Here is a 72,089-nt window from a genome sequence, read left to right as displayed (position 1 = left end):
CAGAGGCGGCTGCTGTCGAAAAGCAACCTAACTCTGGCGATAGCCCTGGATGAGGCCAGGGCACACGAGATGTCCACCAAAGTGGCGGAAACCTTACAAAAGCCGAACACGCCAAATGCCGCGGCGAAAGCAACGCCAGTCCACAGTGAAGAAATCCAGGCCGAATCGGACGGTGAAGAAGAGGAAGAGGTCTTCCACACCGGGAGGCCGGAGAGAGGCAACCGGGACGAGTGCATGAGTTGCGGAGGCTAACACCAACGACAGAATTGCAGGTTCAAAGACGCAATTTGTCGGCGATGTGAAAAGAAAGGACACATAGCTCAGGCCTGCCGAGCCTTTCAACCTTCCCGCCCAAAATTCAAACCGGCCAATCAACAGGGCACCAGATCCGCGAAGCGGCCAGGGATTGGTCAGTTCAAAAAGGGCGCGAAGTTGAATCAGACCACTGTGAGAGTGGGCCACGCATCGACACGGCTAGAGAAGAAAATATTCACCAAGACACACATCGAAGGAGTGCAGTGTAAAATGGAGGTGGACACCGGCTCATCAATCACGATTATGTCTTGGGACACAATCGCAAGGGACCTACCAGACGTCGTGAAATGCCAGCTGCAACCCCAAAAGCTGAGAGTGCAAGACTATCAGGGGAACCGAATCCCTGTTCGAGGGGTCACGTCCGTCAGAGTGAAATATGGACAATTCAAGAAAACCCTGCTGATCACCATCATAGATGGAAATCTGCCCAGTTTGCTAGGTCTGGACTGGTTCAGAGCCTTGGGCATGGAAGTAACCGGGGTTCACAGAAGCGGAGTCAACCTAAAGGACGAACTGTTGAGAGAGTTCGAGGATGTTTTCCAAGGCTGCCTGGGCAAGTACATGGGGACCCCCATTTCATTCAATTTGGACCCCCAGGTGGCTCCCATTAGATTAAAAGCTAGGAGGGTCCCGTTCGCCCTAAAACCCAAGATTGACAGGGAACGAGACAAATTAGTAAGCCAGGGAATACTAGTCCCTGTCGACCATGCAAAATGGGAGACACCAATAGTGACCCCAGTCAAACCGGATGGATTAGTCCGGATTTGCGCTGACTATAAGGCAACGCTTAACAAAGCATTGCAAAAGAGTGCTTACCCCGTTCCCGTAGTGCAACATCTGTTGCATTCGTTAGGACAGGGACAGGTTTTTGCCAAACTCGATCTGGCCCAAGCCTACCAACAATTACCAGTTGACGGCGAAACGGCCGAAGCGCAGACGATTGTCACACATCGGGGCGCTTTTAAATGCACTCGACTTCAGTTCGGAGTTAGTGTAGCCCCTGGGTTATTCCAAAACCTAATGGAACGACTCCTACAAGGTCTACCGGGAGTAGTTCCATATTTCGACAATGTACTGGTATCAGCAGAAAACTTGGAAGAATTAGGGGTCAAATTACGGAAGGTTTTGGGCATCTTCAGGTCTGCAGGGCTTAAGGTTAAACTCAACAAATGCCAGATAGGAGTTGAATCTGTAGAATTCTTGGGTTGCCGGATAGATAAGGAAGGCATCCACCCAACTGAGAGCAAAGTGCGAGCCATTAGAAAGGCCCCAACCCCAAAAAACAAGAAAGGAATTACAAGCATTTTTGGGACTTGTAAACTTCTATGCGGTATTTTTAAAAAATAAGGCAACGGTAGACGAACCGCTACATAAACTGCTAGCGAAAAAATCTGTTTGGACTTGGGGCAGGGTTGAGGCTAAGGCATTTGAAGGCGTTAAGAATCTCTTATCTAGCGATAGCCTTCTAATTCAGTACAATGGGACGTTGCCATTAGTACTAGTTTGTGATGCATCACCCTACGGGGTAGGGGCTGTCCTCAGCCACAGGTTACCGAATGGGTCAGAAGCCCCTATCGCATATTTTTCCCACACGATGTCCGCAGTGAAAAGGAACTATAGCCAACTAGACCGGGAAGCCCTGGCTATAGTTTCTGGGGTTAAAAAATTCCACGAGTACCTGTTTGGGCAGCAATTTGAAATAGTCACAGACCACAGACCTTTATTGGGACTCTTGGCGGGGGACCGTCCAACACCGGTTGCATTATCACCCAGACTTACCCGTTGGACTATTTTCCTGGCAGCATATTCGTACAAACTGTCTCACCGACCGGGCAAAGATTTGGGACATGCGGATGCTTTAAGTAGATGCCCGTTGCCAGAGCTTATCGAAGACCCGACCCCAGGGACGCCCGTCTTGTTAATTGACTCTTTGGACTCTGGCCTGGTCACATCTACGGAAGTGACTAGGGCATCTTACAAAGACATTGTCGTAAGAACTGTGATAGATTGGGTGCAGAGGGGATGGCCCACTGCACCGGGGGATCATTTCAAAGAATTTACAAAAAAGCATTCGGAACAGTCGGTACAAGGGGGTTGTCTGTTATGGGGGGATAGGGTGGTTATTCCGGAGAAATTACGAGGGCATGTGTTGGAGCTACTGCATGTGGGCCACCCGGGGATTGTGAGGATGGATAAAGACATTAGCGACCCGGTAGGAAAATGCCAAGCATGTCAAGAATCAAGGCCACTACCCCCAACAGCCCCCATAAGGGATTGGGAGAAACCCCAGGGTCCTTGGTCCAGGATCCATATAGATTTTGCCGGGCCGTTCCATGGGCAGACCTTCTTAATTGTGGTAGATGCCTACTCGAAGTGGTTAGAAATTTTACTCATGAAAACCACAACAGCAGAAGCTGTTGAGGCATCTATTTGTGACACACGGGTTGCTCGACACTCTAGTGTCCGATAATGGCCCACAATTCACGGCCACCCAGTTTGAGGGGTACTTGGCAGAAGAGGGCATCTGACATGTCCTCTCGGTGCCGTTCCACCTGGCGACGAACGGACTTGCAGAACGTTTCATACGCAGTGCCAAGGAAGCGCTATCTAGAATTAGCCCAGGAGATTGGCAATCCAAAATTGATACCTTCCTGGCAGTCCAACATAGAACTCCCTGTGTGACCACCGGCCGCAGCCCATCGGAGTTACTAATGGGTAGAAGACTTTGGTGCCCCCTAGATCGGTTAAACTCAACATACTCCCCTGATGGGTACCAAAACACAAAGGGAAGAACCAGAACAATGACAACAGATGACCCGGTATGGGCACATAACTATAGTGAGGGCCCAGCGTGGCTAAAGGGAACAATTGTAGGAGTGACGGGCCCAAAGTCATACATAGTGGACATGGGAGATGGCCAAGTGTGGAGACGCCACATAGATCAATTACGAAAAAGAATACAAAACAATCCAGAAACCAAACAGCCAGACCCTGACTACCCAATATTTGAACCAACAGCTAACTCAACTCCGAGGTGATCGGAGGACTTAGCTGAGTCTGAAGAAGTCCAGCGACGCCAACCGGCTCCTCCAGAGGACAGCAGGGACGACTCTGCCAATAATCCAGGGCCGGATGGCCCAGAGGAGGAGCTGGGAGGAACAAACAGTCCCTCCGACCAGCTCGACTCAATCCCAGGGAATGAATTGCGCAGGTCAGAAAGAGTTAGGAGACGTCCTGTCTACCTGCGTGACTACGTGGAAAAATAACATGCAAATGTTATGCAAAAAACTATGTAAATATGGCACAATGTGTTCTGGGAGGAGAAGAGTGTAATGTATTTGAATTTCAGGAGGGAAATTTGAGCGGGAAATTGCACGTTGCTGATTGGCTGATGCCTCAGCCAAAATACTATTTAAAGAGGGGTTTTGCCTGTTGGTTTTTGCTGGGATCACAATAAACCAAAGAGCTGTTGTCACTTGTATCGTCTCCTGCCTCATCATTGCCCGAACTTAACACCAGGACTGGCCCATGTTCCTCCCCACCCTCATTGTCTGAATCTGCTGCCAGCTCCGCTGGCTGCTGGTGGGCCACAATATTCCTTTCCTTTCCTTCCACCCTCTTTCTTCCTTCCAAGTGAAATTCATTTCCGAGAGAATGACTGAAATAAGAGAGCTGGATCAGTTGACTTCAACCTTGTGTACATACAAGGAAATGAATTGGGATATCATTGGTCAATGCAAAAGCAGAATAGTTTTTGGCTTCCTTGATCTAAGTGGGTTGGACTTCCATTCATAATTCCAGTATCATAATTCTCAGTTATGGTAGATTTCCAACATATCTGGAGGGCACCAGTTTGCCGAATCATAGCAAAGGTGAAGATGAAAGGAAAAGCAACAGCAGAGGTCTTGGTGGCTTCAAACCATTTCTGCATCCTAAATTGAAGTTTCTCGTTGGTTTTCGGTACAGGAAATGTCAGCAAAGGAGTGAAATGTAAAGAGAAGATTCCTGTCACATTATATGAGAATTTAATTTCTAGTTGTACTCAGAAGACCCCCCTTTAACTCTGCAAATAGTGGAATTAATTTGTTCCATGCCCACTTCTTTGTAGCACTTCTACTCGACCTTGACTAATTCTAGATCAAAGAATTTATCAGCGTTGAAGCCTGTTAGTAGTTGGATGAAAGATGACGAAGACATTAAGGCTGTAGGTCTAAAGTAACTAGCAAGTAGGGGGAAAAAACCTTCTGCAAAAAAAAATGTCAGATCATTTTCATATTGTTGCCAAGTGAACGGCATGGATAAGTCCATGGAGTCTCTATTTTTACAATAGTCACTCACGGTTCTGATTTTTAGCTGCCGATGAAACTATACCTCCATCTGATGGAGAGTCAAGGTAAGTGCCTGCCTTGGAAGAACTACGAGATAGGACATAATTCAGTTGAACATAAATTGGTTTTATTTACAGATGACAGCCTGCTGTTTATTTCTAAAAATACCATGTTCCAACAGAGACAAAAGTAAATAGAATGCATTATAAAGTGTCGGCTATAATCCACTCCCAGTTATTTCAGCCATTAAGGATGAAGATACTGGCATTTGGGACTTCAGCCAGTAAGAATTACTGATTATCATCTCTACACATTCTATATGCAGAATATGATGCATTCGTTAAGTTGAACAAAGGGCTGAAAGTTCCAAGGTTGTCAAGGCCAGGCCCCACTCCTTTATTTGTCCAGCAGAAAGCCTTAAAAGGCCAATCGTGGCTTGGAATCCATCATTTTTGTTCCCTGACAGCTCTCCCAAGTCAGCCTGCTTGCATTGTATGCAAAGATATTGGGAACTTATCCTCTCATAGAATCAGGGGTGGGCTGCTGGGGGTTGAAGGGGTTCGGGAGAACCTCTAACTAAGATTCTGTGCAGTTTGGAGAAACCCCCCCCCAATCCCACTCCTGGCTGGCCCCACCCACCCCTCCCAAGGAGTCCCCTTGTTTTGGATGCAGGTAAGTGTAGGGCACGTGTGAAGGCTTGGGGAGGGCGAAAAATGGGCCTACTGGAAGTTTGGGAAGGCTGGAAAGGGGCCTGTTTCCGGTCTCCAGAGGGCCTCCGGAGCCTGGGGAGACCATTTTCGCCCCCCTGGAGGCTCGAAGAAAGCCTCTGGATCCCAGGGAGGGCAAAAACACCCTCCCCATGGTGCCAGAGACCCATTAGGCCACGCCCACCATGGCCATGCCCATCCAGCAACTGGGCAGAGAACCCCTTGCTAAAATTTTTGAAGCCCACCCCTGTATAGAATCATAGGGCTGCACTCCAGAGGTCTTCTAATCCAACTCCCTGTCCAAGGCAAAAATCCTTATGTCATCTTGGATAAAAGAATGTTCAATTTTTTCCTGAAAACCTCCCCTAATGGGGCACCAATTCTGGAAGGCAAGTTATTCCATTGGTTAATATCTTTCAATGTCAGGAAATTTCTCCTTAGCTCCAGGTAGGATTTGGAAGCTTTAAGGAATTTCCATCATTGTTTCTTGTCCTTCCCTCAGGTGTTTTGGAGAATAAGTCACCCCCATCATCTCTCTGACTGCCCTTCAAGTACTAGAAGACAACTATCATGCAACCCCTAATTTTTTTCTTTGTTGGACTAGGGAGTGGTTCTCAACCTGTGGGTCGGGACCCCGTTGGGGGTTGAATGATGATTTGCCAGGGGTCGCCTAAGACCATTGGAAATATGGGAAGTATACTTGCGAGTCGAAGAATCGTGCTCCAATGGTTGACTCCACAAGCCAGCTGCAGGCTCTTCAAATCACTAGCCGAATTAGGCTTCAGGAGTGATGAATTAAAAAAGAGAGAAATCTTTGCTCTGATGTCTCCCTCTCAAGCCAGCTGCAATCACTCCCAATCTTTAGCCTAATCTGGCTTCAGGCGCTATAAACTTAATAGGGGAGGAGTCTCTGCTTTAATGCCTCCGTCCTCAAGGCAATCGCAAGCAGTTCAGATCGTTAGCCAATACGGCTTCAGGCGCGATAAATTCAAAACGAAAATAATTTTATGGTTGGGGTCGCCACATCGTGGGGAATTGTATTAAAGGGGTCGCAGCACTATAAAGGTTGAGAACCACTGGTCACTAGGCATATTTAGTTCCTTTAACCATTCATCAGCTGGTTTAGCTTCCAGACCTCTGATTGTCTTTGTTGCTTTTCTCCGCACTCTTTCCAGGAACTCAGCATCTATTTTGTATAATGGCAACCAGAACTGAACACAATATTCCAAATGTGGTTCTCTCCAAGGTCCCAGATAAAACAACTGTGGACAAGAGGGGTATCTACAAAACAGCAGTTCACGACATCTACAGAAATGTCTTGATATCCCTCTCCTTTCACAGGACACAGCTGGAGAAGTTTTTCTGTCACCAAAGTGCCTTCCTGTCTCTCAGAGACAGAGGTAGGGCTCTCGAAAGTTAAAACCACCTCCTTGCCAAAAAAAATATTGGAGAAAAGGATGGATTATAATTTTTTTGTGTGCTATTCGGTGCTTGGTATGCCTTTCTTCTCTATCTCGAGTGTGCATGGCTGAATTGTAACATTTAAAATACAAATGGCTAGTTAAGCACATGATGTAAGGATATGATTCGGAGAAGCTCAGTATTTGAGGGTGACATGTAGATATTGGCTAAGGCAGGGGTCTCCAACTTTGGCAACTTTAAGACTTGTGGACTTCAACTCCCAGAATTCCTCAGCCAGCTTTGCTCTACCCCTTAGCCGAGGGGTCTCCAACCTTAGCAATTTTAAGACTTGTGGACTTCAACTCCCAGAATTCTTTGCTGGCTGAGGAATTCTGGGAGTTGAAGTCCACAAGTCTTAAAGTTGCTAAGGTTGGAGACCCCTCGGCTAAGGGGTAGAGCACATACATGCAGAGAGTCCAGCCATTCCTAGACATCATTGTACAAGACTCCTGTCTCAAACTATGCTGAAAAGCTCTTGGTGAATTGTAGGGAATCTTCTGCTGGATAGACCAATATAAATAAGGCACTCCTTTGTCACTTTGTCTTCCTAATCAGATTGTTGTTGTTGTTGTTAGTTGCAAAGTTGTGTCTGACCAATCGTGACCCTATGGACAACGTTCCTCCAGGCCTTCTACCATCCTCTGGAGTCCATTTAAGCTCACACCGTCTGCTTCAGTGACTCCATCCAGCTACCTCGTTCTCTGTCGTCCCCTTCTTCTTTTGCCCTCAATCTTTCCCAGCATTAGGCTCTTCTCCAGTGAGTCCTTCTTTCTCATTAGGTGGCCAAAGTATTCGAGTTTCATCTTCAGGATCTGACCTTCTAAAGAGCAGTCAGGATTGATCTCCTCTAGGACTGATCAGTTTGATCACCTTGCAGTCCAAGGGACTAGCAGGAAATATAGAATACAATTCTTCAGATTAGGCAGCAGGGGCAAATTACAAACTGAAGTCTATGGATGTCCCAAAGGTGCTTTTTTCAAGAGGCAACTGGACTTTCTGGTTTTTCTTTGAAGACATTTCGCTTCTCATCCAAGAAGCTTCTTCAGTAAAATGTCTTCAAAGAAAATCCAGAAAGTCCGGTTGCCTCTTGAAAAAAGCACCTTTGGGACAACCATGACCTGGATGACTGAGAATTTCCATAGACATGAATTCTATGGATATATTTGGACTTTAAGTCTCATGATTACTGACTAGCTTTTGGGCATATTGGCTGATCATTCTGGCAGCAAATTTTAAAAGTAAAAACAGCTCCAGTGCTTTTTGGAAAGCTAGGAGGACAGAGGCTTGCTGAACATTAAGGGGAGGAGTGTTCCATAGGGCTGAAAGAGAAAGAGAAAAGACACAATTCCTAACTCCCCTAAAGTGAAGGAACCAGGAGCATGCCCATCCTATCTTACCTGGTAGCAGGGGTGAAATCCAGCAGGTTCTGAACTGGTACCGGAAATTTTGAGTAGTTTGGAAAGCCGACAAATACCAACTCTGGCTGACCCCAGGGTGGGGTGGGAATGGAGATTTTGCAATATCCTTCTCCCAGGAGTGGGGAGGGAATGGAGATTTTGCAGTATCCTTCCCCTGCCATGCCCACCAAGCCGCGCCCACCAAGCCACACCACACCCACCCAACCACGCCCACAGAACCGGTAGTAAAAAAAATTGAATTTCACCATTGCCTGGTAGGACAGGTAAGATGTCTGTAGAGAAAGGCAGATAACCTATGCCAAATAGAGCTTTATGTTAGAAGACTATACAGATGCCAGGAAAGCATTAATCTCTTGTGCCTTCTTCCACTTCCAGAAGCAGAAATCTCCAGAATCCACATGTTTGTAACAATTACTACTATCAATGAAACATCCCTGTTCCTCCTTGCTGAAGATGTCATTTTCAGGACTGCACTGTCCTCATTTCCATCAGCAGCTTTTTGGACAGGCCTTACTGGAGAAATCTGGGCCTGACAATATGAACGATCACTGGGATTGTATGATGTAGTCTGTGCAATGGCCTGTTTCCAAGTGACCCCATTGTTCATTTCGATCAAGGACTTAGTTGTGATGGGCATCTGGTTCAGCTTTTCCATTTGTGTTAGCAGTGACAGTAGCACTCAAAACAGGCCCTGTCAAACAGAGCTGCTTGAACAGCGATATACTTCTTTATATCACCTAAAGCCTCTGATTTGCTTTCTTCATCCCTGCAGGAATTTCTGTGAAGGAAAGCATCCTTTGATTAAAACTGGTCAGTATCTTAACTTGAGCTGTGATAATATTTTTAGTGGCTGCGGCTAAAAGTGGAGCCAGGATCACAGTGAAATACGTGTTTCCATTTCATTGTGCAAGGGCAATTTCTCAAGAGTACAAAAGATCAATTGTATGGAAAGAATCTACGAAAGGCAATCAGGCTAAAAATAAACATTATTGTATTTGAATTTAGACTTCAGTGACCCTGAATTGCTAGGCTAAAGATGGAAGCAGAGCCTATGCAAATAAGAGAAAACCAGGGCAAATGGTGAATCAGGTGGAGTCTGGATTTCCCCCCCCCCTGCTGCCAAACTCAAAGTTAAATTTTGTTCATGGCTAAATATCAGGGAAGTGTTAGGTGACTCCTCTCTTTATAGTGAAAGCCAGTACTGTGGCAAGAACTGTTCTGTTTTTTTAAATGATTCCTGTTCAATCAGGTAGAAAATAAACCTTTTTTAAAAAATGAAAAACATTCTTGTTTTTTATTTTTATCCCACCATTTTATTATTTTCAAGAAACAACTCAAACTGCCAAGTCTGATACTCCTTTCTCCTCCTTTTTTCCTCACATAACAACCCTATTGGGCCAATATTAAATGCCCCAAAGTCACTGAGCCTGCTTTTACACCTAAGGCAGGACTAGAACTCACATTGGTGCCTTAGCCACTAGACCAAACGGGCTTAGAGATGTAAAGTGTGGGGGCATTTGCATTTATCTTACCTCCAAAGTTGAGGAAAGGTATGTGGCTGTATGTACTATATGTCTGCCTTTCACCATCAACAATATTTGCAGCAGCCTACAGTTTCTCAGTCTTATCAATTAAATCTTGTGTGAAATCGTCATGAAGAAATATCTTCTCTGGCATCGTTTCAAACTGGGGAGCAAAGCCATCAGGGAGCCTTCTGAGTGAGACACAGTGTTGGGACAGAAAACAAAAGCGATACTATTCTGTGCCAACTGACATCACTAAAGAAAAATGCACAAAAGGAAATGTGACAAGAATTTTAGTATTCTAAAGCTTCCTGGGAATGAGAGCGAAAAACAGCAGCCTGTGCATAGGAAAACAAATCAGGAACTGATAGACATGGTATAAGATCAAACCATATAAATTAATGTTAATGTGACACTAATCCATTAATTAGTTAATATGACCCAAGTGGACTCACCAGCATCAAGGGAATTGCAACCAATTATAACCAATCCTTAGTAAATACTCTGCCACTTGTCCAATGTAGTCAAAACAATGCATGTCAACCTATTCTATGAATTGATACATTTTTTTAAAAAAAATCCTTCTACTGATTTACCAGGACATGACATTTCAGTTCATTAGTCCAGAGGCCATGTAAGTAAATAATAGTGATTTAATTGACTTTGTAAGCATAGTAGGGGAATCATATTCATCTGTGACAGCTAAAAAAAAGTCTGGCAGCATTTTTCAGACTAACAAGTTCATTAAAAATAATACAGTTTTGTGAGCTATAGGTCACTTCATCAGATGCAGCTAGAGAGATATAGGATTAAAATTTGGGTGATTTGAGAGGAAGTGGGGAGAAAAGAGAAAACAAGGTCATTAAGCCGATGCAGATTATTTGTGAGACAGATTACAAGTACTTTATCCATAAAAAATGGATGTCCTGAACTATGCAAAGAATTTGAACTAATACAGTTCAATGTGCAACCTATAAGAACATATTAGTTCAATTACAATATCCATTTACTATGAGCAGAATTGTTTTTTCCCATCTCCTTTGGTAAATCAGTATCTCCTATTAGTTCCTATTTTGTTTATGGAAGAATGTTTTCAGATGCTTTTTATAGACTCTTCTATAATTCTTCAGATTTCGCCCACCAACATCCTGGTGTCCAGAAGTTAAATCATTGTGAGAAGACATCTGGATCTACCAGAGCAGTTAATACTATTTCTACATTGGGAGGGTGGGGTGGAGGGCAGGAGGTGGTATCTCCAATGCAGTGACAGGCAGAGAAAGTAGAAACTATGGCCTCTTGGTTAAAGAACATTGTACTCTGTGACCTGAATTGCTCCCACCACTTTGCTTGAGATTTTATGGTGAGGTTGTTTTTCAGGCAAGTATAAAACTAGGTTAAGGAAATCTGTTACAACTTAAGTCAACACAATGGACAGTAGGATATTTAGAATATTGTCAAGATAATAACATCCTTGAGTCACGCTGAGCTCCTGATGGTTTCTTGGAAAAGCAATGACAGAAGTGATTCATCCTTCCTGCCTTTTGCTTTCCTCTTCTTTAGTCTGCAGCCCTGGGATCCACGGATAGTCTCCCATTCATCAAAGTACAAGGAGATCAGATGCTGCTGAGCTTTATTTTGAGATGAGCATTAAAGTTGCTTAAAAGCTGCCACTTACAGCATGCTTAAGCATTGTGTAAACAGCCTGCATGAGAATAAGTGATCCTTTGAGAATATCAGCGTAGCATATTACACTATTATTATTGATTAAAGTTTGCCTGGGATTGTGTGTTACTAATCAATTACATCTGCTTGTTTGGGCTGTTATTCTTGCAGACCTCCAGTTCTGCTGGAAGTCTCATTAAAGAGAGCAACATAAAAATCTATTCCTGAGTTTTATGTCTTGGACAGAGATGTTAATAGGGTGTGATCAAAAAAGTCAACATGGCAGCCATCACCATGTGATTGAAGCACCACCTTTATTTGACTGTTTCTTATGGATGTTCCAGGTCTTGGAGCAGTGGAAAAGACACAACAGGTAACTTGTTGAACATACGATATAGAGAAGGTATAGTTTAGTTGTACTCCTTCAAATGAAGAAGAACGTCCAGTGAGAGAGAAAAAAAATCTGGCCTGGGTCATATCCAGAGGTCATATCCATGAGCATTCTCTGAGTTCCTGGTTCTGTTGAAAGCATGAGAAGAAGAAGAAAACTATGAAGCAAATTTTCACAATGAAGCAACTCTTCTAGCTGATTCACACATATCTGAGATGTAGTTGTCCAGCAGCAGCTTCATGTGGCATTCAGTCAGCTGTCAATGACTCAGTGACATGAGTGAAAATATAATCATATGATTATAAACCCATGTGGTAGGAATGAGATACTTTTGAACAGGCCTATATAGCAGGGGATGGGTTGACCATCCTTTATAACAGGGGTTCCCAACCTTTCGGACCTCAGGGACCACTAAATTCATAATTTTAAATCCCGCGGACCACTAATATGATCTGCCTAATGACCAGCAGCGTGGGTGTGGCTAGGTGGTCATGTGACTGGATGGGCATGGCCAACTCAATGTCACTCACTTTGAGGGGTGCCTTGAAGTGGCAAAACAGCTGGTTCAGTTCAAATTGGATCTGGCCGAGAAGGAGGCTCAACAGAAGCACCTCACTGAGGACTAGGAGCATTGGCTTTCCAAGCAGAGGGAAAACCTGCAGGAGTGCAAGGCCAGGTACCGGCCCCTGGAGGCTCAGCGGGCTGAGATGGTCAGCCAATTCCAGGCCATGATGCAGTCCCACTGGAACAAGGCCCTCCGGCTCTTCGCCATCAGTGGCACTTCCCCCCAGCCTTTGCCCAAAGCCCCACACCCGGAGACTGAAGCAAGTCAGAATTTCTGCCCCCTTCCAACCCACACAAAAAGACCCCAAAGGGGGAGCAGCAACATAAACGTTCATTGCACATACCCAGCCCAGGGGCGGTAGTTTGAGGACCCCTGATTTAGTGCAATATAAAAAATGCAAATAATTTTTCTGCAGACCACCAAAATTTTCTCATGGACCACCAGTTGGTGACCGCTGCTTTATAAGCTAGCCATATTGAATTTTCAGAGGGGATGGACTTTTCTGCACTTCTAGTGCACATCATGATTTATTTTCTACCAGGGATGATGAGGAAGATATTCAGTGTCACATATTATACCAAAATTGACTCCAGCAGCAGATGGTTAATCTGTATATACTGGGTTTTTGAAAGGAGTTTGGCAATAGAGAGAGAGTGACAGTATTAAACTCCAGTATCTCAGTGCCTTCATCACTACAGGACACCCCATCGGTCCTCTCAAATTAGCTGGTTATAGAACTTACATCCACACTGACTCTTTTCCATTATTGCTTCTGCTCAGTCAAGCCTCCTTTCAAGGTTAATTTTAAGGTGTTTTCACTTTTAGTTATTCCTAGCAGAACAGGGATTTTGATAGCAGCAAAACAACTGCTTTGCAGCCTGTTTGGAATCATGGAGTAGAATAACCTGACAGTAATCTCTCCAAGGAGTCTGGCAAGCTTTATGAAATTTACTCAGTGCAGTACTTTTAGCTTGGGTTTGGCCACTTGAGACACTCTTTTCAGTTTCTGTGGGAATGTAAACTTTGCATAGCCTACCGCGTCTCTGAACTTAAGCCTTGCTTGGTCACTCTGCCGCAAGTTGTCATAACTTACACATTCTCCTGACTAAGGTGGAGGCGGGGATGGGACTTAGAGCTTGAATGTGAGGAGGCAGGGGTGTCTCACTGGCCTGCTTGTAACTCTGTTGAAAGCCAACATGAACCCAGTGCTCTCAGTTTATAGATTCTGACTTCAGTTGCAAGTATTTTGATTCCATCTCTTTTTCTATAGCGGCCATCGCTGGAGAGTTGCTCTCCATATGGTAAAAATTCTGGTATGACCTTATGCCTGAAACTCAACCGATATTTTTATATCTGTGGCCTGTTTCCTAGCTTTTCGTAAAACAAACTTTCATAGACACAGTAGTTACCTTCTTGGCTGTCTCTTTCCTCCCCAAAACTGCTTCAAGAGAACAAAAGCTTTTTTCCTAGAGAGGGAGGAGTGGTGTGATCTCCTTTGGCTACATGTTAAAGTAAGTAGCTCTATTCAGGAAGACCTTGGCTACATGTTAAAGTAAGTAGCTCTATTCAGGAAGACCTTGCTTAAGAGTAGATCTCCTTTGGCTACATGTTAAAGTAAGTAGCTCTATTCAGGAAGACCTTGCTTAAGAAAGACAGGTGTAAATTGTCTGGGGAGCAGCTGTCAATCCGCCATTCTAAATGCAACACAAGCGGTTGCTTCTTCCTTGTCTTAATCAGGCTTCGTGTCAAGATTCCATGTCTCCATTTTGAGCTCCTTACTAGCTCAGTGAGGGAAATTTCAAAAAGGACAGGAGCCCTTACCTTGGTGCAAAGAGTGCAGGACATATATGAGTTCCCATTGTTAACATCTCGTTTATTACAATAGGTTTGCAGGAATTGCTGAGATTTGTTTGAGAGCATTAGGGAGAAGGCAGATAACCTTCTCCCTAATGCAGAGAGATGTCAAGCAGGGAACACACTGCCAGTCAGAGTTGTCAGTCTGAATTTATTACAGATTCTGGTTTCCTATTCCTTTGGCCTGCATTGTGCCACAGCTTGCTGTGTTCTAAAAATGGAAGGGATTGAAAAAAATACCTGAACAAGATTCAGAATAAAGTCTTACCTTAATTCCAGTCTGATTTGGTGGGCAAGTTCCAGCTCAGATCTCTAACAGGAAGTAGCAGGGAAAAACTAGAAATAGTTTGTTTGTTTGTTTGTTTGTTTATTTATTTATTTATTTTGTCACAACAATATATATAAGCATTCTACAGAAAAGATTATATAGTGTATAAACATATATATGAGTAAATAATAGGAGGAATAAGCATATATATATATATATATATATATATATATATATATATATATATATATATATATATATATATGAAGAAGAAAAGAAAAACAATAGGACAGTAACGGTAGGAAGGTAGGTAGTTACAGTTATAGTGAGGACAGCTTGCCTTCAGAAATTGTGAGTGCTTCATCACTGGGGTTTTTTAAGAAAAGGCTGGACAGTCATTTGTCTGAAACGGTATAGGGCAGCGATGGCTAACCTTTTCCGGACTAGTGCCCAAAGCGTGCACATGCACACACTAATCTGCACAAGCGTGCCGAACCTCCAAAATGCAATGTGCATGTACACGTGGCCCCAGATGCACCCTGCCCCCATGCATCCGACCCTGGAATGTGCCCCACCCCCACGCATGCACAGCAGAGACCAAAGACTAGCTGGCCAGAGGGAGACGTGCACGCATGCCCAGCAGAGCTGAACTGGAGCAAAGGTTTACGCACCATCAGAGAGGGCACTGCGTGCCACCTCTGGCATGTGTGCCATAGGTTCGCCATTATTTATTTATTTATTTATTTATTTATTTATTTATTTATTTATTTATTTATTTATTTATTAAATTTATATACCGCCTTTCTCCCGAAGGACTCAGGGCGGTTTACAGCCAGATAAAAACACAATTGCACAAAAATTAAAACACTTTTAAAAAACTGATTCAATTAAGGCTGAAACAAAATTTAAAACTATAATTAAAACCATAATAACCCCTATTAAAATTACTTTAAGCCAGCCCTGTGCGGGAAAACAAAAAAGTCTTCAGCTCGCGACGGAAGGTCCGGAGGTCAGGGAGTTGTCGTAAACCTGGAGGCAGCTCATTCCAGAGGGCAGGTGCTCCCACAGAGAAGGCCCTCCCCCTGGGGGTCACCAGTCGGCATTGTTTGACTGACGGCACCCTGAGGAGGCCCTCCCTATGGGAGCGCACAGGTCGATGGGAAGCTATTGGTGGCAGTAGGCGGTCCCGTAAATAACCCAGTCCTATGCCATGGAGCGCTTTAAAGGTGATAACCAACATCTTGAATTGCACCCGGAAGACCACCGGAAGCCAGTGCAGCTTGCACAGGAGAGGTGTTATATGGGAGCCTCGAGTTGCTCCCTCTATTACCCACGCAGCCGCATTCTGGACCAGCTGGAGCCTCCGGGTGCTCTTCAAGGGGAGCCCCATGTAGAGAGCGTTACAGTAGTCCAGGCGGGAAGTGACGAGGGCGTGAGTGACCGTGCATAAGGAATCCCGGTCTAGGAAGGGACGCAACTGGCGTATCAGGCAAACCTGATAAAAAGCTCCCCTGGCGACGGTCGTCATATGTTCTTCTAAGGACAATCGTACATCCAGGAGGACGCCTAAGTTGTGGACCCTCTCCATAGGGGCCAATGACTCGCCCCCAACAGTCAGCGATGGAATCAGCTGTCTGTATCGGGATGCCGGCATCCACAGCCACTCAGTCTTGCAAGGGTTGAGTCAAAGCCTGTTCTTCCCCATCCAGACCCACACGGCCTCCAGACATCGGGACATCACTTTGACGGCTTCGTTGGGGTGGTTAGGGGTGGAAATGTACAGCTGAGTATCATCACCATACAGATGGCATTGCACCCCAAAACCACGAATGATCTCACCCAACGGCTTCATATAGATGTTGAACAGAAGAGGCGAGAGAACCAACCCCTGTGGCACCCCACACATGAGGTGTCTCGCGGTCGATCTCTGCCCTCATGCCATGGGTATAGGTTCTCCTGCTTGAGCAGGGGGCTGTCTAGAAGACCTCCAATGTCCCTTCCAGCTCTGTTCTGATTGAACTTACATGCTGTGTATGCGTGTGTGAATGCACGCATATGTATCTACATATGTTTAATCACACCTCCCGCATCCTGACCCATTGCCCTTTCTACTGATTCCCACGGTCCTTGTTCCATTATCGTCCTGAAACTTTGCTATGGCAGCAATACAACTGGAACTGGATGGCATTTTAAAGAGTAGGGCTGGTCACGTGCTACAGGCTTCGAGCCAGGCTGCGCTGTCACTGGGCCTATTGACAAAATATGGGCATTGTGACAGTGAAGAACTTTAGCTTGAGGAAACTGCCAAGAGCTGCTCCCCATGCATGTCCCCCACCCTTCAATTTTCTGGCTTTATCATTAATGAACTGGAAGCCGCTGCTTCTGAGAGAATACACAAATAGGCCAGATCTCCAAACTGAAGGGTGGGAAGAATCTTGCCTACAGCTTTAGAAGAGAAATGAAATGTACGGAAAGCTGGTTACATCAGGTTCATTAGAGCTGGTGGGAAAAATAGTGAGGCTGGCTACCAGCCATATTTTCTGGTTTAAAATGGGTACCACAGTCCGTAGAGGCTTTAAGTGGTAGTTACTCAGAGCAGAGTTCACTGGATTTTTTTTTTAAAAAAATGCATTGATACTTATAATGAAACATAACAAATAACACTCCGCCCCCCCCACCCACCGCACTGCTTCTGATGTGCCCTTTTTTCTTCTCCTCTTCCAGCCTAAAGTGAAGCTTTTGACAATGCCATCTCCATGTGGATCTATTCATACATGACAAATGCTATGGTGAACATTTATCCTGATAGTTATCTCCACATTTATGCCATCATTCATTTAATGGGGAATTCTTGTTTTCTTTTCTTTTTTGCTATTCAATGTCTGGCTTCATTCCAAGTGATGATTGATTATTCATTCATTCATTCATTCATTCATTCTCCATCTTTATTACTTTATAGGTAACTTCAGTATCTTCCAGAGCTATTTCTTTGCTCTGAAACATGGCTACTGAGTCCAGACATAAAAGAGAAGTGTATGGTTTCTGTGATAGGTGAAGAAATGCAAATCTAGGTACCCTATGTGGAAAAAAGCAAGAATGAAGGCTGGTAGGGCTTTTTAAAATGCTTTAACTGCAAATTCTAATAACCGACAGCTTTAACTGATAAAAGGAAAGGCAGAAAAGATGAAGGCCTGAGGGAAAAAACCTAAGACCCTTCAAAAGAGGAATTTGGGTAGCAGTCAGTAATAAAGGCCATTGTGTTTGCTACTCCAAAACCTAATCCAGCAGTTTAAAAGATGGACTCTATAAACACAAAGATTGCTTGTTCGTCTAATTCAGGTTATTTGCTGCTCCCTGAAAAGCCAAACTGAATACAGTACTGTGCATTGCAGTTAAAAGTTAACAACTTCATTCAGTCAACATATAGGCTCCTAAGACCGGTAAACTCAGCAAAGGAAAGAATTTATTCTTGCTGAAATTAACCGGAGGCCATAAGTGGTTTTTCCCCAAGCATTAATTAACATGTTTCAACTCTAAAAGTTGAATTCAGTGCCTATAAAATGGGATTCTGGCTACAAAATGAAGGGACTATCTGGTGAAGAATGAATATGAACAAGAAATGTGTACCACATATTGAGTTTACTAAATAGCAGGGGTGAAATGTAAAATTTGTTACTACCGGTTCTGTGGGCGTGGCTTGGTGGTGGTGGGTAATGTGATTGAGTGGGCATGGCCAACTTTAAAAAAAAAAAATTTAAAAGCATTTTTTCTACAACCTCTTCAGCCAAAGAGGTCGTAAAAAATGCTTTTAAAAGCCTCTGATGATCAGGCAACTCAGCTGGGATCACCAGAGGACCCTTTTAAAAGCATTTTTTTACAACCTCTTCCGCCGAAGCGGTTGTAGAAAAAATGCTTTTAAAAAGTTCTGACAATCCCAGCTGAACCGTGCGATCGCCAGAGGCTTTTTTTTTTACTTTTAAAAGCATTTTTTCGGCTGAAGAAAAAATGCTTTTAAAAGTAAAAAAAACACCCCTCTGATGATTGCGTGGCTCAGCTAGGCATGGGGGCGGCAAGGATTTTTGCTACCGGTTCTCCAAACCATCCGCTGCCACTGTTACCGGATCAGGCAATCGATCCGAACTGGGAGCATTTCACCCCTGCTAAATAGGTTTATAAAGACAATATGTGTAAATACCTGAAATGTTCAGAACATGGGAGGAACCATAGACCCAGCAGTAATTAATCTGGTGTGAGGACACATTAATCTTATCCTTAATTTAGACATGAAATGGAAATCACAAAGCACTTACATGGGAATTTTATTTTTTACGTTTTCACTTTCTGATAATCAGATTATCCCCCCATGGCTACTTTAGGTTCCTCTTGGATAAAATATAGGGCTATAGTGCCCACACTGTGCTTGAATTTTTCCCTTGTAAGAAAAATAGAAGTTTCAATGTGGGAAACAGACTGAAATTGCAGAGGTTGTGATCTCCTCAAAATAGATTTTGCATATTTATGTATATTTAAATCCTTAATGTATCTGATGTTTATTCATGGTTAGCCAATTTGGCTGAAAAGTAATTTAGACTCTTACTAGGGAAACAAACAACAATAAAAACTTGTGATGACACAGATGTGGGTCTTTCTACTAAAGCATATGTTTTAATCTTTGGTTTTGGTTTTGGTTCTTCAATCTCTTCTCTTCTCTTTTCTCTTCTCTCCTCTTCCCCCCCACTTCCCCTTTCCTTTTTTTCCAAATAATCCACCTCCTTCCATCTTCCTCCTTGCTTAAATGGCTGAAATACTTCGCTTGAACCAGAATGCTCCCCCAGGGACTCAGGATCCTGGAGACATGGGCAGATGTCCTTGAAGAGATCAATGCGGATGCCCTGATGAGAATCCCCAATTTCACCAAATTAATCACAGATTAATTAGAATTAGAAGGTGATTCATCAAATCTAGATAATACTTGATGACTAAGTAGCCACCTGCAAAGACCAGTATCTTACTGAACTACTGCCAGGATAATATCACATCATCTTGTAGCAGGGGACAAGTAATTTCTATGGGTGCCAAACCTGAAATTTTATTTATTTATTTATTTTATTCAGGAAGATTTAGGATTCATTCAGACAGTTGGTTGAATGTGATTTCCTCCAGGCAGTGAGGTAGCATAGACATATGCCAGCAAGAACTGTTCAATACCTAATTGTATTTGATTATAGCTTCTTACCATTATTAATTGGTTTATTTATTTAGTGTATGTCAAAGACATGGATTTATCGTGGTTCAAATGTTTATGTCCAGTCCACCCAGCCATTCAAGGACAGGGTGATCTATGTTGAAAAACTCAGACATTGGGCCAGTGTAAGCTCTTGATGGACATTTGGACACGTGATGGATATTAATTGGTAATAAGGCTGGTTATTCCACCATCAAGGAACTGAATGACTACAGACCAGTTGCTCTAACATCTGTAGTCATGAAAACCTTTGAAAGGCTAGTGCTTTCCTACTTGAAAACCATCACGGATCCGCTGTTAGACCCCTTGCAATTTGCATACCGAGCAAACAGATCAACAGATGATGCTGTTAATATGGCTCTGCACTACATCCTACAGCATCTTGAGTCTCCAAAGACCTATGCAAGGGTCCTTTTTGTAGACTTTAGTTCAGCATTCAATACCATCATTCCAGACATTCTTCTAACTAAGCTAAACCAGCTACAGGTACCGGAACAGACTTGTAAGTGGATCACAAGCTTCCTAACAAACAGGAAGCAGCAGGTGAAGCTAAGCAAGATCACATCAAATACCTGTACAATTAGCACAGGGGCCCCTCAAGGCTGTGTGCTCTCCCACTTCTCTCTCTGTTTACCAATGACTGCATCTCCAATGATCCATCTGTTAAGCTACTGAAGTTCGCAGATGACACAACAGTGATTGGTCTCATTCGAGACAATGACGAATCCGCATATAGACGAGAGGTCGAATGACTAGCCTTGTGGTGCAACCAAAACAATCTGGAACTGAACACACTCAAAACCGTAGAAATGGTGGTAGACTTTAGGAGAAACCCTTCCATACTTCCACCTCTCACAATACTTGACAACACAGTATCAACAGTAGAAACCTTCAAATTTCTAGATTCTATCATATCGCAAGATCTCAAATGGACAGCTAACATCAAAACATCATTAAAAAGGACAACAAAGAATGTTCTTTCTGCGCCAACTCAGTAAGCTCAAACTGCCCAAGGAGCTGCTGATTCAGTTCTACAGAGGAATTATTGAGTCTGTCATTTGCACCTCTATAACTGTCTGGTTCGGTTCTGCAACCCAACAAGAAAAACACAGACTTCAGAGGATAATTAGAACTGCAGAAAAAATAATTGCTACCAACCTGCCTTCCATTGAGGACCTGTATACTGCACGAATCAAGAAGAGGGCCGTGAAAATATTTACAGACCCCTCGCATCCTGGACATAAACTGTTTCAACTCCTACCCTCAAAACGACACTATAGAGCACTGCACACCAGAACAACTAGACACAAGAACAGTTTTTTCTCGAAGACCATCACTCTGCTAAACAAATAATTCCATCAACACTGTCAAACTGTTTACTGAATCTGCACTACTATTAATCTTCTCATAGTTCCCATCACCAATCTCTTTCCATTTATGACTGTATGACTATAACTTGTTGCTGGCAATCCTTATGATTTATATTGATATATTGACCATCAATTGTGTTGTAAATGTTGTACCTTGATGAACGTATCTTTTCCTTTATGTACACTGAGAGCATATGCACCAAGACAAATTCCTTGTGTGTCCAATCACACTTGGCCAATAAAAATTCTATTCTATAAAAAAAAATTCTATTCTATTCTATCTATACTGTAGTGTTATCCATTGGGACACATGATAAGAAACAACTGGTATATTTCTGGTTGTCAAGAAAGTGGGGTGGTGCTGGAGCTGAAGCAAGTTCAGAAAGAGCCTTAGTTTGCCCATCTATTAGGGGCTTCTTGAGGTGGATGGGGTTCTTCCACTTGCTTCTGTCTCTCACACTTTCTTTCTAGCACTTACTCTTTGGCGCTTACTCTTCTCTCACCCTCTCATTTATCTCTTGTTCTGTCTAAAACCTGTGTGTGTGTGTGTGTGTGTGTGTGTGTGTGTGTGTGTGTGTGTGTGTGTAAGAGAGAGGGGGGGAGGGAAGGAGAGAGAGAGGGAGAGAGAGAGAGAGAATGAGAATATGACTTGATAGGCACTACTAGGTGGGGTCCCTGCTTCCACTAATCAGCTTTGCTCTGCTGCCTGTTAGTTGGGGCATCTCTGTTCCTCCAAACCCCTGCCCTTTTCATAGATCTAGCAATCTTATACATGATCACAGAATAAGGTACCTGTGTGTAATACTTGACCATTGAGGACCTGTATACTGCATGAATCAAGAAGAGGGCCGTGAAAATATTTGCAGATCCCTCACATCCAGGACATAAACTGTTTCAACTCCTACCCTCAAAACGACGCTATAGAGCACTGTACACCAGAACAACTAGACACAAGAACAGTTTTTTCCCCGAAGGCCATCACTCTGCTAAACAAATAATTCCCTCAACACTGTCAAACTATTCACTAAATCTGCACTACTATTAATCTTCTCATCGTTCTCATCACTAATCTCTTTCCACCAGGGGTGAAATGTTCCTGGTTTGCATCGGCTCCTCCGATTAGGTAGTGATGGCAGCTGCTGGTTCGGAGGACCTGTAGCAAAAATCCCTGGCCCCGCCCCCCCTGCATCTGCTGAGCCGCACCATCAGCAGAGTTTTGTTTTTTTTACTTTTAAAAGTTTTTCTTCAGCTGAAACATGCCTTGAAAAGTAAAAAAAAACCCTCTGATGATCGCGGGGCTGAGCAGAGATCATCAGAACACTTTAAAAGTTTTTTTAAAAAAACCCTCTTCAGCCGAAGGGGAAAAGAAAAAAGAAAAAAACCCGAGGTTTTAAAAGCCTCCTCTGGCGATCCCAGAGGAGTTTCCTGATCCTCACAGGCTTTTAAACTCACTTTTTAACAGCCCCTACTTACAAGAGCCCCCACCCAAGCCCAGCCAATTCTCCCTCCTCACTTACCTATAATTACTGCTCTTTCGGGCTGGCAAGGGCATGTTTTCTTCTTTGCTTTGACTTCCTGCTTTGCTGGCTGAGGAACTCTGGGATTTGAAGTTCACAATAAAATAAAATAAAATAATAAAATAAAATATTTGTGCAGCTTTCTGAGATTTGGTGTGTTTCTGTAGTGTTTCACTCTAACTACACAAACACACAAAATCTCAGAAAGCTGTATATGGCATTTTGTGAGTGTGTGTGTGTGAGAGAGAGTTGTGTGTGTGTAAAGTGTGAAAGTTGGTTTTTGAGCTTTTTGTGGCTGTGTGAAGTGTGAAGTGTGAAGTGCAGCTGCTTTTACATTGTGTGTGAGTCAGTTGTGTTGTGTTGTGTTGTGTGTGTGTAAAGTGTGAAAGTTGGTTTTTGATACCTCTTATTGTTTTTTATACTTTGTTTATTATTCTTATTATTTATTGTTATTGGCCATGCCCACTCAGTCATCTGACCACCAAGCCACGCCCACCAATTAAGCCACGCTCACAGAACCAGTAGGGAAAATTTTTAGATTTCACCCCTGCTTTCCACTTATGACTGTATGACTGTAACTTTGTTGCTGGTAATCCTTACGATTTATATTGATATTGATTGTTCCTGATTGCTTATTTGTACCCTATTATTATCATTAAGTGTTGTATCATTAAGTGTTAAATTGTACCCTATGACCATCATTTGTGTTGTAAATGTTGTACCTTGATGAAGGTATCTTTTCTTTTATGTATACTGAAAGCATATGCATCAAGACAAATTCCTTGTGTGTCCAATCACACTTGGCCAATAAAAATTATTCTATTCTATTCTATTCTATTCTATTCTATTCTATTCTATTCTATTCTATTCTATTCTATTCTATTCTATTCTATTCTGGTGCTTTGCAAACTATTAACCATTTATATGGGCATGTGATCCCTTGTGCTGACACTTAGGTACTAAATTACTGGGCATGAGAAAAGTTGTAACTTTAAATGGTATCTGTTGGTATCAGATGCTTTATTTAGCATTTGAAATGTGGATTTACAGGCGGCTGTTAAATATAACAGGGGGTGGGGAGGGACTGGGGAACTGCAAGGGAAGCAGGAACAAAATCACCTCTTTTCTTCCAGGGAAATTTCCTGAGCAGACCTTTGCTAGGTTAGCCTGGTAAAGAGAAAAAGAATTGCACCCAACACATTATATACATTTAAGCTGAAGAAAACTGGGTGCAGCTGGATAATTTTGGACTCTGGACTTAGGGGTTATAACAGGGGTTTCACTTTTAAAACTTCACAATGCTTCTGTGGAATCATTTTCTCTCCCTCACGATAATTTCATTGATTTGCCTTTTTTTCCCCATATCAAAAAAAGTGTCAAGAGTTTCTCAAAATAATTTAACTGATTCTAAAATCTTGAAGCATGGATTTGTTCTGTATTTAAAACTGATGTGTGTTATTAACAGCCTGCTTGCTACCATCTCCCCTGTCATTCTTTGGACATAGATCTTGTTAGTCAAAGCTGAATTATTGAATAGGAAAATAAACTGAACTGGCAGTAATTTAGATTCTCCCATGTCAGCTATTCTTTCTCTAATACGCCAATCAGATCTCCAAAGTGATTTCTTTTTCAATGTATATAGGTAGATTACACTGAAATGCCAGCGGCAGGCGCATTGATATATTTGCTGGTAATAATGGACTATTTAACTGGATGGGTTGAAGCCTTTCTGTGTGCAGGAGCAAATGCTCAGATGACTGTAAAAATCATATTGGGGCAAATAATACCCAGATATGGGTTGGTTGGAATTATTGATAGTGATGGAGGTACACACTTCACTGTCCAGGTAGTAAGAAAGGTAATGGAGCAATTGGGGATTGATTGGCAATATAAATATTGGCAATAGAAACATTCAGTAAAAAGCTTAATGTTGGAACTCCAGGTTCTCTGGACGAAATGTTTGCCTTTATCTCTTTTCCAACTCTAGAAAAAATGTTTTTAGATATGATATGTTTGGATTACCCTATACTGAAGGGACACGGTGGCTCAGGGGCTAGTACGTTGAGCTTGTCGATCGAAAGGTCGGCAGTTCGAATCCCTAGTGCTGTCATGTAACGGGGTGAGCTCCCATTACTTGTCCCAGCTTCTGCCAACCTAGCAGTTTCGAAAGCACGTAAAAATGCAAGTAGAAAAAATAGGGACCACCTTTGGTGGGAAGGTAATAGCGTTCCGTGCGCCTTTGGCGTTGAGTCATGCCGGCCACATGACCACGGAGACGTCTTCGGACAGCGCTGGCTCTTTGGCTTTGAAACGGAGATGAGCACCGCCCCCTAGAGTCGGCAATGACTAGCACATATGTGCGAGGGGAACCTTTACCTTTTATACTGGGAGTATGGGAATGCCTAGAATAGAATTTAAAGATACCTTTCTTATAAAAATATACAGGGACTGTCCCAGTGTTTTTCTCAATTAAGGTCTAAGGACTATTGGCGCAGACTCCTCCTCTTGATTTTCAGGTACATGACTACAAGAGTGGTGACCGGGTCCTGATAAAATCAATAAAAGAAAAATTATGGCCAGTATAGGAAAGACCATTCTAGGTGCTGTTAACCACTGAGTTGGCTGTGAGGACAAAGGAAAAAGGCTGGATACACTATTCCAGAATTAAAGGACCAGTGGACTCACCTTATGGATGAACTGTGTCAACAGATATATCAAACCTGCTTAAACTGACTTTTCAAGGACAGATCTCCAATGGATGGAACATTGGGTGGTTGAGTTTCATATTTGGTTAGGGTAATAAGTATTTTTATTGTGTTATTGATTGTATTAAGAAAAGAAATAATAGAATGGTGTAAATCGATGCTATGGAACCCGGTAGATGCAAGTTCCCAACAATTGGCTGAGAGACTTGAGGTCTAATTGAAAGCTTTTACGCATCTGACATATTCTCTATTGAGGGGGCCTAGTCCACTAGGAACATGAAGTCTACAGTGGTAGTGGTTGTTGCCTTGTGGGAAATCATGCAACGTATGCAAGTAGGAATGGGGATTTTTGCTGTATTGCCTAGTTATCCTATAACATGGCAGCATACTGAACTTGAACAGGGATATTCTCTGGCGCAGACACCACTGACGCTGATTAAAAATACAGCTAAAATTGGGACTTGTATTAAATCCTCTTTCACCGATGGTGTACCGTTGGGTACATACCCAAGGTGCAATTGTATGTACAAAATAGTTTCCCAGTACAAAGATCTATCATGTAGAATGGAATTTTTATATAATCAGTGCACTGATTGTTATGGTACTTATACACAGTCTTATAAGAAGTTTGGGATTATAGAAGAAGAGCTATTTTACCATATATTGAATTGGAAAGTCCTTCTAAGCTTATGTTTTAGATATGCTGTTGGTGGATGTGCTGGATATCTCAAGACACCGAGATATATTAGACAAGTGAGAGAACCAATTAGAAAGGAAGGGAATATTTTCCTGGACCTAATGAAAGTAGCTCTCAACAGTTCATCTTTTTGTGTAAAAGGAGAGACAACCGTCTCCGATATAATGTCTACATGCTTTGTTGGAGTGCCATCTTTGGAAAATTTCTATTTGATGAAACAAAAATCACCACAGAACTCAATAGGTGCAATTTATCACAATTTATGTTTGGAAGTCCACAAAAGCCTAATACATGGACTAACCAGAAGAAATTGGTGGAGTAAAAACTATATTACAATAGTTAGGATAGATAGTGCAAAGGATACAGTGGATGAGCAGGGTTTTGGAAGTGTGGAAATACCTAAGCCAGAAAAGGAACCACATGTAATCATTTATGCACCTGTAAAACCTGTAAAATGGCCTGTAACTCCAGTGGAGTATCCCTTTGACCATACTATATACAATGCATATAGAGGCAAAAGAGCTACACTAAGTGAGGCGTATGTTACAGGATGTAGTGATGTGGTACAAGCTTTATATAATATCACCACACATTTCACATATGTGACTGAAAGTACAGCCTTTAAAGGAATATGGGATTGTCTTGAATGTCTAGCCTCGCTTAAAGGACCTGCTTAAAAGTCCTGTTTGTTATTAAGTTTGTTATACGATTATTATCATAATCGTACGTCTTATCTCTTGTATTTGTATGAAAAGTGCACCTGTATGTTTTAACTGTGGTAAGTATTGTTACTGAGTAACTCAGCAAAAGAAGACAGAAGAACAGGGAAAAAGACTGAGTAGACAGGAAGTATGTATTATGCTACAAGACATACCTGATGGTTTACAGGAATAAGAACAGATAAAAAAGGAAAGGCAGGATTGAGAGAAATAGAATTATTCCTGTAAAGAATAGAGCCTTGGTGACTCCATATCTACACCTCTCATGACCTAAGCTAAACCTAAGCTAAGTAGATGTGTAAGGCATTAAGATAAGGAAGTATGTATGACGCCTTTTCTGAGAAAACAAAGCCATAAACTTGGTTAGTACATTCTGAGATGGACCAGACTGACTGAAGTTCACTTAACAGTAGGAAAGAAGCTGACATGTTCCAATTGTTTTATTAAGGACACGTGGAAAAGGGATATTGAATTGGGGAATATGTTGCTGAACAAGCCAAAAACTTATGTAACACCTGATAAACAATGATAGGAGGGGGGGGCATTGTAATTGCTTTGCTGATTGTTTGAATGTATTTGAACCATGTATTCGGACCTGTAAGATGTTCTCTCCCTTTCTTGAGAGAACCCTTTTGCAAAAGCTTATGAGAGAGAGCTATATTTCTGTAATAAATCTGCTTTTTAATTGTTCATGGTCTCCATTGTACTTTCTATGAGATTGGTGTGGTTTTTTTTTAATCTCACAAACTGTAAGGATTAAAATGGCAGCATTTGTAGTTTGAAATGATTCAGTCCAAAATGGCTGTCAATGAAGGAATGGTAAAATTCAAGAATAAATAGAAAAGAGCAGTTTTTTTGTGATTTCCAGAGCCTCCTCAAACTGCATTGTTAGAATTCAGCTTCTGACCATTTTGAGGTACAAAACAAACAATTGAGAGTAAGCCTAAAACATGTAAGTTCAAAGAAAAATCTCCCAGTCCTCAAATCCTGGCCCACTGCTGACCAGTATTATTCACTCTTATCTCTTGAAACTCTTACTGATTCCCACCCCCTCCATTAAACCTGTAGCTTTCTGCAAAGGAGAAGTTATCAGCAGGGGAGTTGATGGTCATTTTGAAGAGTGGAATCCCTGGGCCCTCCCTGCCTCCCTCCACCTTTGTGCCCTGCAATTTTGATGGTGGCTCTGGAAGAAGTTGTGGAGGGCACTTTTGGTTTTCAGTACAAGAATGTTTATGGATGGCAGAGGAAATGGCTCAGGGAGTTTCTACTGCAGCAATGTTCATGCTGCTGTATAATACAAGCCTTATTGTCAAGTCCTGTTCTTTGAATATTTAATTCAAAAAAGGACCAATTTTTAATTCAGAAAAGGACCATAATTATGCAAAACTGCAGAAGCTGGGAATCCTGTCAAGCGTAAAAAGGTAGCAGCTGACCATCTTCCAGCTATACAGTATCCCAGCTTTTCAAAATGCAGCATCTTTCTGGATTTAATTTCAAGTTAAACCATTCATCCACAATTGTTTTAATTTATCTCCCATAATATTTCACTGATTCCATGAGTCTTGGTAAGAACTGAATGATGATCCATTTTGCTTTTTACTATCAAGAAATACCTCTATCCATGACAAATTATACAGCCTTATTGCATTGAAAGGCAACCACCCCTCCCCCTATTATTACTCCTAGAGAAGGGGGAGAAGAAAGATAGCAACCATAGAAGTTTGCTTAGAGTTGTAAACAATAATTAATCCTAGTTTACTAAACAAGGTCAGTAAGCTATCCATTCTATTTTATAAACCACAATGTTGGATTTACATATTACTATCAACCCATACTATGTAAAGCCATACTAAACAAAGCTGCTTAGCACAAGGTGACAGATAAGCTGTGTGTCAGGCCTAGAAGCCAACTTTTTCATTGGATCTTCAGGCCTGCCATTTACTACTGTGGGAAACTGGGAGGGGGGGATCTTTCATTGGGGCCGTTACTTGGAACCCTGACACTGTGGTTATCTGTAATGAACTGCAAATATGTTCCTGGCATTTGTGTGTTAACATTGCATACATACTGGCATTCTTTCTATGCCACCGAAGTACAAGTACAAGTCAAGCACATTGCTACAGGGGAAATAGAATTCAAGACTTAATGTGGACAAAGTAATTATCAAATATTACAAGAAGACGACTTTAAAAAGTTTATTTGCCCAATACAAGTTAAGCAGAAAGCACACCAAATAATAGTTAGGAGATACATTTTCTAGATACCCTCACAAAACTTATACTTATTGGAGTTTTCACATACATAGTTCAATGTATTCTTTGCACAAGAAACATCCACTTAACCGTTGGAAAGGTGGCAGGGTTTTAAACAAGGAGCAGTGTGCCCCCAACAAGGCACCAGCCTGCCACTACTGCCCAAGCTTTCCTCAGCTCCTCCCTGTTTTTCGTTTGCCCCTACTTTTCTCCTTTTAGCAAGAAGCAGCTGCTAGAGGAATTCAAGGCACTCATCCCATTTCTATCAGCCTGGGGAACTTCTTAGAGAAGAACAATGCAATGCAACATGACTGTTACTGAATGTTTAGCATATCCCGGATTGAAACTGTGAAATAAGCTAACAGGAAACAGCAAGACTTGCATGCTCCAGTTTGAGACGTATCTGTTTTGCCTTGTTCTACCAACATACCAGAAAATGAAAGCTATTGCATGAAAAGAGAAGCCGGGTTGTAGAAGCTCTTTTAAGTTCTTTCAGCCCAGTATGGATTAGTGTTAGTTTACCAGTCTTTTTCTGAACTGATTGACATACATCTGTCACATAACAATGATCTTTGCTCAAACAGGTTTTAGCAAAGATTCACAGTGTAATCATTTCCCCTTAACAAAAAGGGAAAGAGAGAGAGAATTGGAACTTCCCCCTTAACTGGTAGCTTATATAATGCATTGTCAATAAAATATGTTAGTTAAAAAAATAGATACCCACAGTTAACACTTCTTGCTTTTGAAATAAGGGATGGTTCACATTAACACTCAAGGTTTCCCTCATAATACCTTCTAGATTTAAAACATTTGATATTGCACTGTTATATTATCCATCAGCTATCAATTTGCATTCCAGAGACTTATGAAACTGTAAAAAAGTAAACAGCCATTTTGTGCAGTCTTCAGCATTGCATCCGAGTAGTTGGAATTTGCAAAACCTTCATTACAACTACAGTAGCCTAAGCACAGTGGAATTTCTGCCCAGCTGCCTTCCTTATACAGTACAGTACTGATTGTCCAATCTTCAACTTTCACACTTTGAGTTTCCTCTTCTGCTCAAAGTAGGCATCAAATCTGGAGAGTGCATAGTCCTAAGTGGGGGGAAAACACTACAGTTGAAAAGACTGAAGCTCCTACAATGTGTCCCAATTTCAGGAAACAAGCATTATACTAGAATTTCATGCAAATCTATTTGTATGACAGCACTTGGTTCTCTTTTACAAATAAGTGTGAGCATTCTAAGTGATGCTAAGAAATCACTTAGCATCACTTAGGATGGGAATGCAATACTTTTCCAGCTATCAATTCTTATTTAATTATCCTTGCTGCAACCTGCATTTAAAATTGAATTTATGTGCCCAGTGTAAGTATAAACTAGTTTTTGAAAATAAGTTAAAAGGACAAGCTAAGAACAATCAAAATGATACCGTTAACTGACATTTAATATAGTTTCATTAAAGCAGTCAAAGCCAAGTTGCTGGTGATAGCAAGCACCATGGTTTTTTAATGACAAGGTGACTGTTCATTAAATGTTTGATGAGACAAACGCTTACTCACAATTGTTAATAACTGTTTTTCAGTTAAATTAAATGCTGACAACATAGGGCTTTGGAGGCGATTTAGATCAGTCTGAGACAAGTAGGGAGCCTGGACTCTTCAGATGTTACAAAACTAATTCCTAGCATTCCTCATCATTGGTCATGCTGAAGGGCCTTAGAAGTGCTGCAAAACCTACAAAGCTCCAATTTCTCAACTCTTTCTTACACAGGCATAAGTACTTGGCTGTGAAGGACACAGATGCTTAAAAATGTGAGACTTTTTAAAAGGCATACCATGTATCCAAACTCAATAGATGATATCTTTGCCTGTATAATGGACCATAGACCCCAGAAGATATGAGATGCAAGAGCAAACCTGTCAAAGAAAAACATAATTAAATACTGTCACAGTATGTTTTGATACCAAACACAAAACCATCCTTGCTTATCTTGACTAGAATATAAAAGGGAGATGGACAATACAAGTCCTCCAATTGAACTCATTACCTCTCCTGGTGTGGGATGATACATGATGTGGGATGGTGGAAGCCCCCATACAGGGAGGACTATGTGTTCTCTTCTCTAACCTAAAATGTATAATAGAAACAGGCTGCTCATGTTCTGCAAAGCGAAAGAAGGTGGTTTCCTTCCAATAGATCTCTGGGCATGAACAGCTTTACAGAGAAGATAATTCTCAGGTATCCTGGACTCTTAATAATTTGAAAGGCTATTTAATGAGGTCTCTAAATTTACATAGTGAAATTTATAAGAGTGGGTGTTATCAGCCACAAGCACCCATATAATTTATCTGAGAGATTGTGTCTTCCTATTTATTCATTCATGAAATGTATTTGCTGCCTATCTCATGTCAAATGACTCTGGGTGGCTTAAAACATAAAAATATTAAGAAACATTAAAATAATCAAGTATAAGATAACAAAGCAGAGACAATTCTGTTTTCCCCCTTTTATATCCTTCCAAATACCCCAGTTAAAAACCTTCTGTTTCTTTGGGGGGTTATTTATTTATTTATTTCCACTTTTATCATTTTATAAATAACTCAAGGTGGCAAATATTTCAAACACAACTTCCTACTCCTATTTTTCCCACAATCACCACCCTGTCAGGTGATTTGGGCTAAGAGAGAAGGTGACTGGCTCAAAGTCTGGTGACTGGTCCTCACCTTTGAGGACCCAGATTGTTGGGGGCAATAAAAGTTGACTTTGTATATAATATACAAATGGATGAAGACTATTGCTTAACACTGTGTAAGCCGCCCTGAGTCTTCGGAGAAGGGCCAGATATAAATTCAAATTTAAAAAAAAAAGTAAGTATGCAGAGTTTCAAATAAAGCATTCAACTGATGTTCCATGCGTTGTTTTTTTTTAAAAATTTCTAAAAAAGGCTATCAAGCCTAGGTAGGCAACAAAGGTACTCTTGGAAATAAAAATAATACTGCAGGATGGAATTTTGATTTTTAGCTCATTCACTTTCCATTTAGTTTTTAATCAGAGTAAAATAAGTAGTGGAGGCACCTTGATTAACATCAAGGAGATATCCAAGGAACCAGATCACATATCCTCAACTAGCAAGTATTAAATGTGTCTTCAATTGTGAAAGCTTTTTCTGTCTTGTTTCTATGATCCTACTTGCTTATTTGCAAGCTTACTGATCAAACCAATTTTTTTCTCAGAGCAGGTAGTAAATGAAATCATCCAGCTTAGAAAAATAATTACAACCTAAATAATCAGCAACCATATCTGTAAGTACTAATTCAGATTAGATACCAAAGTAAACACTGAAGAATGTCATATATAATCTACATATATTAACTGAAAACCATTTTTTTCTGAACAGGATTGCATATAATTTTGAATGAAGAGAGAGGCTACCTGTTTATTTCAACCAACATTTCTTCTTCTATTTTGGACTTATCTTCATGGCTCAGATTTTCAAATCCACTTTGAGATGCAGCTAGATAACTGGTTATGAAATGGAGCTAAAAGCAGAAAAGAGTTGTCAGAATAGCAATGGATTTGCTTAATACCAAGTTAACATAATTAGAACTTCAGTTCAAATCAAAGCACTTAAAAAAAGAGCAACAGTATTCATTTTCATTCTAGATCTAATAATTTGTATTCCAATTCATTCAACATTTGCTTAACAATTATTAGTGATGGGAAAACCGTGCCTCCCTCCAATATATTACTGAACTTTAACACCTAGTATCTCTCACTAAATGGATGAATTAAATGAAATTATGAAAATGTGTTCTAGGTATACTTTATTATTAAGAAAACTAATTTTCCTACTACTAGGGTCATAGGATGAAAATACGGAAGTCACCCATTATAGACAGTTACCACAGAATTGGGGATCTGTAATCTTCTAGATGATACTTGAGCTATCATTCTATAGCCAGTATAACCAATGGTGAAGGATTCTGAGAATTTTAGTTCAGTAATTTGATTTGTGGACGACAATAGTTCTCATTGCTATGTGATTAAGAAATTCAATTTGTCAAGATTTAACCTGAGAATGCAGATTAAAGCTGAGTACGTACGATTTAGAAATGAAGTTCAATTTGAAAGTAAAAGATATTATAACTTAAAACAGTTATTTTTACTGCTTACCTGTTGCTTCTTTGTGGGATAGTTCATGAAGTTCGCTTTGAAGAATGGATATTTTTCATGCACATAGTCGTACATCCATTCACAGAAATGATTAGCAATATCAAACCCTCTAGAAAGAAAACATTATCGATATGTAAGAAATACATTCAGCTCCAAAATTTATATTCTTAAGAATCTGGGAATTATATAAAGAGCTGCGTTGGATGAAACTTAAGTTCTATCTTGTTAGGTTTTTAATTGGTGGTAGATGGATGGCCTACATATAGCATCCATCTGTTTGTGACATTACAAAACAATGTGAATTACTGTGATCAGATGAGCTTTCTCTCTCAAATTATTTGATGGGGCAAGGAGATCCTCTTACATTTGTTGACAAAGTTGAGAAGATACTTTAGAAATAAGTGGGAATGGCACTACTAAGCAAACTAATTATTGAGAAAGATGAATAGAAAGACTTGCTATTATTTGCTATTTATCTTATAAAGTAGCTTTACCTTAAAATTTGTTACAAACGGGTGGGCTGCTGGGGGTTCGGGAGAACCTTTAGCTAAGATTCTGTGCGGTTTGGAGAACCCCCAAATCATACTCCTGGCCGGTCCTGCCTACCCACACCCGCCCCTCCCAGGAGTCCCCACATGGCCCGTTTTGGATGCAGGTAAGTGCAGGGCGTGCGCGAAGGTTCAAGTAGTGGGGAAACCGGGCCTACTGGAAGTTCAGGAAGGCCGCTCCAGAGCCTAGGGAGGAAAGCCTCCGGAGTCCGGGGAGGGCAAACCCCACCTCCCCCGCTGTGGTGCAGGAGGCCTACTAGGCCATGCTCACCATGGCCACATCCACCCAGCAACCGGGCAGAGAACTCCTTGCTAAAATTTTGAAGCCCACCCTGGTTACAAACGTTTGGAATAGATTTTATATGTAAATTTTATTAAGCTAGTTTTAGCATAAATTATTACTCCGATTTTTTTTTACCTATAATTGTAACTGCTGTATTCAAAGTCAATAAGCATCAGCTTTTGTTTTTCAGAATCTTCTCTGCCATCAAGAAGCAAGATATTTCCTGGGGATATGGAGAAGCAAGAGGTATAAAATGATTTATGCAAGCTTTCTGAGGGAATTTCCGATTATATTGGAAACGGCTCCATAGCTTACATGACAGCTCAACTACCCTGATTCTTTAACATTAAAGCTACAAATGTTCCATTAGCAAAATGTATGTATATAGAATGTGTACATGGAGATGGTGGGAAACACATAAAGGCAGGGGAGGCAGCCACTTTGGATAGGGTTACTTTACATGGGCTATAAAAATCCACACAGCACTAAATGGCAGGAAAGATACAATAAAAGCAATTCTAATTCTTCACTGCCGTTTTTTGATAACCACAGTTTCCCCATTTTCTCTGCCCACCCTTAACTGCTGCACCTTGGGTGAGGATAAAGTTTTGTCTCTCTCAGGCTGCATCTGAGAGATCTGTTTTGAAGCAAAGAGGACTCATGCCCTGTGCAGATATCTTGGGCAGGTGCACTCAACTGGAGTCCATCTCAAGAATAAGAGTGCCATTAGTAAATACAGTGTGTATTATTTAAATGATGGTAGAAATAATGTATTCATTAGGGCATGGCTGGAGTAAGGCCTAAACACTCCTGCAATCTTAATGACTCTAATCAAAATGAAGTCCAAGTTATTTTCACACACCAAAGCTCGTTTCTATAGTTCCTTAACTTTTAAAATTTTCATCCTAAGAATGGATTTCTATTTTAGGAACTGACTACAAATAAACCAGATTTTAATCTTCTCCTAATCCTGTTATACAACATTGCAAGAATATTTCTTTGTAGTCACTTCCATGAGGTAAACAGAACATGTTCACCAAATAGAACATGTCCTAAATTTAATCAGATGTCTAGATATGAACATTTGCTTTGCTATAAACTTAAGTTATTAAGACAATCACAACTGTAAAACATGCAAAGACAATGTTATTGTACCTTCTTGGCAGTCATTATGACAAAACACAACTGGAGATGGAGTAGCTTCAAGTAAAGATCTAAGGGAAAAAAATCCAAATCATTTTTTTTTACTTAAGGACATAAATACAGGAAGACAACAGTACTTTCTACATCTCATCAGATGAGCTTTCTCTCTCAAATTATTTGATGGGGCAAGGAGATCCTCTTACATTTGTTGACAAAGTTGAGAAGATACTTTAGAAATAAGTGGGAATGGCACTACTAAGCAAACTAATTATTGAGAAAGATGAATAGAAAGACTTGCTATTATTTGCTATTTATCTTATAAAGTAGCTTTACCTTAAAATTTGTTACAAACGGGTGGGCTGCTGGGGGTTCGGGAGAACCTTTAGCTAAGATTCTGTGCGGTTTGGAGAACCCCCAAATCATACTCCTGGCCGGTCCTGCCTACCCACACCCGCCTCTCCCAGGAGTCCCCACATGGCCCGTTTTGGATGCAGGTAAGTGCAGGGCGTGCGCGAAGGTTCAAATAGTGGGGAAAACGGGCCTACTGGAAGTTCAGGAAGGCCGCTCCAGAGCCTAGGGAGGAAAGCCTCCGGAGTCCGGGGAGGGCAAACCCCACCTCCCCCGCTGTGGTGCAGGAGGCCTACTAGGCCATGCTCACCATGGCCACATCCACCCAGCAACCCGGGCAGAGAACTCCTTGCTAAAATTTTGAAGCCCACCCTGGTTACAAACGTTTGGAATAGATTTTATATGTAAATTTTATTAAGCTAGTTTTAGCATAAATTATTACTCCGATTTTTTTTTACCTATAATTGTAACTGCTGTATTCAAAGTCAATAAGCATCAGCTTTTGTTTTTCAGAATCTTCTCTGCCATCAAGAAGCAAGATATTTCCTGGGGATATGGAGAAGCAAGAGGTATAAAATGATTTATGCAAGCTTTCTGAGGGAATTTCCGATTATATTGGAAACGGCTCCATAGCTTACATGACAGCTCAACTACCCTGATTCTTTAACATTAAAGCTATAAATGTTCCATTAGCAAAATGTATGTATATAGAATGTGTACATGGAGATGGTGGGAAACACATAAAGGCAGGGGAGGCAGCCACTTTGGATAGGGTTACTTTACATGGGCTATAAAAATCCACACAGCACTAAATGGCAGGAAAGATACAATAAAAGCAATTCTAATTCTTCACTGCCGTTTTTTGATAACCACAGTTTCCCCATTTTCTCTGCCCACCCTTAACTGCTGCACCTTGGGTGAGGATAAAGTTTTGTCTCTCTCAGGCTGCATCTGAGAGATCTGTTTTGAAGCAAAGAGGACTCATGCCCTGTGCAGATATCTTGGGCAGGTGCACTCAACTGGAGTCCATCTCAAGAATAAGAGTGCCATTAGTAAATACAGTGTGTATTATTTAAATGATGGTAGAAATAATGTATTCATTAGGGCATGGCTGGAGTAAGGCCTAAACACTCCTGCAATCTTAATGACTCTAATCAAAATGAAGTCCAAGTTATTTTCACACACCAAAGCTCGTTTCTATAGTTCCTTAACTTTTAAAATTTTCATCCTAAGAATGGATTTCTATTTTAGGAACTGGCTACAAATAAACCAGATTTTAATCTTCTCCTAATCCTGTTATACAACATTGCAAGAATATTTCTTTGTAGTCACTTCCATGAGGTAAACAGAACATGTTCACCAAATAGAACATGTCCTAAATTTAATCAGATGTCTAGATATGAACATTTGCTTTGCTATAAACTTAAGTTATTAAGACAATCACAACTGTAAAACATGCAAAGACAATGTTATTGTACCTTCTTGGCAGTCATTATGACAAAACACAACTGGAGATGGAGTAGCTTCAAGTAAAGATCTAAGGGGAAAAAATCCAAATCATTTTTTTTTACTTAAGGACATAAATACAGGAAGACAACAGTACTTTCTACATCTCATCACCTGAATATGTTTCTACCAACTGTCTTCTCCTATACAACCCTAATCAAGAAAACTGTTTTTGAATGAAGATATTTCCTTCCTACTTTGTTTTCTCAAAGTACAAAACAACAGCTTTATGTACTGCATTCTTAAAAACCTGCTGGCTTCACTCTCCCTCTTCCCATGATGGCACAATACTTCTAAGGCAATGAGAGCCATTTGGAGGTCTTGGAGAGTCAATTATTCCCTCCCTTTCTTCAAACCAACAGTTGAACAAATATTCTGAGAGAATCTTAGGACACCACTTGCCATAATTTAACTGTAAACATGACCCTAGATCTGCTCCCTGCAAGCCATACCTTCCCCCTTGTGCTTCATGGTCTGATGGCTACATTATGCATAACTAGCACAATGACTTCTAATTAGAACAAGCAAAAGAGGTATGTTGAAATATGATTTGTAGATGCACCATTTAGGGAATGAGGTCGAAAGAGCTATGTTCACAGTTGAACAACATTTGCTGACATTTCATGTCTTGCAAATGTATAATGGGGAGAGGAAAGAATTTACTTTCAATTTATTTTAATAGGCCGCCATGGAACTTGCTTGGCTCTCTCCATATTAATGGGATATGTCACTGAAACGGTACACTGGATTTGCAGTGGAAGTCCTTTCTCTGCAGCTCAGACAGGGCATTCTACAGTATAGGATTTCTCCCTCTCCAGAGGTAGGCTTAGAAGATTCTGATGGTGCTTTCCATGGGAGAAGATAGCCCCATCTCCAGTTTTAGAATGATGAGCCAAAGACACATCAAAGGAAGCACACTTGAGAAAATTAGGATACTGGCGATTGGTGTCCTTTGGAGCAGGTGTCCATGCCCCACTCACCAGTATCACCTGAAGCCAACTGCCTCTTTAACAGATAACCACATGACAAAAGGAAAATATTAAGGAGATACTACTCTTGAATTCAATAGTCTATTTCCTCAGAATCACATTTGTGTGAGGTGGAGTAATATAAAAAGAAAAGTAGGAGTTTAGCTGAGATCAAAGAAGCCCCTAAAGGAATCAACAAGCACATTTAAAGTTCAGAACAAGGCAGGACCAGATTTTGTGTTGGAATGATCTCCTCCCACAGGAAAGACTATCGTAATCTTGTAGCCCTGCCTCTACAACAAATGAAAAGAAAATATTCCATTGTGGAATGCAGTGTCTAGACAATGAGAAAACACTGGTACAAATAGCTACAATGCAACTATATTCTTAGACAGCTAGATATAGACGTACTAAACATAGAGACATTAAAAAGTAAGTCATAAAAGGTTTACCTGTTACAACATAGTAATTAAATCAATTACACAGCAAAATTATGAACTAACAAACTATTAAGAATTAGAATGATACCTTAAGTTTTTCATTTCTTGGGGCAAGTTGTAGCTGAGAATCTTGTTCAGTTTTCTCACACGTGACTCTCTGGTAAACTTGATTCTCATGACTTGGTTCAAGTACCTGTATGAAGATTTTATTATATAGTTAGCATTCTAGGCAAACATGTATAACCCTTTGCCCACAATCATATTCTGAAAGAAAAATGTACCATATTTTTTGGAGTATAAGATACACTCCCCCACACACACAAGAGGGTGAAAATTTGGGTGTATCTTATACACCAAATGCAGCCCCGCCCATCTGCTGGCCCCCACCCTTTGGCCCCTGCCTCCCAGCAATTTACTTCCTTGCAGCAAGCAGCCATCAGCCCGTTTCAGTTTCAGCACAGCCTGATTAGCACAAGCAGTTGATTGTCAGTTGGATCGGCCTCCCAACCCTCAGCTGTTTCAGGACCATTGTCTATTGCCATGCAGGCCCCTGCTGCTTGCTACATGGAGGCAAACTGCTGGGAGGCAGATTTTTTTTTCTTGTGCTAATCAGGCTGTGCTGAAAATGAAAATGAAACTAAAGCAGGCTGTTTCCTGTTTGCTGCAATGAGGCAAATTGCTGGGAGGCAGAGGCAGATTTTTTCTTCTTGGTTTCCTCCCCAAAAAAGGTAGGTGCATCTTATACTCTGGAGTCTTATACTCCTAAAAATACAGTAATTAAACATTTTTAAGACATTTGTGTGCCTCAAATTAGATAAACTTTCTCACAAAATGAAAAATGCTATTTTCATTCAACCCAAAGCAAAGGCACCATGTCCCACATGTTCTAACAAAGTGCTCTGATCAACCAGTAGAAACAATTTTGTTCTTCACAATTTTGCCCATTTTCCATCCCCATCTTTTTGACATCTCTCAGCGATATATCGCACTGGGTTGCGTCCTGTTCTCCCAATCCTCTCAGATCTACCATATCCCAGTGTAGCATATCTTACTAGCCTTCCTTCTTCTTCATCACTAGGCTTGTTTTCATGCATTATCTTGCAGTCCTGCCTTTTCCCTTCCTCTCATCCACTGCTGATGTCCTTGGCTTTTTTCTACCCTTAGACTCCCTACAAACCTTTCTGCATGGAACAACTGTGTTTTGATCCATAACTGAAACAAAGCAGTGCTGTTTTGTCTGGATCTAGACAAGACATGCTTCAGTTCTGGCACTGGACCACTTGAAACCATCTGTTCCACGAAAAACCATTCTGCATATCCTTCCTGGATCCAGCTTAATTACTCTGTATGTAGAGTAGTTCTACTTTTAAGATGCTTAACGGTCATATTAAAATAAAATATGTACACCGCCCTAAGTCCTTCGGGAGAAGGGCGGTATAAAAATCGAAATAAATAAATAAAAAAAATAAATAAAAAGACAACACTTCTATTGCTTACTTCTCCATGGTTCCAAAGAGCCACTTAGGTTCTTTATTAAATGGCATTTTCATCCCATGAAATTTAGCCATTTTTTCAGCTATTTCTGCTGATATATCTGGCACACTTAGTTCCTCGGTATCCAACTTTCTGCTCTGAAATATATACAGCAAAAAGGACATAAAACATTAGGAATAAAGAATCCACCAGGTGAATTACAAATGTACAAATAAGGGAATTCAAATGAGGACCTAAAGTATTTTTATTTTTCAGTGCCGTAATTTACTCTAACAGTGACATTTTCTATTCTGCTACTATAAGGCAGAATACCCTATCACCATGATGGCGAACTTATGGCATGTGTGCCAGAGGTAGCATTCAGCACCCTCTCTGTGGGCACGAGAGCCATTGCCCCAGTTCAGCTGTGCTGCACATGCATGCATGCTTCCCACCGACCAGTTGGTCTTCGGATCTCTGCTGCGCATGCACAGGAGATGGGGCGCGTGGGGCTGTGTGTGCATGTGCAGGAGGGCCGGGCACATATTGCATTTTGGAGGTTCGGTGCTTTGAACACTCAGTCCGGAAATGGTTAGGCATCACTGCCTGATCATGTGTTTCATTAACTGAAAGTGGCAAAAAATTAATACAGAAAACCAGAGATCAAGTTTGCATTGTCTTTATATTGCCTAATCTAACATAAAACAAACCTATTACTAAGTCTTGGCAAATATATAACTTTTGTCTTTATTTGTGCTACACTGTCAAATTCAGTTTCAACTACCACCACACAGCTTATATCTGGTACATACAGGAATGAATTCCTCCAGACGGCCTTGTGGGAAGATTCCATAGAGTTTTGGTCCAAGAGCTCTCTCTGCAAGAATGGCAAACATAACACTTTCCAGAACAACAGCTTCTGCACCCTGCAAAAGAGGAGAAAACTAAAGCTGTACGAATATAATTAGCGTAAATCAAAACCTCAACATTTATACTGCAGAGTAAATACAAATTAAATTGCAGAATCATCATGTTGCAAAATAAATGTAATTTATGCCTAGTGTAAACTTCCAAAATGTTCAGAGAGACACTTATAGACCCCTTTACAATTATTGAAGTATTTCTTGTTGTTTTATTATCCTAAATATAGGAAAGGATAATTTAATTGTACTTAACCCAATTTCATATTAGTGGTTTTGGCTGTTCATTTACAACCTGGCTTTTTATAAATGAAGTGCAATGAAAATGAGAAAAAGTATCCTCTTCAAAATAGGACAAGTAGGGAAGGTGACACTTCCCTTAGAGAAGAGGTAGCAATACACCTATCTCATAGAGTTATGCTAACTAGATAGTTTTATATTTTTGGATTACAATTTCTATTAACCTTAACTAGCATGGGAATGATTGCAGTTATAATCCAAAACATATGGAAGGCTTCAGTTCTGAAAATTAGTCATGTAACATCCTGGACACTGGAATGCAACAAGGGCACTGAAGGAAAGCAAGATCAATGTGGACTCTGGTGAGAAACTCTCTTCTTTCCAGCAGTGTTAGGTATTGAATAAATATGTGCATTAGGATAACAATTCAGTCTTGAATTGTATTGAATTAGCATTACAACTATGTTGCTAACTTATCAACTATAGTGATTCACTTAATAACTTTGGCAAGAATGATCATAAAATAGGGCATAACTCACTTAACAACTGTCAAGGACAACTTGTATGTGAATTCTTAGGAACACATACACTAAACTTCTTGAATAACAAAAACCTTAAAACAATCATACTTAATATTGCTCATTATACATATAAATATAGTATCTTTTTTTGCTGGTATTTCCAGTAATGCTAAAAACTGAAGCCTTAATAAATATACTCTTTATGTTTTGCTAATTTGAGGAGGCATGTGAAAATGTTCGGATTTTAGCTTTCAAATCTAATTTTAAATAGAAATATTTCAGTAACATACTCTCCTTTCAATTAATTTGTTTTTATCTTAACAATGATTAATCACACATTTAAAAAAAAACTAAGGCTAAAGTACTAATGATTTACTCAGGGAGTTATTTGAAAGAGATTAGAGCACACCTTTTAGGGACTGCTGGATGAACTGTGTTAATTTTTAACTTTAAAGTTATTGGCCTAATTCAAACAGAGATTTCAAGGTTATTCTTTCCTTTTTAGTTAGCACTTGTTAGAAATCATCACTACTGTTGGATGTATTCAACCAAACAAGCTTATATGGAGCCTTAACATGGGTTGTGCCTATTAGCTCTTCTCCAGAAAGACACAGTAATTTATCATACGGTCCAAACGCAATGCATTCAAGGTACTTCTACATGAAACCTTTTGTGAAGGTTTGTTTACAGTTATGAGTTGTTCTGCTCAGACATGTCCATTCAGATAATGCTATAGGCTGATGCTTAGCTGTACATCTTGGAATGGGGATACCAGTGAGCACAAGCAGGTATTCTTCAGGCTAATTCATTCACATCAGACAATGTAGGAAAACAAGCAGATTACTTCGAAAAGAATCCCAGAAGCCAAAACTACTACCCCTAATTTTGTGTAACTGAAGAAAGAAAACAGAATAGTATTTCAAATGGAACAAAATCAGACAAAACAGACATGAAAGTAGTACTGCTATGACAGAAAATTTTCTGATTCTTTAAAACTATGTATCCTTTCATCGAAATAAACGGATTTGCTAATACAGGCTAAAAAAATTGTTTTATACAGCTAACTACTGTTGAGTGAATAGTTACAATGTTTATATTAAATTTTCAATAGAATTGTCATAGGATTCACCTTCTGACATGTACACCTGCCAACTAAAGATAAATGTGATTTATCTAATGAAAACTCCCTCCCTAGGAAGACACACTAGTCCCAATTAACTAGACAGGTCCACAGAAGTTCATCCATCTGTGTTTTATATCTATGCCCCTCCTGGTTGGTAAAGGCCTCCTGGAAGGTGACATATGGTTGGCTTCAATGGCTAATGCTGGGTTGTGTTGTTATCTGCTTTAAAAGAGGCAGTTATCCACACTGTCTTCAAGAAGCCATTACTGGACTGAGGAGATAGGCAGGTGGGGGTAGTTCAAGAGAAGGCAATCCCTTAAATTAATAAGGCTTGGGCTGGGAGAACCCATGGCTTGGATCAGGGTGGGTCCTCACCTAAGGACCCGTGGGATTTGGTTAACAGTAGCAACAGGAATTGCCAGGATTGCTATCACTAAATGAAGGAGTCACGTGACATCAAGCTGTAAGACCATAATCTCTTGGCAACAGATATTCGAGTCCCAATTACCATTAACTAATTTTGTTAAGGTTATGTCCAGTGTTGAGGTCCAGATGAAGAAGAATATGCTTCAGTTCAACCCTAGTAAAACTGAATAGATGAGCATGTTGAGACCTGCTGCCCCCAGCTCTGGAGACTTTCCATCCTTATCTCTGAATGCAGCAGCACTAGGCAAAGCTGATGAGCAATTTGAGAGCCCTCCTGGACTCACAGCTCCTGCTCAAATTGCTAATGGCAATTGTGGCTAAAGGGGTTTTTACACAGATTCATCTTGTACACAAATTTCCCCTACTGACCAGGAGGTCCTTCTCACAGTAGCTCCCAGTGAGCTGACCCATACCATTCAAGGTGCTGGGTGTCACTTATAAAGCCGTACAAGATACACAGCACAACCAGGATGTGCCTATCTCCAGCTGTTTCTGCTTGCCCACCAAGAACTAACAGATCCCTTCAATCAGAAAACTTGGAAATTGTGTGTTTTGCTGATGTAGCACTTGCCTTATGGAACTTGCCTTATGGATACCTTTGATCCTGGTGATCAAAGGTATCTCCAAGCTCTCTAATCCTTACATAAGACATTCAAAAACTGAATAATCCTTCAGATATTTGGGCCAAAGAGTTAAACCAATATTGTAGGTATATCTATCTCATTTATCGATTGAAAATAGAACAAGTTTTAAATCCTCAGGCATGTATTGTTATGAAGACTATTTTGGATCATTATTTTGAAATGTTCATTTTGTAAATTATGCTTTTGTTTTTAGAGTCATATTGTGAGATAGGCAATTGTATACATTGTACAAATAAATTAAATATTTCCTTTTAGCACACGAGTTTGTATACGTCTACATAATTAAGGCTTCCCATGAATTTGGAGAACACACTATCTTGAAGAGGTGGTGATCGTCTCTTCTATTTTCATACTTGATAGGATACAAACAGGAGCTCAGTACTAGATTGGAACTGTCACATCTCTTGTTTTTGCAACTAAATGCTTCACGAGTCAAAGTTTTCTTAATACTGCTGGATAAGGAAGCCTTTAGAGTGCCTGAAGGCATTTTGGCTCAATATACTTGCTTACATGAGCATCTGTCGTTTTCCCCATGACTGCTACAGCTGGTTTTTATTGACTACAGCCGGCTGGTGTTACTTTTGAAATACAGTTCAAGGTTACAGTTCTCTTCCCCCACACTTTTCTCCAAATAAAAGTCATTTAATGTGTGCAGTTAAAATCCCAGTCTAATACATACAATTTTATATATTCTGTATATACTACGTACATTATTTGCTTCATCTGGTTTGAGGCATTGATCCTCCCCAGCTGATATGAATATATTATCAATCTTAATTCTAGGATATCATCCTTATTTATTACTCCTGTCACATGTCAGAATCTTTCTCAACAGTTTGTTTTTTTCTCCAAAACATCTTTTCTGCCCTAGCTCCTGTTGCTACTAGTAAAGATAAAGAGTGGAGGTTTCGGAAGTACCATTTCTTTGATGTCTCAAATTGACTCACATCTTCTGGTTTAAGGGAATAATTTTTGGTTAAGTTTTGTATCAATTGAAAGCAGATTTTGTGACAAATTATTGAAGAGAAATATACCACAGATGAGTCTATGCCAAAGGAAGTTACTTTAGCTTTGTTACTCTTACAGAAGTACTTTTTAAAGCTCTTCCCACCTCCAACAGAGAAGGCATATTCGAACAGTTGTGGAGACAGGAAAAAAGACCAGCAGATAGCAATTACCCTGCATGTACTATACTAATCAGATATGGAAATTCAGCAAAGACAGTACTTACTTGTAAATCATTCTCTTTTTGAGCCTGTCCAGATCCTCCTTTATTACAGGACCTCTATGAATGAGAAAAGCCAACATTTCCAATGAGACATTGAAAACTAATATGAATCAATCTGCAGCCACCATAATAAGGAGAGCCAGGAAGACCAGCTATATTTAGAATGTATATTCAACAATTATCTTACAAAGTATCAGAGAATTTGATGGAACTCCTCTCATTTACATGAGGTATCACTTCAAATTATTCAAAAAGGATGTGCCATTGAACTCTACTGTGTAAATCTGCCTAGGATGACAGACAGACAAGACCATTATATACAATATGTAGTCATCTCCTTGTCAACCAAATATTCCAGGTACACAAGAATATCCTGATTTGGAATATAAATGAGGGTTCAGCACTAACTAGGTTTACTAACATATATAAAGCTAACATCACAGTATAAACCAATTATTACAGGAGCGACTACTAGATACAAAATCTAGCGGAAGCATTATCTAGTTGTATAGGTAAAGAAGGCACTCACTTATCCCAGTAATCATTTGTTGACAGATGTCTTTTACACTGTAAAGTAACAATATTTTAATACATTTTATATGTGATCACCAGTCATGTTTCAAGGCAATTTAAGCAAATCAAAGTAAAGATCAAGGAATTTCAGAGCTGGCGGACAGCAGGGTGTTTCTTAACATCTAGGTTTAAACATGTTCTAACGTTTTTGGTTTTGTATTAATGTCTGTTTCAATGGCACATGCTTTCATTGTAACTAGTTTTAAATTCCAGCAAAAATGTAAGCTTTGTAATCCATTAAGGCTTCCAAAGCTATGAAACACACAGGCCTGTTCCATTTCCCAGTTCCATTGAAAATATCATATATGGCATTTTATTGTAATTTCCAATGTTGTACTTCTAATAACACATATGTTTAAAATCAAACTACATTTAAAGGCTCCTACAAGCCTTTCATCAAAATTATTAAAAGGTGATAATGGAACTGAGCATAGTTTTTATTTTATATCATACTTCTACCAAGTAACAAATGAATAACCAATTCAAGAGTTGTGCTACAAAATTGCTCAATTGCTTCAATATGAAAACTTGTCTACAATAAAGTATTTCCATTAAAACACTATATTAGCAGATACTCATACATTTCTCTATAAAATTATATTTAATTAAAGCAGAGATTATTGTGAATATTCACAAAGGCAAGCTTAGAACTGCATATTAAATAGAAATGTTATGCAAACATTATGTCACTGCCACTAACTGACAATCACTGACTATCTACTTGTTGAATAACAATCAAAGTTATATATTAATCAAAGGTATTTCTGGCTTATTGCTCCTTTTCGATAGTACAATCCATCAGAAGCAAACTGGATTAGAGAGGCTTTCCTCAGAAAATTAACAGGTGTTTATTTTAACTTGCAGATAGTCATTGACAATTGGGACCAGATTTTCCATTACTAGGTAAGGTGATTGCTAAGTGAGTTTTGATCGATTTTACAATCTCTTTTGCCATGACCCTTAAGCAAATCACTGTATTTGTTAAATGAATAATTTGAATATGGTCCCCTATTGATATTGGTTGTCAGAAGCCAGCTGGGAAGGTAGCAAAATGAAGATCACACAACCCTGGGATGCTGCAACCGTTGTAAATATGCTCCAGTTGCTAAGCACCTGAATTTGGAACATGGGGAAGCTGCAACAGTCATAAATATGAGGACGGGTCGTAAGTCACTTTTTTGGTGTGATTGTAACATTTGTCTCTAAACAAATGATTGTAAGTCAAAGATTACCTCTACCTGGATATGGTAACAGGCTAGTATTTTTGTATTTGCCACTTTCAAATAAGCACATAATGAACCTAGCTGACATGATTTATTTATTTATTTATTCGTATTTGAGTTTTAATTTAAAGAAAAAAGGGGGAGGAATATAATATCCAAAAGTTTTCATTGAAAGAGAATTGCACAATAGTCTTGTATACTGTGAACTACAAAGAATGCCTAATACAGACATTCTAAAATCAATGGGACTTGCTTCTAAAAATGTAACATAGAATTAAGGTATTTCAAAATTGCTTCTTAGTATATTTGAAAAGATATGAAAATGAAAAACCATTAAGTAGAATAGTCCTACATCACTTTACGTTACAGCAGTCATATGCCTATATTATATTGATGGCCTGGGTTAATATAAAATTGATTTGTTGAAGATTTGCTTCAGGAATTCCTGAAACAAAAATAATCAGAAAGCCACATTGCAGTTTACATATTGTGTGCATAAAAGTAACCTATTTTCTGAACTTCCAAAAATTTTAAAAAGCATTACTGTACAGTTCATGAAAAAAAAACCTGTTACAAGATGCTTCTAATGGTCTGATGTACTAGTGCAAAGGCCAGAGATGTGTAATTACCTATGTAGTATAACCATATACCGTGATTCCTCAAAAATAAGACCCTGTCTTATATTTTTTTGAACCCTGAAATAAGCGCTTGGCCTTATTGCCATGCGCTCAAAAGCCCGATTGGGCTTATTATCAGGGGATGTCTTATTTTGGGGAAAACAGGGTATTTAGGAATAAATACTTTTTGCTTGGGAATATGAGCTGCTTAATAGATTTTCATGAAGTCAACCAATTTGCATGTGAACTTGCTAAAATGAATATATTGCTTGCTAACTACCATACAGCTAAAGGTAGTCCTTGACTTACAACCAAAATAGGAAATGACATTTCTGTTGGTAAATGAAACAGTTGTTAAGTGAGTCATGCCTGATTTTATGACTTTTTTTTGTCACGGATGTTAAGCAAATCACTGCAGTTAAGTGAATCACGTGTCATTAAGCAAATCCAGCTTCCTCCATTGACTTCGCTTGTTAGAAGTTAGCTGGGAAGGCTGCAAATGGAGATCACATGACCCTGGAATGTGATAACCCTCGTAAATATGCCAAATGCCAAGCAACTGAATGTTGATCATGTGATTGTGAGGATGCTGTGATGAGTGTGAGTACCAGTTATAAGTCACTATTTCAGTGCCATTGTGACTCTGAATGGTTACTAAATGAGTGATTGTAAGTCTATGATTACTTGTATTAGAAACCTTTGGTTTGACAAGTTTTGTAGCATCCAGTAAGTTTCCTTCAATCATTAGCGAAATAAGTTTAAGAACTTAAAACTTTTGGAATAAACAGCAAATGGGTGATTAGAACTCTGACTTCAGAAAAGTTACAGACTTAAGGGTCCAGATGGATTTGAAATAAAATTTTGAAATTAATTACTTCATAAGAATCCTTTCCATGAGAAAATGCGATTCTTTTGAATTCATAAAAAAAGATAGGATTGGAATTTGATGGGTGCAAACTAAAGGGAACAGAAGATACTAAAGATTACAATTAAAAGAGAAGAACATTTAAATTTGATTTACTATTGAAGAATGGAGCAAAATACTTGAACTGCACTGAAGAATGTTTGGGAACAATGGACACAGAAATGAATTTTAAGAGTCTTTGTCATTATAGACAAAAGATGTTATGGAATAGGAACAAGTTTCACTAGACAAGACTAAGATTGATCTGAAAGTGCATTTAAAAATGACACAATGCAAGAATGATATGGAAGAAGAGGCTATATTTGACATACAAATGAAAGCCACTGATGTCTTAATATTTAAAAGGGAATATACAAATACCAAACCAAAAAAGTGACTTGGATTTGGGACCTTTCCCATTGGATTTACAAAAGAACTGGTGTTAAAACTTTGAAGTATTTTATGAAAAGAAAGGGAAAAAATGAAACAAATCAAGTTTTATGATATCTTTTGAACGTATTAAAGATCAAGATTGTTAAAAATAAAAGGAAGGAATATAAAGTTAGTTTATTTGATCACGCTTAAATTAGGTATGTTGTCATCTCTGGTAACACTTAACGGATTCTTACTGACCAGGACAGAATAATGAAGTTTTAAGGATTTATTTATAGATAAGAGATGAGATACTGGAAGAAGAAATTATTTATTGTATTTTAAGAGAAGAGAAGGGTAAAGTCATTTCTTTATATATTTTTCTTTTTTAAGTATATTCTTATTTTTCTATTTTTTCTTTTCTGCACATTTTTTCTTTTCTTTCCTTGTAGTTTTTTCTTTTTAATTGTAATGTTTAATTACTATAAAAAATCAAGTTCTTCTTAGAAAATGAATATAGAAAAAACAGTTGTAATCCAGTGGCTTCCTCAGAAATTCAACCATATGCCTCTTTAAAAAGTGAGATAGAAAGCTCTGTAGAGACATGTCTGGTAGCTATCACTTACTGGTAAATAAGTACTTATATGGCATCATATCCTTCATGGTAGCCATTTTGTTGTGAGCACCTACACCAATCTCAAATTATAAGCATACATAATTCAGAGAAATTGCTCACTTCTTTATTAAAAACATTTAAAATCAGGTGGGAGGCATTAAAATACCGGTTTAATTATTGGTCAGCGTATTTATCTTGTAGAGCAGGGCTCTCTAATGTTAGCAACTTGAAGACTTGTGGACTTTAACTTCCAGAATTCCCTAGCGGGCATGGCTGGCTGAAGAATTCTGGGAGTTTAACTCCACAAGTCTTCAAGTTGCCAAGTTTGGAGATCTGTTGTAAAGCACTCAGAGAAACTCCACAAGATTTGGGTAGAGTTGCATTGAATATCTAAAGTGAATTTTTATATCTCACAGTTAGTATCTTATTCTGTGATCTTGATATAAACTGCATATGAGGAACTTCTGATGTTGGGACTTATTAGTAATATTGGTCTTTTTAAACCCCAAGAACATCCCTAATCCTTTTTACTTCTGATAAAGTTACCATTCTTTTAAGGGAGCAGAAAGACGGAATGGTACAATCCATTTACAGTTTCCATTTAACTGTGCAGATATTACAAAAATATCTATAAAAAGCTTTTTCATCATAGCCTCATACTCTGAGCCCAAAGGAAATGAAACCAGCAGAGAATGCTCCAACTTCAGAGATCTCATACTATACCGTGAATCGTGTCTGTCACCTGGAAACCAGAGTGCTCTAGGCACGATCGCATGGACAAGCCTGCAGCAGAGAACACATGCACATACAACTAAAATGGTACATTACCCTCAGATGACCCTTAACGCCACCCAACAAAACAAGTGTCCCCTTATCAGGAATTATAATTGCCAATAAATGGGCATTTGTAGTTATTCCTTGCTACCAGGTAATTCAAAGCAAAAATTTCAACAGTGAAGGAGCATTACAGTTACAGAATTCCACATATTTACTGCGTTACAAACCAATAAAAAGTAGGAAGTAGGTATGTAATACCAAGCAATTGCAGTCAATCTATATGTGATTAGTGAACGTTAAATAGTCTTAAATGCTTTCTATTTTATTAAAACTGAGACAGGCTGATAATAACAACAGAATTCTAATATCTGGCTGCTAAAATAGGGAGTGAGGCCCCCCCCCCATATTCTCTTTATTTGGCTAAAATGGGATTTCTGCCACAAGTAAACAATACACAATAACACAATTTGTACATTTTTTGCAGTAGTAAGGAGTATATCTATTTATTTCAATTGCTTTAATAACTGCCTTTCAGATGTATACACCAACCAATAATATTGTTCTTTCTAGTAATCTCAGACAAACTGACAAATTTTTACAACTTAGTTCCTAGCCTCATATTACACAGCATAGTGGCACAAAATAAAAGTTGGCTGAGGAATATCCCAAGTCTTTTCTGCATTTTCTTGTAGCCAACTTAAAGCAATATAATTGAACAATATGTATGCACTGACATTTGTGTCTTCCAGTATTTATGATAAGCAAACTGGACTACGTTGGGAAGTAAACAGCGGGGCACATTTTTTTAAAAAAAAAAAGTCATTTCAATTGGAATATGAAGGATTGGTAAGGTATCCTTCAATTAGCACTTTTCAAATTTGGAATAAAAGAGCTGAAGAGTTAAAGTTTGGTCCTGAGAAATTATATGAATCTGAAAATGGGAATAATTGTTTTCTGAATGCAGCTGTAATATAAACTTCACTTCTAACTAAAAAGTTAGAAATTCTTTTAAATTAAATACAAGGTGCCATTCTTAACTCTGCAGTCTTTATCCATAAAAATTACAGTTAAGAATCTAAATGAAAAAGTTGTGAATATGCATTATAAGGTTACCATCAGCTTCAGTTTTAGTTTTATTACTTTACTGATTTTTGAGATCAAAGTGTGACACTAGAAAAAAAATCAGTTTGCTTATGCATTAAAAATAGTTTAGAAAGAGACAAATGTTTATACTGAGACCCTCAATATAATCTGAAAGTTTTACCTTAGGACTGTCTCTGCTTACTTAAACCTTAGTGAACTGCACCAACAAAAACAGTCATTTCACTGCCACTATGGAAATAAAGGAAGTTAGATATCTTCAAAAAATCTTAAATACCAAGTAAAAAAAAATTAGGATAATACTCAAATGAGTAGCCACACCAGGACTGAATCCAAAGATTCTGAATTATTTTCTTCATAAAAAAGCAGAAAATATATTATAAAAATAGTTATTTGGGGGGGAAGCTTAAGCACAATCCAATCCAATTTATGATTCTGTAAGACTAAATATTCAGAGTACTATAATTACAGTATTTATGTCAAAATGCATGCTAATACATATTAAAGTTCTGAAAACTCCACTATATTTTCAAATGAAAATGAGCATATCACAACCCGGCACTAATTTGTATTTACTCTGCAGACAACTTTTTAAAAATATGTAATCTTATACACTGAATAATAATACACTAGGACTTAATGCATTTATAAATTAACATAAAATACTAAACAGTTATTTTGAATTGTAGTTCTAGCACCAGTACTTTAGGTCATAGCAATAAATCAGCAACAGCAAAGATCTAATTCTTTGGTTATTGCTTTGCAAGATTTCAACTCGGTACTTTTTAGTTTGCAGTACATAATCCAAGCTTCAAAACATATAACTATAATAAATTATGTTCAGGAGTACTCTCACTATACACTCAAGTGGCATTTAATATTGAATTTCAATATATTTGGAGTTCAGGAGTATTCTAGTTATAAGAAATTGAATACAGTACTATCATGAGTACTCTTTTAAGAACCAGATCAAGTTTGCACTAAGGATTCTTAATGGAAGGAAAGCTATATTACAGTACATTAATTTATCAAGCATGAAACACAATTTCTACATCTTCTGTCACTACTGAACAATGTTGTGATGGAATACATCTTTACAATCTTGGGACGATACACTACAAGAACTATTATTTCAATCAACAGTCAGATCTAATCTGTAAATCTATCCAAAGGCCTAGATATTTTAGGCATTATTATTGTCTTGCTGAACCATTCTAAACTATGAATATACATATGTTTAGAAAGTAAACAACAGTAATATTCAATTATGAATAATGTTAACCTTATAGATTTTTCTGTTAGTTAAATAACTGGAAATTTAGGATTGCAACAATATCTACAAATAAATAATTAACAAGCAATGGCTTCGGGCCAATTTCAAACCTAATTTCAGAGTATTAGAAATGTTAAAACTAGTAATAAATACTTCAACGAGCAGGGAATGGTTATTTGTAACATTTCTGCCTCTTTTTCCCACTGGATCAATTCTAGGCATCTCACTTAAAAGCAGTACTTGGGAACACATCCCTTGGCTTCATTGGAATTTACGTTAAATAATCAGAACATCTTTCTTGTGTAAATTCTGTGATATAGCACCACCTTTACACAAAAATGCAGCAGGACTCACTCTCATTGTTGGTGCAATGTCTACATAAGATGGAATTTCATGTGTTTAATAGGGGAGCCTTAAGAACATAAGCAGATTTTTAGCAATTTCAGGGTACTCCAGATTCACTCTATGGAGCCTCAATGAACTGAACTCCTCTTTGGGCTGTAAGACTCAGAATCAGAATCTAAACTTAGCATAAATTAAGTCACTGCTTAATTTATACATATTCTGATAACTGCTGGGATCAACTACAGGTAGTCCTTGTCTTACAACTACCTATTTGTTTAGTGGCCGTCAAAGCTCAAACAGCATTGAAAAAGTGACATGACCATTTTTCACAGTTATGACAATGCCCGGGGTGAAATGTAAAATTTGTTACTACAGGTTCTGTGGGCGTGGCTTGGGGGGTAATGTGACTGAGTGGGTGTGGCCAACTTTTTTTTTTTTAACGTTTAAAAGCATTTTTTCTACAACCTATTCGGCCGAAGAGGTTGTAAAAAATGCTTTTAAAAGCCTCTGATGATCAGGCAACTCAGCTGGGTTCGCTAGAGGAGCCTTTTAACCTCCTCGGCTGAAGAGGTTGTAGAAAAAATGCTTTTAAAAGGTTCTGACAATCCCAGCTGAGCCGTGCGATCATCAGAGGCTTTTTTTTTACTTTTAAAAGCATTTTTTTGGCTGAAGAAAAAATGCTTTTAAAAGTATAAAAAAAAAACCTCTGATGATCACGCGGCTCAGTTGGGCATGGGGGGGGGGCAGGGATTTTTGCTACCGGTTCTCCAAACCACCCGCCGCCATCGCTACCGGATCGGGTGATCTGATCCAAACCAGGAGAATTTCACCCCTGCCAATACTGTGCTCCCACAGTTATGTGATCCAAATGTGGGATCTTGGCAATTGGCATAGATTTACGATATGACAGTTGCACTTTCCCGGGTCATGTGATCAATTTTTGTAACTTTCCCAGCCAGCTTTTGACAAGCAATGGATAAAGCCAGATTCGCTTAATGACTGCATGATTAACTTAACTGCAATCATTTGCTGAGTAACTATGGCAAAAATATTGTAAAATGAGGCAAAACTCACTTAACAACTGCCTCGCTTAACTACAGAAATTTTGGGCTCAATTGTGTTTGTAATTTGAGGATTACCTATAAACCTATAAACTGTACATAATTTGTTAAACTTGTATTTTATATTGTCTCTAGAAGGTCAAAGGGATGTAAATAGATCTGCCTTCTTCCATTTTTCCCCAAAAGCAAGTCTGTGAGATATACAGAGAACAACTTTCTCAAAATTGCCCAGTGAGCTTTGAAACTGGTCACCTCAATCCTGGTCCAAAACCACTTACACTAGAGAGAGTCACCTATGAAAACGACCTGGAAACTGCAGCCAATTCAACTTCTAGCTGTTTGCCTACTAAGTGGAAATGTGTTACTGATAAATAATTGCACTAGCTTCTGTTCATTCTTATTTCTAGTTAAAAGTGTAAAGAATATATGCTCCAAGTGCCTGGTATAACCCCTGCTGCTGTATTTATTTGATGGTACCTTCAGAAACTTTTCCAGATGCCATAATCACCTGAGGTAGACATGACTAACAGCATTTCCATGGAGAAGTGGGGGGTGGGGTGGAGAGGAAGAGACTAACACCAATCCTGTTACCTTTTCAGTGCCAGGCATTTAAAAAAAAATCCAATATTTATTAAGTGTTTAAATCTAAATTTAACCTCTTAAAATGTTCATTAGCATATTTTCATATTCAAGCTATTTACATTTTTGATTGTATCTTAGATTTTTAAAATTACTTTTAGCTGGCACTAAATTCTTAGCATGAGAAATATAATTGTATTTTTATTATTTTTTGCCCGATGCCTGAAAGCATACTTAGTGGCTGACAAGCAAATCAATGAACAGTAAAGAAGAATAATCCTTATTATTCCAAAGGCCAATTCTTTCGATGAAGAGAATAGGGAGGCCATCTCCTGTGCGTTATCCAGAATATGCTTCCTTTTATTATTTCTAGACTAATCCATATCACTATATGATGGCTATAATATTAAAAGGAATTAATATTAACACCTGCAAGTAGAAACATGGGAAAGGAGAAACTTATATCAAAAGTAATGTTGCTTAAGCAACAATAAAGGCTTGGTATGGGTTTCCTGTAAAAGTCATTTTGGAAAAAGATGTGCAAGTCACTATTACTCAAGTCTAATGTTTCAGTTCAGAGCCAGGGATTTATAACCAATGTTGTTTCTCAATTCAGATCTGCATAATGATGAGCCAATAATAAGTGCTTAAAACAAGATTTCTACGTGTACTGTTGACAAAAACTAATAGATATTTTGCATTTCACACTTGAGATTTACATTAAAACCCATATATTTTAATGCAATAAATAAACCAACATAGGTGGAACAGCTGAAATGTATATTATTCATGTATACAATATGATATCATTTTCCCCATTGTTCTAACTATACTCACCATTTGCAGAATTGCACCATATAAGCGAAGAAGAACAGTGCGTGGTTCATCTGCAACAGTCTCTATAGTGTCAGGCAAAGAACACTGGAATAGCATGTTGCTAAGGCCTCCTCTACAAAAAGAAATCAATTTTTAATTTAGCACAGGAGAGTGTCAGTATTCAGGTAAGATTTGGACTATATGATTCTGAAAACAAGTGTGAAAAATGGACTCATACTTTGGATTCAAATCCAAATTTGCAGTGCTTAGATTTATGTAGCTTTCTGCATGAAGACCTTTTGGAGCAGAAAAAATCAAGTTCAATTAGTGGCCTCTATTTTGAATCCCAAATCATATTTCTTGCTTTTATTTAATTGTCTCTTCCAGTTTTCTTTTTTTGAGTATGGACAGATCAGTGCAGACACACACAAAGGGGAGAATTCCCATTTTGTTACTAAGTTTATCTCCATGACAGCCATTTATGCTTAGTCATACCCAAAACAGCCATTTTGTGATTATGCATGTGGCATCTTTATTTCAGAATATTAAATAAAATCATTGGCCTCACTTAAGTATATAAATTTAAACAACAGTCATATTCAGTTATCATTGCACAGATTGATTTGGTCTCATCATTATATTCCAATAAAAACACTTTTATATGAACATATACATTTAATTATGTACTATATTTACTGTGGTCCTGTTGTTCAAGCTTACATGTTAGAAAGACATTAACAGCAGCATAATGGCATTAGCATAATAATGTATTCTGTTGTATAGACTATTAAAAATAGATTTTATATTAAAGAACTGAACATGTTCACGATTTATCTTCCCATTTCTTAATATAGGAAATCCTCAAGTTACGACAATAATGGAGCCTGCCCATTGTAGTTGTACATCATGATGGGTGTAAATCGAATCACCCATGCAACTGATCTGAATTTACAACCTTTTTTATGGTGGTCATAAAGGAACTGACATGGTCTTTAATTGAACGCACTGGTCATTAAACAAACTAATACTATGGGCCAGTTTTGCTGAAAACAGGAAGTAAATACTGGTTTTTCAGCAAGACCAGCATAAAATGCAGTTATGTAACAGCGAGATCCTGCAAACAGCCATAAATGCAGGCCAGCTGCCAAGTACCCAGGGGTGGAGAGAAAGTGGTCATTGAAACTTCAAATCCAGGTAGTAAGTCTGTCATATTTCTGAATGGTCACTAAGTGACCAATCATAAGTCATCCTCAACTCTTCTTGGGTTTTTTTTTTAATCCATTCTCCCCCATTTCTCTCTCAGACTAGAGCCATTTCAAAATAAGTGCCATAGCATAGATTACTGGATCAACATCTGGCTCAGAAATGTTCTGGGAATCAAGATGGTAAGCAACTAAAACTTAAGACTGTCCAGAAAACAAGCAGTTCTGCATAAGAGTAGTGCTTAGGAAAGGGATAAACTGTAGTAATCATATTACTTTTTTCAAAATTCAAATTTAGCATCTGACACACAGGAAAAATTGTACCTTGATAGATTTTATGATCATGTAGAGGAAACACAGCCTTTGTCCACTCTATTCTGCCCCTGCCTGGTTTTTTAGTATAACCTTTGCCACCTAAAAAAGCCATTGGATAAGATTTATCCCACACCCAACCTAATAGCACTAATAGCCCCACAGACTATTAAGCGATAACATCTATGTTGGCCCCCAAGGTAGCACTATTTTTTCTTTCTAGATTTTCATGAGGGAAGACAGCTTTTGCAGGTAGCATTCCAAAGGTTGTCTTTATTCTGAAAAGCAGAAGTGAGAAGCCTTTCTTTGAGTTTCTTTGTACAAATAAGAGTGCTTTTCTTTTGCAACTTCAGCAATGTTTAAATATTAAACCCAGCAGGTACTGCAGAAGCTAGGATGTAACAGCTGCGTATTTTTGTACCTGGATGAAGCTGTCTATCTAGACCCGTTCCAGTCCGGCTTCCGGCCCGGACATAGTACGGAGATAGCTTTGGTTGCGTTGGTGGATGACCTCTGGTGGGCCAGGGATAGGGGTTGTTCCTCTGCCCTGGTCCTATTAGATCTCTCAGTGGCTTTTGATACCATCGACCATGGTATCTTGCTGCACTAGTTGGAGAGTTTGGGAGTGGGAGGCACCGTTTATCGGTGGTTCTCCTCCTATCTCTCTGACCAGTCGCAGACGGTGTTGACAGGGGGGCAGAGATCGACCGCGAGGCGCCTTACTTATGGGGTGCCTCAGGGGTCGATTCTCTCGCCTCTCCTGTTCAACATCTATATGAAGCCGCTGGGTGAGGTCATCAGTGGCTTTGGGGTGAGTTACCATCTGTACGCTGATGACACGCAGCTGTACTTTTCCACCCCGGGCCACCCCAACGAAGCTGTCGAAGTGCTGTCCCGGTGCCTGGAAGCCGTACGGGTCTGGATGGGGAGAAACAGACTCAAGCTCAATCCCTCCAAGACGGAGTGACTGTGGATGCCGGCACCCCGGTACAGTCAGCTGCAACCGCAGCTGACTGTTGGGGGCAAGTTATTGGCCCCAATGGAAAGGGTGCGCAACTTGGGTGTCCTCCTGGATAGGTGGCTGTCGATTGAAGATCATTTGGCAGCCGTCTCCAGGAGGGCCTTTCACCAAGTACGCTTGGTCCGCCAGTTGCGCCCCTTCCTTGACCGGGATGCCTTATGCACGGTCACTCACGCTCTTGTCACTTCTCGTTTGGATTATTGCAATGCTCTCTACATGGGGCTGCCCTTGAAGTGCACCCGGAGGCTTCAGCTAGTTCAGAATACAGCTGCACGGGTAATAGTGGGAGCCACTCGTTACTCCCATGTAACACCACTCCTGCGCAGCCTGCACTGGTTTCCTGTGGTCTTTCGGGTGCCCTTTAAGATTTTGGTTACCACCTTTAAAGCGCTCCATGGCTTAGGGCCCGGGTACTTACGGGACCGCCTGCTGTTACCTTATGCCTCCCACCGACCCGTACGCTCACACAGAGAGGGTCTGCTCAGGGTGCTGTCCGCCAAACAATGTCGGCTGGCGGCCCCCAGGGGTAGGGCCTTCTCTGTCGGAGCTCCTACTCTTTGGAACGAACTTCCCCCTGGTTTACGCCAATTGCCTGATCTTCGGACCTTTCGCCGTGAGCTGAAAACGCATTTATTTATTCAAGCGGGACTGGCTTAAAAGTTTTATTAAATTTTAATTGGGGTTATTTATGAATTTTAGAGTTTTAAATTGATTGTTTTAAATTTCGGCCATTTATGTAATATGCTTGGCTTTAAGTTTCTGTTTTAATGTGTATATTGTGGGGTTTTATTATTTGGCTGTACATCGCCCTGAGTCCTTTGGGAGAAGGGCGGTATAAAAATCTAATAAAATAAATAAATAAATAAATAGTCTTCTAAGCAAGAAAGGGAAAGCAGCTAGCTGGAATCCCAAAACCAGTTGGCTTTCTCCAATAAGAAAAGCCCTGCCTTTAATTCTCAAATGTAAAGAAAATTAAACAATTTGTTTCATGTTGAATTGGACACTACTGTTGCTCTTACTTGAATAATATCAAATTAGACAGTCTTGAAGAAATTTGACTTGAAAGAAAAATGTACAGGTAGTCCTCGCTTAGTGACCACAGTTGGGATCATCTTCTCAGCTGCTAAGCAGAAAATGATGTACCAGTAGCTGTACATGACAGGCAACATTTTCCATTTGGTGATTAAAAGAATCACAAGTTATGATTTTACTTCCATATTTTCCCTTAAGTCTGCTTGTCGCAAATTGGTTGGGCGTGCAAATTTTATTTTATTTTAATTTATTAAATTACTACAACACCTATTTCACCTTAGTGACTCTGGACAGTTTACAACAAGATAAACGTCTGACTAAAAGCAGTTAGAAAACACAATTAATTGATCATGTGACTGCAGGACACTGAACTAATAAATTTGAGGATTGGTCACAGAGCTTTTTTATATACATACACTGTTGTAACATCAAACGGTTACTAAACTATGCAATCAGTAAATGAGGTCTACCTATATCCTCCTCAATAACACAAGAAAATGTTAAGGAGCTTGGCAGATGTTTGTGCTGGGTACTTCAGAAATAATGGAGCAGAACACAAGACGGAAGGCCCTGTTCTATTTTTACAACACAGTTAAAAATCTTAAACTATCCCAATAAAAATATATCAGACAATCCATAACCTCGAGTCACTGTTGTAAAAATATTTCCTCCTTACCAGATTCCTCAATGTCTTCAACAATGGCAGTTTTAATACAAGTAGTTTGTGCTTAACAACCACATTGGGATCAGAATCTTAGTTGTTGATCAAATCAGTTGTTAAGCAAGACATCATGTGACTGCTTCAGTCAATGACTGAACTTCTGGTAGGCCTTGTTAAGCATGGCTCATTATGCAAACAGATAGAGATGAAATCTTTTTTTCTCTGCCTGCACAAACGGAGAGATGCAGAGAGAGGAGGATTGCAGTGCATTGACTGCTTGAATTTCAGCAGGTGAGCCCTTTCGGTAGGGAGCTCATTCAGTCAGTCCCAGAGACAGGAAGAATTATCTCAGCAGGGGGCAGCAGTTTGCAGCTTCCCTACCAGCTTCCTCACTGACTTTCTGGTGAAGTTGGCAAAGATTGCATATGGTGATCACATGACTGTGGAGTGTACCTGTCATAGGTGCAAACAGATTTGTCTGGATGTGCCAAACATCCAGATTGCAAATCATGTGACCTTAGGGGTACTTGTGGGAGTGCTTTACAAGATGTAATGCACCCTTTCTGAAGTTGTTGATTTGACCAGTTGTTAAGCGAGAATTACCTACATATATACTTGAAGACTCACTGGAGAAGAGCCTAATGCTGGGAAAGATTGAGGGCAAAAGAAGAAGGGGACGACAGAGAACGAGGTGGCTGGATGGAGTCATTGAAGCAGTAGGTGTGAGTTTAAATGGACTCCAGAGGATGGTAGAGGGCAGGAAGGCCTGGAGGAATGTTGTCCATGGGGTCGCGATGGGTCGGACACAACTTCGCAACTAACAACAACAATACTTGAAAAGTTCTTAAAAATTCAGAGAGATATTCAGAGATGTATCTGCCTTGAGAGTAGCTCATGGAGAACTATTTAGTACAGTCCAACAATAAAAATTAACTACAGAAAATGTTTTATGACATTTTGTATTATGCCATAAATGCTTTATGGTAAGTTTTATGTCATAAAACTTTTTTAAAACCTGGCCAAATTTCAATGCCACAAGAGTCACTTAATTTTGGATGCATTTTATAAGTTAGATCATTTGAGGTACTTTAGTTCAAAGTATTTTGCCCTGTGATGCATCTTTTCACCCAGTAAAGGTTACAGACACTTGATCCCTATCTATCAATTAGCTAGCCATTTCATAAATACCAAAACTAGTTGCTAGAATCATCACCTTTCTTGACCATCATATCAGTGTGAAAGAAAACTACGGAATTTCCCATATGACATAATCTATACCATCCTTCCCTTCAGGGAATCCTCTCTATTGATCAGCCTTACACTTAAGTTCATTTAAAGTTGATATTCTCTGTTATACACTTTGCAGTTTTCTATAGCTTAGAGCTCAAATTTAGTTATCCTACAGTTTTGTTCTAGCCACTTACTTTTTAATCTGCCAATTAAACTAGTATCTTTGATAGCATACAGGTTGTACCAGTGATGAGTTTATGCAATCCTATTGTTTAAATATTAAAATTAGTCACTGAGTGCTATCACTAATCTCAAGCATATAAAGGTATAAAGTGATCACTTTACCCATTCATTTGATATTTCTATATTTTGCTTCACTCTCTAAAAGTTGGTACTTTTTCAAATACCAAGTATTAAAGGTTGCTAACAGCACGAATGCTCTCTCCATTGCATAAATCTAATCTGTGGTGTAATTTATATCCCAAACAACATCCACAACTGTAGGAACAAATATATAATTATATAGTCCATCGTTGAAAGTTTTAAGAATGCATTGTTTTGTCTTGTCTGTGCATTAAAGAGAAAAGCTTCTTAAATTCCAGTAGGAACTATGTAAATTTAGGTGCAACAAAGCAAATGTCAGAGTAGGGGCTGTCATATATGCTTTAATTTGCTTTTCTAGAATGAGAGGGGCTGGATTTGACAGGCTAAGCAATCTCTTCCAAATCTGCTTTTATTAGGAAAAAAAAGATGTTTTAGCAGAATACATTTCACCAAATTTCCACTCAACTCTTTCCTGTTGGCGAAGAAGGCTACTCTAAATCAACAAGGTTGCCACTCAAGCAAAAAAGAAATTAGATCAAAGTTCAACATTTCTCTCTGGTGCACAAACATAATTTACCAGTAGATATTCTAAAAAAAAACACCAAACAAACTACACACTTCACATAATTCTGAAAACATACATAATTTTAATAGCAATACATCAAATTAACAAAACTTCTTAATCTTTACTTCCCTAGCAGCATATGCAAGGCAGTTACTGCTGGGATGAGTCAGAGAAAGGCGCCTAACATTTTACAGGAACTTGCAGTCAAGAAATGACTCTTAATGCTAAGCAGTCTTATTTAAAAAATGACAGAAGCAATACTTCATTGTCCAGAAACCACCCCATACTTTAAAATATCACCTGAAACTATGAATTTATCTCTAAAACATTTTATACTACATATACTTGAGACAATTGCTAATAGTGACTGTTAAAAGTAATCAATCAATTTTATGGGGCATTTCAAGGGTTTAACAACAAAAACAAAATGTACTGAAGCCTCATTAAGATTGCTAAGAATCTGAAGTCATAAAGGTTTTTCCTCATATATGCAGGGTTTCATAATAGAAATCATTTTACTTAGCATGCAATATACCCATGATCAAAAGTGACATATATTTTTAAATATTTGAAGTAATCATGTCTTTACTAGACAGAAAAAAGCATTGCAACGTGTCAGAAACTTATTGCAAATAGATATATACTTAAAAAAAAGCTTATGATTATCTTCTATGTGTCACAAATTTTCTCCAGTATTACTGTTTCCCGAAATAAGACATCCTGACAATAAGCCCAATCGGGCTTTTGAGCGCATGGCAATAAGGCCAAGCGCTTATTTCAGGGTTCAAAAAAATATAAGACAGGGTCTTATTTCCGGGGAAACATGGTAGCTAATCTAGAGAGAAGGCACCGGCTAAATCTAATAACTACTTTTAAGAAAACTTTATAGATTAATGTGATACCTGAATTTAAATTACCTTGCAAGTCCTAATAAAAAATACTGCTTGAAGCTGGTCTGTTCATCATTATTCATTCTATGGTCTGGCAGGAAATCTAAATGGGCAGTCTTTTTACATTCTATCCTCTACAGTCTAATAGTAAGTGTGAAGTCAAAATCAGAAATATTTCAGGTGGTTCTCTACTTTCTTTGGTTTCTCTAAATGTTTTTTACAAGAAAGCAAAAAAAAAAAAAAAAGTAACCTGGCTCCAGCATTAAACCATGATTGTTTTAGGTCTAACATTACCTTGGGTGACTCATAATTGCTTGAAAGATTATGTGAGAATCATGTAACCACAGCTTATTAAAGAAGGCAGTGTTTACAAACATGGATTAAATTGATGTCCAAATTCTGTAGCCTAAAGAATTATCTCCAAAAACCGGTCACTCCCACACTTCCCTGTCCCCCTTTCCGTTAATCATTTCCAGGATGACTCTTTTTGTGGCCCTATAAAACCGCCCAAAGCTCACCCCAATTCTTCCTATCTGGGGAGACAGGGGAGTATGGGCTTTGATGGCCTTTGGAGCGAAGAACATTTTGACGCCATCTGGTTATTTCCGCCATTTGAGCACAAAAGACACAAGGTAGATCAAACTAACAGCTCCACCCCCACTTCCCTCAGTTTTGCTGAACGAAACCACCACCACCACCACCGTTTTAACGTTTAAGAGATTTCTTTCTCTCTCTCTCTCTCTCTGGGCCAGCCGACCCAAAAGCCGTGGCTAAGGCAACGCGCTCCAAACGTGCGGGGAATGTCATAAAGGAGAAGCCCAGCCGAGCCTGCTCCCACCCAACGGCTGTTGGCGGCCCCTGCCCTACCCCGATACTAGCGAGATGCTAACCTGATGGGCGTGATGCGCAGCTGGTCCTCCCGCAGCCCCCGCCACGCCCCCCGCAAGAACTCCCGGCACCACAGATACGCCTTGCGCCGGGTGCGGGGATCGGGCTGCTCCTCCGCCGGCGGGGATGGAGGGGTGGGCGGCAGAACGAGAGGCTGAGGCGGCTGCTGCTGCTGCTGCTGCTGTTGGTGGCCCTGGCCCCGGAGCCCCAGTTCCTTCACTTCGGCATCGGCGTTAGAAGACGGGGGCGAGGAGGGCGACTGAGTGAGGGCGGGGGGTATCACCGGGCCCGGGGCGCATCCCAGCAGGAAACCCAGAGGGGAAGAAGGGTCGGCCTCGCCGCCGTTACAGAACTTGGTCTTCATGACGACCGCACGGATAGAAGAAGCAAAAGGAAAAAGACCGGAGGCTCGCGCACACTCAAAGGGCGCCGACCGTTCCAGCCGGAATCCCCCGCAGAACGTCTACAGCGCGCGCGACGGCCTCCACCTAGTACTTATAGGCGCTCCGCACGAGGACGCCAGTGCACGAGATCACCTCATCTAAAAAGCTGGCCCCCCCGCCCTCCCGGCCTCTTTGTCTGTGTTGATTGGCTGCCGGCCCGATCCAGCCGCAAGGTTGCGGTCGCGACGCTCCCTGATTGGTCCAGAGGGAAGAAGCGGCGCGGAAAGACCATTGGCTGCCTTCCTCGTTGCTCTGGTTATCCGAGGGGGGTCTAAAGGCTTACGCGTATCCCAAAGATACAAACGTAGAGGGGAGAGGACCGGGGGGAGGGGGGCGAGGTGATGTGGGTATTTTTTCTATTCCGCCTGCGCCACAAGCGGGGGCCTCAGTGAGTTCGCATTCCGCCTCTCCGCTTCTCGTCCCCCGCCCCCGTAGTAGCTCAGGCTACTCCTCCATCTTTCATCGGCGTCTCCCAAACTCCATCACTCCCCTCACCCGCTCCACCGTTTGTGTGAATCCTGCCCCCTCCCCCAGTTCGCTTCACGTTTGTTAAGATTGACTCCATTTTCTTCTCCATTTCATTCTTTTTTTTTTCCCTTGCGGGCGCGTGGAATACTGTAGATTTGGGGGAGGGCAAAAGGGGGTCGTCGAAAGCTAACCGGAGAGCGTGCGAAGTGAGGGCGGGGACGGGGGCAAGGGAAGAAGTCGCCCCGGCAGAAACTGGTGCTGTGCGGTGGAAACCGACAAAGGCTGGAAAGCCCGAAAGGTCGCCGCCCTTGTTCCTTTCCTCCCCCTGAAAGAAGGTGGAATTTGCCGCACTGGACTCTGCACGATGCGGCAGGGCTTGTCTGAGGTGGCGGGGAGTGAGGGGGGGACGGACGGGCGGCCCCGCGTCTCCTTCCTTCCAAGGCGACGGCCGGTAGCGCCTCTGCTCTGGAGCCAAGTGCAGTCCGCATCATCAGGGCCAAGGACACCGGGTTGAAGTACAGTACACGGCGTGCTCTGCTCCAGAGAAGGAAGGGGGAGGAGAAGCAAGGCGGTTGCCACCCTCTTGCGATTTAAAAAAGCGGAAAGTTACAACTCGTGGAGTGGAAATGAATTGAGCCTATTTCAGTGCGGGAAAGGAGCAGGGGGAAGGGGAAAAAAAACAAACCCGCCCCAGAGCAGCTCGGGGTTGAAGTGACATCTCTGCAGTTGTGTTTGCTCTTTGCTGTAGGTTTACTTGAGCTCCGTTCTTTGTGCTTTTTCTGTGGAGTAAAAGGGAAGCATTCACAACCGTTGGGTTTTTAAGTCCGGGGCGCCCATCTTCGAGGAATTCTTTCCTGCTTGAAACTGACTGCCCCTTGTCCAACCTGCATTGCCGGGGTGTCCCTAATCGTTGACAACGGCTTGACTTTCCTCCAGGTTGACGGATGACGAAAGCTGACAGGTTTTATGCCTCTTGAGGTTGCCCTTGTCAGATTAAGGAGGAAAAGATTGATACCACAAAGTTGCCTTAAGCCTGTTTTGCTCGATAGGGGATGAGATGAACAACATCAAATGGGAATATGGGAGAAGATGTTTTAGGGCATGTTTAGGCATCAGTTACCATAAATTAGGAGAGATTCTGTACTGGAGACCTATCCCACAAACGTGACTTTTTTTCTCTTCACTATTGAGCAATTTGTAGATGTGGGTGATTGACCTCATAATCATACCATAACTATGTCTCATTTTACTAAGAGAGTAAGAAAGGAGTATTTCCCAATACTAGTTCCCTTTACTTAAGGAACAATCATCAAAGACATAATTTCCAAAATAATCTTTGTATCTTGAATTGTGTCACTTCTGCACTTCAGTTGAGGCTAAGTTGTGAGTTACTGTATATTTGGTGTCATCTAAGGAAACAATTCCTTGATTTCATCCAGAAATTTATTTATTTATTTATTTATTTATTTGATTTCTATACCGCCCTTCTCCCGAAGGACTCAGGGCGGTGTACAGGCAAAAATAAAACAAACAGTGCAATATATAATTTAAAATGCAATTAAAAAACTTATTTTAAAATTGGCCTGAAAATTAAAATATACAGTAAGCTAAAAACCCCATTTAAAATTAATTAATAAGAATTTTTAAAATTTGATAAAATTCAATTTAAGACAGCCCCGCGCGAATAAAAAGATGTGTCTTCAGTTCGCAACGGAATGTCCGAAGGTCAGGTATTTGGCGTAAACCCGGGGGAAGTTCGTTCCAGAGTGTGGGAGCCCGCACAGAGAAGGGCCTTCCTGGGGCCGCCAGCCGACATTGCTTGGCGGATGGCACCCTGAGAAGTCCCTCTCTGTGAGAGCGTACGGGTCGGTGGGAGGCATGTGGTAACAGCAGGCGGTCCCGTAAGTACCCAGGCCCTAAGCCATGGAGCGCTTTAAAGGTCGTAACCAGCACCTTAAAGTGCACTCGAAAGGCCACAGGCAGCCAGTGCAGTCTGCGCAGGAACGGTGTTATATGGGAGCTACGCGGAGCTCCCTCTATCACCCGCGCAGCTGCATTCTGGACTAACTGAAGCCTCCGAATGCACTTCAAGGGGAGCCCCATGTAGAGAGCATTACAATAATCCAAGCGAGAGGTAACGAGCGCATGAGTGACCGTGCACAAGGCATCCCGATCAAGGAAGGGGCGCAACTGCCGAACCAGGCGAACCTGGTGGAAGGCCCCCCTGGAGACGGCCGTCAAATGATCTTCAAACGACAGCCGTTCATCCAGGAGGACACCTAAGTTGCGCACCCTATCCTTTGGGGCCAATAACTCGCCTCCAACAGTCAGCCGTGGCTGCAGCTGACTGAATCGGGGTGCCGGCATCCACAGCCACTCCGTCTTGGAGGGATTAAGCTTGAGCCTGTTCCTCCCCATCCAGACCCGTAATTAATTGGAATAAATAGAAAAGCAACACAATGCCACTTCTATTTCTTGCTTCTAATGCCTTATTTGTTCATTTACATCTTGTTTATTCCACGCTTTAAAGTGACATTTTTTCAGAGCAGGTTATGCAATATTCTTTAATGGAATGACAATGCACCAATGCATAGTCTAGCAGTTGTGAGAAAAATTAAAGATCATGTGTGAATTATGATTTGTTGTGGGAGAGAAAACACAAAATATAGTAGCATAACTATGGGAAAGTTTGAGGTGCTTGGAATTCCCTTTAAAAAGTCTAGTAAATATATGCATATGTCCACAATTACTTGACTACATATGCAAGCATTAAAAATTAGTTTTAAAATCATTAAAACAGTAACACACATTTCCTATCTACAGTTCCTTCCCCACACTTATCCAAATAAATAAGTTGCAAAACTGGTTCCGCAATTTTAAAGATATCCAATGCAAAACAGTTGAATAGTACTAAAATGGAAAATACATGGATTGATATATGAAAGCTTATGTGATTATTGCTTAAAGATAACAGAAATTGCAATCAAACTCCCATCATTCAGTATTATCTAGTGAGGAACGATTAGATTCAAAACAGCTGGTGGATAAATGAGTGACTGAGTCTGAACCTGCAAAAACAGAAATACAGTGATTCAAAGACCGATTGGTCATGCATCCTGGCATATTCAAGTAGATTGTTTGGGTGGCAGTATGGAAGTAATTTGTCGCTGTCTTCTTCCGGCATATTTTCTGGACTTCCCAGTCCAGCTTTTAGCTTCATAATCTCTGACAGTCTTCCACCTAATCAGGTTGGCTGTCCTCTTCTGAGGATTCTGAAGAGGATTAACAAATATGCTTCCAGTTCTCACTTTATTTCTGAGCAAAAGGAAGATGTTTTGGAAATAAGGAAGAGCTTGCAAACAATAGTTTCAAAGCAATACCTTATCCATCTGTGCCTTTATGCACAGAAGTAAGGACTATTGTTAGCACTGGAAGTGAAATTACCACTGTGCTCAGGAAATCTCTGTGAGAAAATGTGCTCATTTTCCTTTCATTGGAAACAGCTAGCTTTCAACCCTTAACATATTAATCTTCCTTTATTTAAAAAAAACTTGTTTCCTATGTACTTTGTACGAAGAAGCTGAAGTTTGTACTTTAGAATGTTCATTTCCAGTTCCTTTGCATGTTTACAGTTACACTGATTTATACTCAGACCCCATCCTGAAGAAGCCATGTCAATTATTTATCAATTTTGTTTTCTAGTTTTATAGACTATTTCAGTTGTGAACATGTAATAGGGAAATAATAAAAAACAAAACATTTACAAATAGAATACTGGGAATATCCATTCTATTATTTGGCAAATCCTGATCATCATTGACTGACGGAACTGTAGCACAATAAGACTTGCTATGATAACCTCATTAATTATTTTACCAGAAAATACCAGTATATCTTGCAGCAAGAGATAATGTCTCTGTCATAAAAAATGTTTTTTTTTTAATTTAAAAATAATTTTACCTATCTTTCATACTAAAAGATAGTACAAACAATAGCGGCAATAGTGGACAATCTCGTCTTGTGCCTTTTTGGATTTGGAAACTATTAGTTGTTTCTCTGTTAATTACTACTTTGGCTTCTTGTTTGAATAGATTGCTCTGAATATATTTATAAAATTCTCACCAAATTCCATATAACTTAGCCGGTTCAACATAAGTTCCCGTTTAACACTGTCAAATGCTTTTTGTACATCAACAAATATTAACACCATTTGCTTTTCATGTACCTTGTAGTATTCTAAGATACCTAGTTATCCTAACATTATTTTTAATTTGCCTTTTAGGCAAAAAGCCATTTTGATCGGTATGAATGAATTCTTCCAAAAACTTTTTTAGCTTTTCGGACATTATTGTCATAAAAATTTTGTAGTCTGAATTTAGTAATGTTATGGACCTATAGTTTTTAATAAGTGTCAGATCAGAATTTTCTTTGGGAATCAGTGCGATAGTCACTTCTCTCCATGAGGCCAGTGTCTTTGCATCTTTCAAGACTTCATTAAATACCTCTAACAATGTGGGGCCTAATGTCTCTTGGAGGTTTTTGTATACTTCAGTTGGTAGTCCATCGGGGCCTAGTGTTTTGTTTTGTTTTTTGTTTTTTGATTGCCCCTGTTAATTCTAAAGGTGTTATTTCCTTATTCAACATATCTTTAACATCTTCTGGAACTTTAGGTAATCCAGCTTTCTGAAGAGATTGTAATATCTTTCCTTCACCATTACATTCCTCTTCTTTATACAATTTTTTGTAAAACTCGTATGTCACATTTCTCTTCCCCTTATTCTGGTGTATTATCTTTCCCTCGTCATTGTATAATTTACTAATCCATCTTCTATCTTCCTGTTTATAGGCCAACCAGCATCCCAGTTTGTTTGTATTTTCAAAATTTTTTTGTTTAGTACATTTTATTTGTTGTACCAGATCTTCCTTCTCGATAATGTTCATTTTGTGTTTCATTAAACCTTTTTGTTGTTTCAATTCCCGTCTTTGTGGTTTCTTTTGTAATTCTGTCTCAAATCTACTGAGTACTTCTAAACTTTTCTGTCATTGCCTTTTTTGTTTGTTTTCCTTGGCCATATAGGCAATTGCAATACCTCTCATATAGGCTCATATAGGCATATGCAGCCCTCAAAACAAAAATCATAAAAATTGTTTTGAGGGCTGCATAAATCCCACTTTTTATTCAAGTTATTTTATGTCATACTCTCCCTGGTAAAAATGTTCTGAATGAACATGTTCAGAATAGACCATTTGAAACAAATGATAAGAAAGCTATACTTTTCTATTATTGGTGAGTAAAATATTTCCAAGTTATGCACGTTATTACCATACAATATGCTTGTTAAAAATAATACTATTTATGAAGAATATATGTATTTGAGCTGAAGTAATATTAAATATACTTTTAGCAGAATAATAGTTCTTGCTTCATCTCTCTTCCCTTCAACTCAGTTTTCTAATTTTAATTTGGTTCATCTAATGTACTTCTGGACCCTGCTCAGGAATGGGAGAGGCTGGGTTGGCTGGCCCTGATGAGATGAAAAGAGCTAAGTCTCCATCTCACTTACCTGTAAGGTTAAAGGAGAGAATGCAGGCAGCCTTTTTAGAGAAGGAAGTGAACCCTGTGGGAGAAAAAAATAGTAATTTCTCTGATTGGGTAAGCACAAGTAAAATGAACTAAATCAGTGATGGCTAACTTTTTCCCAACCGAGTGCCCAAAGCATACGCGTGCATGTGCATGCGCCAGAACCCCCCAAATGCAATGCATGGGGAACCCCCGTGCATGCACTCCACCCCCATGCATGTGTGCGCCCCCTGCATGCATGGCAGACCCACTGGCTGGTGGGAGGCACACGCACAGCAAAGCTGAGCTGGGGTGATGACTCACGTGGCCACAGGGGGCGCTATGTGCCATTTCTGGCATGTGTGCCATAGGTTCGCCATCACGGAACTAAACATCTAGCTCCCTGTAATTTGTCAAATGGCTACTTGTGTCTTCCTGCTTAACTTTCACTTTCTTTTATTCTTCTTTCTAACATCCAAAAAGAGAAGAAAGAAACCAATTGAAACGTCCCAAAAAATCTCAAAAGAAGGGTCATCTGCAGCTGCTGTTTCTTGCATGTGTCTTGCCTCTCATTGTTCCTGATTGCTCCCATGACTTATAAACACATTAAGGCTGTACACACTTTGAAAAATGATTTGGTCAAACTGCTTTGCTCTTTGCACACAGCATATCTCTACAGACTTGATATTTTTCCCCCAGGGCCTGGAAAACAGTTGCTGCTACTTTAGGAATAGTGTTAAATGAGTGAATTTCTTAAATGAGCAGCATCTTTCTTTTTCAAGTTCTTAAATAAAATCTGGTTGCTTTAATGAAAAAGCAGAGCAGTGTTATGTTCCAGGAACATCTAAGGCAGGGGTGTCAAACTCTTGGCCCATGGGCCAGATGCATCATGTGCTGGCTCCGCCCCTGCCCAGATTAGCGAAAAGTCCTGATACGTCACGTGACGACGCCATGACAACACGAGTTTGACATCCCTGATCTAAGGTCATTCTTTGAAATAATTTCAAAACTAAGCCATAGCCTTTGTAGATATCCCCTGTTGTCTATCTAGAAGTGTATTCTGCAGACTCTAGGCAGTAACATAGTGTACCCTTTTTTAATTAATTTTTAAAAAATTGGCTTTTAACCCATCTCCTAGTTTGGATCATATGTATCTGAAATAGCAGCTCTGTAGGATGTTGCTTTAAAAAAAAGGGGAAAAAAAGAACAGATGGCTCCCTTGTTTACCGATATAGGTACAAGGAGCAAAGGGCTACACCTGCCTCAGGTACAGAGAGACATGAGATAAAAGGCATTGATGTCATCAGTCCCAGAAAACTACATTCCCTGGATACACTGTCTCTGCCTCTAGTTACATAAGAAGTAACTCAACCTGCATGGAAGGAGATCTTTGCCACTGTGGGTTTTCTGGCTGATGGAGACATTACCTTGGCAGGCCAAGATGTTCTTTTTAATTTAGGTGGAGTATGAGAAACTGACTTTCAATTATTTCTGCCCTTGCTTGGGGATAAAAGTTTTGCATCTCTTTTTGGTATGTACCATCAAATACTATTACCATTGAAAAGTTCTGCATTTTGCCAAATAATTCTAGGCTTCAGGATAACAAACAGCATAAAATGATTTAGCTAAAATGTAGGACTTTCCAGTGATAATAACAGGACAAAGAGAATTTTGTATCTCTCTTTTTTTTTATGACTCTGTGTCTGAATCCCTTCCATCACCTGCATAACTCCCTCATTCATAATAAGGTCAATTGTTCTTCCATTGGCAAATTGCACATGGAGGATTCCTACAGATACATAATACATTTTCTGTATGGATGCCTTGACATGGAAAAAAATTAAAGCCCCAGTTCAAGCTGGAATCTTCACCAGTAGTTATTGTCAACATGCATAAAAATCAAAGGAAATCCTGCTCACAAATAAACTCTGCCTTCAATATTACCGATTACTTGTCATTGCACATATTTAAAACTATAAAAATATGTCTACTTTAAGGCTTAGAATGCAAACTTTTGTCTGCTAAAGGTTTGAGGTTTAATCCAATCTGTTGTTCTAGAGACCCACTTTTAATCAGAGTAAACAATAGTGCCCTAAATGATCAAATGAAGGAACAGAATAACAGAGTTGGAAGGGACCTTGGAGGTCTTCTAGTCCAACCCTTGCTCAAGCAGGAAACCCTATATCCGTGATGGCGAACCTATGGCACATGTGCTGGAAGTGGCACACAGATCCATCTCTCTGGGCATGCCAGC

General features: G+C 39.9%; 1 protein-coding gene across 1 annotated transcript; it reads right to left on the bottom strand.

Annotated features, from left to right (window-relative positions):
* Positions 1–28,926: 28,926 nt before the first annotated feature.
* Positions 28,927–63,912, bottom strand: CHKA (choline kinase alpha). The gene is made up of 12 exons (XM_058156662.1): positions 63,367–63,912; positions 55,261–55,372; positions 44,986–45,039; positions 40,693–40,806; positions 39,905–40,038; positions 38,496–38,600; positions 36,972–37,030; positions 35,952–36,039; positions 33,172–33,280; positions 32,431–32,537; positions 30,833–30,914; positions 28,927–30,091 (listed from the first exon to the last, which is right to left on the bottom strand). Exons 1-12 carry the CDS (start codon positions 63,726–63,728, stop codon positions 30,032–30,034), a joined length of 1,386 nt encoding a protein of 461 aa, XP_058012645.1. The 5' UTR covers positions 63,729–63,912; the 3' UTR covers positions 28,927–30,031.
* Positions 63,913–72,089: the final 8,177 nt, after the last annotated feature.

The sequence above is a fragment of the Ahaetulla prasina genome, chromosome 1 (assembly GCF_028640845.1).
Source record: "Ahaetulla prasina isolate Xishuangbanna chromosome 1, ASM2864084v1, whole genome shotgun sequence".
NCBI lineage: Eukaryota > Metazoa > Chordata > Lepidosauria > Squamata > Colubridae > Ahaetulla > Ahaetulla prasina.
Note: the sequence above shows the minus strand (reverse complement) of the source record. Positions and strands in the feature narration are given on the sequence as shown.

What these genes read in the sequence shown, in the direction of transcription:
- CHKA (XM_058156662.1), bottom strand. Translation starts at nt 63,728, where the DNA reads ATGAAGACCAAGTTCTGTAACGGCGGCGAGGCCGACCCTTCTTCCCCT. An exon ending in CTCTTTGGAACCATGGAGAA is followed by an intron (nt 38,601 to 39,904) that starts GTAAGCAATAGA and finishes ATCTTCATACAG; the next exon opens with GTACTTGAACCAAGTCATGA. An exon ending in TACAGCAGTTACAATTATAG is followed by an intron (nt 33,281 to 35,951) that starts GTAAAAAAAAAT and finishes TTTTCTTTCTAG; the next exon opens with AGGGTTTGATATTGCTAATC.